Raw genomic sequence first — 72089 nt, forward strand, 5'->3', positions numbered from 1 at the left:
TCCTATATTTTTTAGCTCTCTTTCTCATTTTTATGTTTGTTGTCACTTTGTGGCTTGTTGTATTCTTGCCCATTAGTGGCATGTTACTTGTGTGCTTGTGCATTTTCTAGTCATTTTGTAACATTATCTTTCTCTTTAGTGTTTCGTAACATGGTATCAAAACTTTAGTTGTGAAAGTACCATTGGACTACTCTTTTTGTTGCTCTCCATCAAACTTCTTCAAAATGGCCGACAAAAATTCAGAAATCGATCTTTCATTCAAATTGAATAAAACAAATTATAGGACGTGGGCAACCGCTATAGAAAATAATCTCAAAGGTAAGACTTTGGAGTGTTGTATATGGAACCATTCCGAAACCACAATTAAAGCTTACAAAGGAGAGAAATGAAGAAAAAACTTTCAATAAAGAAGAGAAGGCCAAAGCTATTCACACTACAACAAAGCAGTAGATTAGCGACGACCACATTCCGTCGCTGATCCGTCGCTAACATGGTTAGCGACGGATTAGCTACAACGAGGCGAAAGTATGCTTACGTCGTGAATATTTCGACGCTAACTGGCGACGAAATTATTCCGTCGCCAGGTCCGTCGCTAATTGCGACGGAATAACGAGCGCTATATTCCGTCGTCAATCCGCCGGTACTCAACGTCGACCACTGCTTGGCGACGGATTTACTTCCGTCGCTATGCCGTCGCTATATTAATATGAATAGCGACGGATGGTTCCGTCGCTAATCCGTCGCAAACACGAAAAAAAATTTAAAAAAATTTATTTGAAAATTAATTACCGAGAACTGTACAATTTCTATTTCCTGTACAATTTATATTTCCTGTAAATAAAAAACAAACCACACAAAAAAATTCATATAACAAGAATCTACAACAATTAATCGTTCCACCTTAAAATTAAGAAGTTTAATTATTTACAATTCAACAATTACAATTAGGAAAAATAAAAAAAATGGAACTTCTTCAACACAGTCCTCTAATCATCGCCAAGATTTTGTGCGTCTTCTTATTCATTGTCTTTATCTGTCCCTTCAGCTCCACTACCCTGATTATCGCTAGCAGCCTACACAAGAAAAGAACAGTCAGTATTGATAAACAAAATATAATGAAATAAATTACACACTATATGTGATTCTATCATGTGCTCATGTGTGATCTAAGGCAATAAAAAAACTCTATATGTGATTCTATCATGCTCATATGTGCTCTAAGGCAGTCAAAAAATTGAATATGTGATTATAGCATGTTCATATGTGTTCTAAGGCATCTAAAAAAACTCTATATGTGATTCTACCATGCTCAGATGTGCTTTAAGGCAGGCAAAAAACTATATATGTGATTCGATCATGCTCGTATGTGTGCTAAGGCAGTAAAAAAATTGAATATGTGAATATAGCATGCTCATATGTGCTCTACTACGTCAGATGCTTTTTTTGCTGCAGTCTTCATAGTGTGCAGCATGTCTGCAAATCGATTGGCAACCACCTTCTGCCACACCTTCCTTGCATCATTTTCTTCCACCGTAGTTGCGAAGCGATTCGAAGCCTACAAATAATTTCAGAAAGTTAGTAAACATTGCTTAAATAAATTAAATATGAAACACATTAACTATGAGGAACAACTGTATACCATGAATGAGGACCACAATCTGTCTAACACCTCCTTTGGGTACTCTTTCCATTGAGCAACTGGTCCTGGTAGATGTTGAAGAAGTGAATTCCTAATCTCCCGTATTACTTCTTGTGGCTCAAACCTCGTGCTGCACATGAATTGTTACACAGTAAATATCAATATAAAATATTTAAAAGATATGCAATAATTGAAAACAAAATACTTACGGTCGATTATCGATATACACTATTTGAATAAGTCTTCTTGTGCCAGCCTGAGAAGACCATGTTTCCTGTGTTGGCTGTTGACTTGTGTGATCAACTGGTGTAGGTGGGTCGTGTACAGGCGCAACATCATCTGTAAAAAAATACATTAGAAATTCTCAGAATGTGCATTTGAACTAATCAAGCATCTAATTAGTTATATGATATACCTATCACAGGAGCCCGTGAAGATGAAGGCTGAGCCTGGCTACAACTGGATGAGCGACCACTATAACCTCCACAAACCATATTCTAACAAATAACATATGTCATACAATACATTCAAATAATTCACATCAAGTATTACAATGCAATCAAGTCATTCACATCAAGCATTGCAATGCATTCAAATAATTCAAATCATTGGCATCAAGTATTGCACTAATTCAAATCATTCGTTAATTGCATAAATTATAATACATTCGGATAATTGAAATCATTCATATCAAGTATTACAATGCAATCAAGTCATTCACATCAAGCATTGCAATGCATTCAAATAATTCAAATCATTGGCATCAAGTATTGCACTAATTCAAATCATTCGTTAATTGCATAAATTATAATACATTCAGATAATTGAAATCATTCACATCAAGTATTACAATGCAATCAAGTCATTCACATCAAGCATTGCAATGCATTCAAATAATTCAAATCATTGGCATCAAGTATTGCACTAATTCAAATCATTCGTTAATTGCATAAATTATAATACATTCAGATAATTGAAATCATTCACATCAAGTATTACAATGCATTCGAATCATTCGTATCAAGTATTACAATACATTCAAATAAAATTTATGATCATTCACACCAAGTATTGCAATACAACTCACATCAAGTATTACAATGCATTTAAATAGAGGTTTGTAGTATAAGATTTTGCTCACTAGCTTGAGAATTCTTCCTCGTCACTAGTTTGACTTTCTTCATCTTCTTCTTCTTCTTCTTCATTGTTTGCCCATCCACTTGGTACATCATTTGGATCACATTCCTCTATGAATGTTTCATCGGCCAATGGAGATATGACATGCATATCATGCACAACATCGTGACCATAAGCGAAGTCATAGACATCATCTGATTGATAGTAATCACTGTCTTCAGCTAACTCATCTTCCTGTAACTGATCATACTCGGGGTATAGTTTGGATTTCACCTTGCAAACTGCCCACCATTCATTTTTATCTGACTTTTTTATACTCGGATATGAAGTATAATAAACTTGTTGCATGATAAATTTGATATTTTCTTCATCATAACATTTTGATGATTCTCTTTTAACTGGTTAAGATACTATTCGTAACATCATACGACAAAATGATTGCAAACCGTGATTGGATGTACCGTTGGATAGTTGACAATGAGTTATCGCATGAATATATGGATATTGTTGAAAGTTTTATTGAATTTGCAATGACAAGTGTCATTACAGTGGATCCCATAGGTTGGATTAGGTGTCCCTGCAAGATTTGTAAGAACAATCGATTTGTAGAACCTCATGTTGTTAGACATCACCTATACAAGAAGGGGTTTTGTGAGTGATTATCATAATTGAATGTTTCATGGTGAAGAATTTAGAAACAATTTTGATGCACAGGTGAATGTGGTGCACGATAATCCATATATGGATTTGATATTTGATGTTGCAGGAACAAAAATGGGTTCTGCTATGGGTCCTGGTGATGTAACAACTATAGTAGATGAAGAATCACCAAACGATGCAGCAAGTAGATTTTATGATTTACTTAGAGATGCTGATGAGCCACTTTGGAACGGTTGCGAGAGTCACACTATCTTGTCTGCAGTTCTTCAATTAATGAAGTTGAAGTCAGAGTATAATTTGAGTTAATCATGTTTTGACCGTTTGTGCATGATTGTGAAGAGTATGTCACCCATAGATGAGAAATTGCCACAAAATTTCTATCGTGCGAAGGTTATGATCAACGCTCTAGGTATGAGGTATAAAAAGATAGATGCTTGTCCAAATCACTGCATGTATTTCAAGGATCAGGAAAACAACATATCATGCCCGTCATGTGGGCATCCTTGGTTCAAGCCAAAGACAAGAGGCAATGGTAGCACGAGATCAAAAAAAGTTTCATACAAGTCACTCTGTTACTTTCCTATCACTCCTAGATTTCAATGATTGTATATGGCTTCAAAGACAGCTAAACACATGAGATGACATGCAAATAAAGTTTGATATGATGAAGACAAGATCACGCATCCTGTTGACGCGGAAGCTTGGAAGCACTTTGATCGTACTCATCAGAACTTCGCAATGGAAGTAAGAAATGTTAGACTCGGTCTATGTACAAATGGATTTAATCCATTTGGGGGTAGATCAACTCTATACTCATGTTGGCCAGTATTTGTAACTCCATATAACCTTCCATCAAGCTTATGTATGAAGCGTCCAAATCTTTTATTGTCTCTATTGATCCCTGGTCCGACCTCACCTGGCCAAAATCTTGATGTATATTTAAGGTCATTGATTGATGAACTAAAAGTACTCTGGGATGACGGTGTTACCACGTATGATGCCCACAAAAAACAAAATTTTAATACGAAGGTCGTTGTTCTATGGACAATCAGTGACTTCCCTGCATATGGTATGTTATCTGGTTGGAGCACACATGGGAGGTTGGCATATCCGTACTGCATGGAGGATACAAAAACTTTTAGATTGACGCATGGAAGGAAGCCTTGCTGGTTTGAGTGTCATCGCCGATTTCTACCCAATGTTGCTGACACCAATGTTGTTCAGTTCGATCTAAATTTTTAGCCTGTTAAGCAATGCTCAAGTTGTTGCTAAATGCACGGTCGTGTATATCTAGACCCAACCCGAACCAAACACTATAGGGTCCAGGTATGGTGATAAATAAGCGAACTCAAGTCCAGACCCAAAGATCTGATTAATACATGAACCCGGGTATAGTTTATAAAATTTTATACCAGACCCGGACCCTACCCGAGTTTCGATTAAGACTCACAAATTTTTAATATAAAATTTATAAAAAATATGGTTTGTCCGGGTCTGGTTCATGTAGTTTTTATTGGGGTCGAGGTATGTTTTTTCTTATAGTGGACCTGATTAAACCTGAGTCCAGACCCGATATCATACATAAAAATTGAGTCCAAGTCTGGTTTCACCTGAGTCCAAACCAAACCTGATCCGTTGACACCCCTAGTTATAATCGAGAACCACGTCACTTAATGAGCCTGCCGTGTGGCATTTTATTATGCTCTTATAGATGCAAGCAGGATGGAGCTCCAACCCAATCATTTGTTTGATTGAACCGATATTGTTGTTGGATTCAAAGTAAATGTGGTTGGTTGTGCCTAGATTTGGGTCGAAATTGGGTCGACAAATATGTGGTGGAGTCGAGGTCGAAATTTGGTCTAACGTGACCCTTATTGTTTTACATGCTATATATACATTGATTTTACATGAATTAAAACTTTATGAAAGCAAATCATTGTGTCAGCAGCTTGCATTCATTTGCAAGAAAATAAAAGATGTGGTTTACACACCTGATCTAAATATCAATACACCCACCCACAACTTCGTTTATGTTAAATGACAATACTACTGAAATAAATACTTCTCGAAAATTCACAACATCAACAATGGCTATTTTATAAAGTGTATCATAGGAAATAAAAGTTGTAAATGATAGAACGTATGTTTTTTTTTCTTAAGCATCTTTCCCAACTACCTGTGATGCATACACACATGGAACCAATTGGACTGCACGTATTATCTACCAATCAATGATATTGCATATAAAAAAATTCCTTGTTAAGCAATTGAATCCCAATATGCTCATAATGTTAACAGAAGGAACTAATAAAGAAAACAATCGATAGATACTAACGCATTCAGTCGCATGTTCAACAAAATAACTTAATATGGTCAATAGTTATCTAACTTTATTAACAGAGTAAAGAAAGGTGAGCGATAGAACAAATTTTAAATGCTACATCTAACAGTGATTTTTCATTCAGAAATATAAGTTTAGACAAAGAGAAATAGACATGCTTCGGTCCACAAACCTCACACCCAAATACACGACAGGCTAAGCCCCCCTTTTTTTTAACAACAATTTCAGCAATGGCACTGTGAGGTAGGTTTAGTAATATCATACTGACGTCGTCTGCAGCATAGTTGCGCTACAGGCCATCGACCACTACATACAACATAATACTCCTTACCTCTATGGAGCTTCTTGTCGATGACAATGGTGGCCCTCTTTCTTTCACGTTGGAGTAGCACACCACTTCGGCGATGGAGGTCCACACGTCCAGCAAGGAGGGTCGACCACCACGATGGGAGAGAAGGAGGGATGGGCCAAAAATGTTAAGAGAGAGAGAGAGAGAGTAGGGAAGTCCAGTCGTTTCCCCCTTTCCTCTTAATTTAATTTCCTTCCCCACTTAGGGGAGTTTTCATTTTCAAAACCCTAACCTCTAGCCCACATTTTAAGTGGGTGTTTAGAATTTTCCAAAATCGCCCTCATCTTCTCTTTAGCAAAATTATCTCAAACTTCCAATTTCTCTCTTTTAGTGGTACCCTCCTCCATTTGGTGGGATTTTCCTTGTTTCTTGGAAAATAGGGAACTAAAAACCAACTCCCACGCGTTTTTGGTGGGAAGTGGGTTATGAGGTAGAGAGTTTTTTTTTTCTTTCTAGCCCACATTTTTACCCCTTTCACTATGGTAAAAATCACCTTTATGTGTAAAAAAGAAAAATCTGTGCACTGGGGGTTTCAAACCATGGTCCTCCACCGAAGGGACAACGGACCCCCACCACTTGTGTTATATTGCTTTTCGTTGCAAAGGATGTGGACTAAATTGTATTTAACCCTTTTTGTTCAGTTCCGAGTTTTATGCAAAAAGGCAACACTTTACCTTTCTACATGAGCGCACCGTAGGTTTTGAACTTGGGTTGTGGCTCCACATAACCATGTGTCCTACCACTACACCATATCATTGCTTGTTGTTTAACTTTACAAAGAAATTCCCTTTATGTCCTATTAAGACGTTTTCCCCCCGTTGGTGGATCTCTCATGTTACTACGTGGATTTTTCTCCTGTTTATTCTAAACTTACACCCTCTCAACTTAAATGTGCTTCGAATCTCACGCTATCATTCCGAAACCATTGGATTTTCCCATTTGGCCCCATGAACCGGGTTGGATTATCGGATCTCGCTAAAGTTCGGATCTAAATCCCATTTCTAGTATTCGTCATTGGGTTCGTTTTATTAACCCATAAGCATTGAAATCACATTGCATATTACAAAAGTTATATTATTTCATACAAATGCATATTTTTTTATTTCATTGATAATTTCTTAAAATTTATGGGTTTTACAGTTGTGATATAAATGATTGAATGTATTGCAATGTTTGACATGACTATCCATGCTTGCATGAAGTTATTTTGGATTTGATTATGCATTTCATGTGAAATTGTATCATGAAAATATGCTTAAATTGAATGTATCATATTTGTGAATGTGATTTCATCTTTCTAAATATCTTTGTGATGTGTGTAAATATGATGTGATGGTGTTACACACAAAAATATTGAATTATCAATGCATTCATAAAAGTTCATGGAATTGCATTTTAAGTTAAACATGTATGTGGTAGAGGAAAAGAAAATTTGTGCATTAAAAAAAATAAAAAAAATTGCTCACCAATAATCACCAAACAAGAATTCCTAACAGATTTATAAACCACGTAGCATTCTTATGATTCTCTTTTAACTTGTTAGGATAATATCCGTAATATCATAGGACAAAATTACTATAAACCGTGAATGAATGTACAGTAGGATAATTGATAATGAGGTATTGCTTGAATATATGGATGGTGTTGACAGTTTTATTGAATTTACAAAGGCAAGTGTCAGTACAGTGGATTTCACAGGTCAGATCAGGTGCCCCTGCACGATGTATAAGAACAATAGATTTGTAGAACCTCATGACATTAGACATCACCTATACAAGAATGGTTTTGTGAGTGGTTATCAAAATTGGATTCTTCATGATGAAAAATTTAGGAATAATTTTGATGCATGGGTGAATATGGTGCATGATAATCCATATATGGATTTGATATTTGATGCTGCAGGACCAAAACTGGATTCTGCTATGGGTCCTAGTGATGTACCAACTGGATAGAGGAAGCAACAACAAACGATGCAGGTAGTAGATTTTATGACTTACTTAGAGATGATGAGGAACCACTTTAGAATGGTTGTGAGAGTCACACTATCTTATCTGTAGTTCTTCAACTACTAAATTTGAAGTCAGAGTATAATTTGAGTCAATCATGTTTTGACCGTCTGTGCTCTATTGTGAAGAGTATGTTGCCCGAAGATGAGAAATTACCATAAAATTTCTACCGTGCGAAGGTTATGATCAACACTTTAGGTATGGAGTATCAAAAGATAGATGCTTATCCAAATCACTGCATGTTATATTTTAAAGACCAAGAAAGTAGCAGATATGTCTGTCATGTGGGCATCCTCAATGCAAGCTAAAGACAAGAGGCAATGCTAGCACGAGGTCAAAAGAAGTGTCATACAAGTTACTCTGCTGTTTTCCTCTTACCCTTAGATTCTAACGATTGTATATGTCTTCGAGAACAGCTAAACACATGAGATGGCATGCAAATAAAGTTCGACACGATGAAGACAAGATCACACATCATGTTAACGTGGAAGCTTGAAAGCACTTTGATCGTACTCATCAGACCTTCGCAACGAAAGTGAGAAATGTTAGGTTCAGTTTATGTATAGATGTATTTAATCTATTTGAGGATAGATCAACCCCATACTCGTGTTGACCGATATTTGTCACCTCATACAACCTTCCTCCAAGCTTATGTATGAAGCATCAAAATCTTTTTTTGTCACTATTGATCCCTAGTCTGACGTATTCGGGCTAAAATCTTGATGTATATTTAAGGTCATTGATTGATAAACTGAAAATACTATGGGATGATGATGTTCTCACGTATGATGCTCACAAAAAATAAAACTTCATTATGAAGGCTACTATTTTATTGATAATTAGTGACTTTCTTGCGTATGGTATGTTATCTGGTTGAAGCACACATAAGAGGTTGGCATATCCATACTGCATAGAGAAAGCAAAATCTTTTAGATTGACGCATGGAAGGAAGCCGTGTTGGTTTGATTGCCACTGTCGATTTCTATCAAGCAACCATCCGTTCTAACGACAAAGGAACACATTTTAAGCAAGCAAAACTGAAATAGAATATACACCTACATGGTTGTCTGGGTTAAAGATCTTAAGATGATTGTGATTCTTTCTCTATGGACTGACAGATGTCCGTAGTGCGATGCCCTTCCTTAGATTTGGGAAGGATCAGAATTGGATAAAGAAATCTATATTTTAGAAACTACCATATTAATTGTCCTTATTAATACGACATAATTTGGATGCGAAACATATGAAGAAAAATATGTTCGATAATGTGGTCAATACAGTAATGAATATCAAAGGAAAAATAAAGGATAATCCAAAGGGTTGCAAATAGGTCTGGTTTAGGAAGACATTTTTTTCAAATTTTGACTGTTCTGGACCCGAACCAACCTGACTCCCCAATGTATTTTGAGATCCAAAACCCGACCCATTTAGATCCCAATGTAAGATATAGCACATAATTAAAAAAAGAAAAACTTAAACCTGAATGTTCAACTTTTTTTATTTCCTTTTGCTAGGCCAATGGAAAACTCGTCAGGCTTCAGTTGATAAAACCCTTGAGGTGCCCCCCTGCTCAATGGGAAATACACCCAACTTTGAGTTTATTTAAAGGGACGCTCCTTTATGGGCTTCGAACTCATGCCTTTCCATCAACTTTTTAACAAGTTGCCCTTACCAGATGAGCGGCACCCTTGTCAGCTAAAAATATTGGTGAGGCAGGCCTGATGCATCATGGAAATGTTTGGCTGATTTTGAAGGCAACTTTCGGCCCTCTTTGCCAACACTTTTTCCCTTTCAAGCTTAAAAGCCCTTTAGATTAAATATCGCTAGCATGTTGAACCCACATTTATATACCATCTTTAATTAAGAAGGACATTATAATGATTGACTTTTCAAAGCATTTGATGCAATACATAAATCAATAGAAGGAAGTATATGAGGTGGATGATTAACGGTTTTAATAACACCTGGGTAGTCATTGACCTTTCAGTCGTGCAATCCATGCGAGGGTGTCATATACGATCTAGTCTCTAAAGTTTATAAAAAAAAAAGTTTATGGATTTTAGACCCAAATATGGATCTCAAACTGAATTCAAGTATAAAAAAATGTTTAAAATTTGTGTAATTTGAGAAAAATAAGAATTAATATTTTTTATATACAAATACAAAAAAACATATATAAACTAGAAATAAGTCTTAAAATCCTAAAATACAAGAAAATAAATCATAAATAAACTAAAAAATCCTAAACTACAAGAAAAATAAACCATAAAATTAAATATAAAAGACCCTAATTCATACACTAATCAAATAAAAAAACCATCATTAAATAAAAGAAAAGCCCTAATCAAATTAATTATAAAAACTCCAAATTTAAGAAATTTAATTCAAAACCCTAATCAATGAAAACCCAAAAAAGAAAATTCAAATCAAATTAACAATAAAAAATTTTCATTAAATTTTTTTGATTTAAAGACCAAACCAAAGAAAAAAAAACTCTAATCAAATAAAAAAATTCCTAATCAAATTATATATAAAAACCTCTAATTTAAAATTTTGATTCCAAGCCTTAATAAAAGAAAATCAAATAAAAAAACCATAATCAAATCAAAGTAAATCCCTAATCAAATTTACTATAAAAAACTCTAATTAAGAAATTTGATTCAAAGCCCTAACCAAAGAAAAAACTCAAATCAAATCAAAGTAAAATTTTAATTAAATTAACTAGAAAATCAAAGAGAAAGCTCTAATCAAATAAAAACCCCTATTCAAAGAAATTTCTTATTGAGAGACCTAATCAAAACCCTAATCAAAGAGAATACGAGAGAGAGAGAGAGAGAGGGTCAAGGAAAGATTCCTTCTCCCTTGACTTTTTCGTTAGAGTGATCCCTCATCCTATTCTAAGCGTTTGATCATCACAACGTCCAGCACGACATGTGATCAAACACGCCCTAATGTCCTGTGGGTCCCTATATGAGGAAGGATTTATTATGATGGGGTACATTGCTGAATTGCCTCTGCTTACATGATCTGCTAGTTTTACCAACGATAATGGCTCAACTATGCTTGTCTGAGAAAAGGTGAATAATAAGAGGTCTCATATTTACCTTTTTAATGTGAATCTCGTATTAAGCGATTTATCTTTCACTCATACGGAGAATAGAACAACCATTTTGAAGGCTATCTATGATAAGTGGGAGCGCTTAAAATGATGTCTATGAGAAGTGGGAGTGTTCGAATATCTTAGCATGTTGCTTTTGCAATCGCGAGCGACTAAGAATATTTGAGGTGTCATATCTCACTGCAGGACAGTGAAAGAATTTTTGAAATCCATTGGGATAAAAAATATTGATTTATACGAGATTTTATCTCAAGCCATATAGATTTGTAGCTTCGTTATAGATCTTGATATTATGGACTCTATTGAGAGACTACTAAAGATCTTTTGTGTTAATGAAGTAGTCGTGTCCTTTTCAAATAATAACAAGAGTTCAACCTCGTGTCAACACAAGAAGTTAAAATACTTTGTTGTTAAAGAAATGACTGAGAATCATCTGTTATGTATTGATACAATTGGTACGAAAGAAATGACTATGGATCTTCTTTACTAAAGGGCTAGCACCAAGATTGTATTCTCAACATGTAAAGGGGATGAGTTTTTTTTAGTCCTTCTGATGTATAACAATACATTATATGTGCTCACATTTGTGAAAATAAATGAATTTTCTATGGCATTGTGTATTATTGATTTTACATAAGAAAAACCTGTCATATGGTTAGAGAGAATAGCAGAATAACAATATGAAATGACCATTTGAATGAGTTAGAGATCAACCTATTCATGAATGTAATCTCAACATGCTAAAGCATTGATAATGAATTGTATTGTAGTATATAAAAATAGGGTATTTCATAAAGAGGTATTCATCTCCATAACTCATATGATTCATTTTTGTGATACAGGATAGCATGTGAACCCATTAAAATCGAGATTACTGTATAAACCTTTATTTATAACACTTTTAGTATCAGTGGGTCAAGTGAAAGAATGTTGGATATTTTGGGCTTGGATCCAACCCATATGTGACTCGGTTTGACACTACAAGTTGTGGGCTAGTGGTTAATAGTGAGGAGTTGATAGCTTTAAGTAGGTGGAGGTTACGTGAATGTGGAAGCCCACTGGTCCCCTTATAAAAGGAAGAGGGGGACTGTACGTGTGATGGGTGCAATCAGCCTCCTAACTCTCTCGTATAGTGTCCACATTCTGATATTTTTGAGTTCAGGGTCCTGCTCACCGTTGGGGATCATTTCAATGGCATCTACAAGTACTCATATACATTTCAGCTATGTTTTTTGGGAATACGCCAACACTTTTCTACTAGGGAGATGTTGCCGTATCAAGTACCCGTAATTTTTAGCCACCTCATAAGGGGTAAGCACACTATCAGGTGTGCCAGACGCATGACTCTTGGTGGCAGTTACAATATGAATTGACTCTATCTACCTTCCACCAAATGAGCCATCTTTTCCGGATGTTGTTATCATTGCAATGTTGGACGACTATGTAGGTTCTTTTGCGGTAACTGTCAATATACGAAAAACAATTAATACGCCATTTGCTCGCCATATACAAAACTGGTGATGGTATCAAAGCAGGTGAAGGCACAAAATTTAGACTTGAGAGAGAGAGAGAGAGAACCTACCCGTTTATATTGAACAGATAGGGGTAATGCTAAAAGCATTGGAAAGGCTTGTGGATCCATCTAGCTCGGTGGAGACCTACCGTTTGGTGGGTTTCTGGGTGTCATTCCATCTTGGCAATGAATGACATCCAATTCCTTTGAACGCTTTTCTATCCAAGGTCCATCGAAACTTGCCCCAAAGGGAGTTTATGTAATATAATGGGGTTGGACCTTGGTTATCAGACGGGTGGTCAAGGTTCGATTTCTGTGGTGGGCATCACTCTTTTGTCTGCCTGCTACCAGGCTCTCAGTTTATCCGTTTAACTACAAAAAAAAAAAAAAACTTGAACCTGATCATCCTCTCTCAGTTAATGGTGTGACTTGTATGGATTTGTCTCTTTCAAAAAAATTGTCCATTGGTATCCCATGGCATATATAGCAAGTCGGTGCTTGCTTGGTGGTTGTTTCCGATCTTGCTTGTGAAGTTGTAATTAGGCTTTTTTTGGCAATGTACCATAACTTGGGATGCATAAGTTTTTTATCAGCATTTTCAGTTGAGACAAAACTCAATTTTGAACTTGAGAACATTAAGCTTAAAAATTGGTTTTTTTTAATTGAGTAATTTCCAAACCAGCACCAGCACCAGCACCAGTTTTTATATATATCCACAGATTCTTTCTTATCAAATACCGGCAATTTTTTACTTTATGCTTGCCGAGCCGAAGAGGTGAGCCCTTAGGTAACCCATGCCACATTGATTGGTTGGTGCATGTGGAGTCTTTTTTTTTGAGGAAAAGTAAACTTAGTTTTATTAATCAGGAAAAACATGGCTCAGGGTAATGAGATATCGACCCCCAGCCTAACAAGGGAAGAGTTGGACAAGCGGTGAAGATAGGACGGATCCGGTTGACGTCCTACTTTGGCCGCTTCAGCATGACCATATTTAATACATCCGAAAGAATGTGCATCAAGACCGAAGGTGCCGGGGATGCATGTGGAATCAATAGTAGTTCAACGAACTAAGCAAATAAACCTCCTATTAAAGTCATATATTGAAATAACCAATTTGCCGATACTAAAGCTCTCTTTTTTCTTTTCTTTTCTTTTATGATGAGTAACCCTTAACGAGGACCGGACCACTTAATGGGCCTGTGCGCTGCGAGGTAAACCCCAGGTGGGTTCATTAACATCCAAGCACTTACAGAGTCCACCAGTTAAAATCATCTGTAAAAGTCGAACTTGAGATGAAAGGGTCAGCAGCACCTTCACCCCAAGACTAGTGTCACTTCTAACCTTTTTAATTAGCATTTTTGTCTTGAATGATTATCTGTTAAGCAGCAAATGCTATCAACCAACCGGAACATTCCTCGTCTGGGATCAGTTAGTGCTTCTCACCATGGGATGGGACGTGGCAAGTTCCAAACCCACTGGTATATAGGTGGTTGAATAGCTGATGTAAAATGAGGGAGCCTTAATTCCCCCAGCTCTGTTGCAGAAGAAAAACAACAAAAGGTACCACCACAAGTGAAAACGTTGTTTTCTCAACAATTCTCATGTAATTTCAGTGTTTGAAGATAATGAATATTTGGTATGTTTTAAAGTTAGATAAAAAGAATTATATTGAGCATTAAAAAAAAATTACAAATATATTATCACCAATGGTGTGTGATATATATACGTTAACTAAATATTAAACGAAAAGTGGAAGAGAAATTAAATGCTGGCAAGCCTTGAGTCTTCTCTTTCCTTTTGTAAATCCTTCTCTCTCTCTCTCATATGAGTCCTTATCTTCACCTTTATTTGGATCTACATACCCTAGATCAACTTTATCTCTAACAGATGCCTCATGATAATGAATATTTGGTATGTTTTAAAGTTAAATAAAAGAATTATATTGAGCTTAAAAAAAAAATTACAAATATATTATCACCATAGGTGTGTGATATATATATATATATATATATGGAAAAGTGGAAGAGAAATTGAATGCTGGCTGCCGCAAGTTTGAATACCACAAACATGTCCTATCATTTCAGTTGGTAACAGATGGAAGTCCATGGAAAGTATTTCACAGTAAAAATAAAAACATCAATACGAAAAGAAAAAAAAAAAAGTATAATCAAGATCAGAATTAGAGTCATGATCAGACCAAATATTCTCATCAAGCATCCGCCATTATGCATCATCACTTTTCCCTGCTATAGAGTCCAGAGAAAAGAGTCTCCCTTCGAAGGTAATAGCAAGCATCCGCGTGGGCAACCTCGCGCCCGCGCAACCGAGCTTCCTGAACGTACACGACTCAACATCGTAAAGCACCAAGCAATGTTCTTCCCCGATGTCCAACCAGAACAACAACTCACCGTTCCAAACGTCAAGCGGAATCGGCGGAGCGGAATCCAACATATCCAACCCGTGAAAAACGACATGGTAGTCTTTGGTCCAAACATCGGTCTCGTAATCCCTCATCACCCACAAGTTGAAATGATCATCAATCTCGGCGTCCATGACAGCCAAGCAACCCCTCAGCTCATACAGATACATGCGGTGGGGGAAGTCCGGCTGAGTGTGGTCGTTGCAGCAGGGTGGGTGGGGTTTGGCTCCCAAGGTCTCCCGTTCCAAATCGAATGTCACGATGTAAAAGGGGTTGCCTCGACGCTCTTCGAGCAACCAGTGCGCAACGTTATTGACTATTCGGCCGCACGTGTCGAAGACAGCTTGGGGCAGGGTGCCCACCGGTCGCCAAGATGAGTCCTTGCCCAGAGTGATCACCTCGCACTCGTACCTCGTCTGGGGAAAAAGCCCTCTTCCTGCGATTCCTCGTGGGTGGGAGTGATTTTCATTATTACCTGACGATCCCAACCTCAATCGGAGCACCTTGTATTCGAGTGTTTTGGGGTTGAAACCGAAAGCATATTTGAAAACGTTGTGGTACCAGCGTTGGGGTTCTGGGTAGTCCAAAGGAGACGAATTCTGCAGGGTTGTGTGCTCGCCGGTGCAGGGATTGCAGACGAAGCAAACGCGGCCATAGTTATCGGCCAAGAACAGCAAGCCGTTGCGAACGTCGTAGGTGAAGCTGCTGAACTTGGCAGAGTTCACGTTACAAATCTTTGAGAGGTTGCCTTGGGCCATCACCTTTCCCTCGTTATCCTCTTCGAACTGCAACAGGGAGATTTCGGGAACTCCAGGATTGTAGCAGTTGGAGAGGATGAGCACACGAAAGGGAGGCTTGTTCACACACACCATGTCAGCCATAGAAACGTTTCTAGGCTTTGGTTTTTGAAGGAAGATCAGGAAGGGGAAGGGAAGGGTCTCTCTCTCTCTCTCTCTCTCTCTCTCTGGCTGAGATTTGGAAGAAAACGAACGCTGAAATAGTCTTAAAACGCCCGAATTTCCCGAATAGCAATAACAAATTTTATTTGTTATTATCCACCAGGGTGTAGAAGTAGGGGTGCAAACGGATGGGGATCAGGTCATTTGGCAAATGAAGTATAAGTCTCATCTGACAATCCTGACCATTGAGGGATATTCTAAGATGGTGCCATGTGTCGACCATTTTTCCCGCTCAACAAGAGCTAAGACGTTAAATGCTTCATTAAAAAAAAAATACAATAAAAATAGAAAGGAAATGCTTCATTCAAATGTAAGATGGTGTTTAACACTTCCTTTTTTTTTTTTGTCATTCTTTAAAGTATTCTTTAAAGTCCCCAGATACCCATAACATGAATTAAAAAGAAAACAACACTCTTAACAGTTTAACCAACATATGTTAATTCATTATTCACTCTTTAACGGCAAGCGAAAAACTCGCTGCTTTTGATCAAGCAATAACGGTGAGAGTTGTCACATAGGTAATAATGGCAACATACAACCATGAATCTTGTCGTTATTGCTTCATCAATAACGGTGAGTTGGACTGGGCCTTGAATGCCTTGTCCCTGCACACATCTGGCCGTTAAAAATATGTATATAAATGCAGAAGTTCTTGGCCATTAAGCACGTTATACTGTTGGTGAAAGGATTTTCACTAAACAGCTCAATGTATTCCACATCCTTAAAGTTTGAACCACAAAGTATTTGTTTTACATGATATTGATGTTCATGGAGATCCCTGTGCCTCATCTATGAAGACTTCCTATTAAAGGATGAAGCTCCTTTTTTTTTTTCTCCTCAAATCATATTTATAAAACCCAACTATGATAATCTCTTTCATCTTTTTTTTTTTCCCTCACCTGTTTCTAATATCTTAACATATCTTGACACATCTTGAAAACCTATAGCTTTACATCACCTCAAAAAAAAAGACAGAAGACACCACTTGTTTCTCATGTAAAATGGAGCCTAAATAGGAGGATCTATAAAATGGGAAATTGATCAGGTTCCACACCAAAACAAACAGCCATAACAAATCTCCGCATCAAATATGTAGTAATCAATTAAATATATTTTTTTTCAATCAGATATCATGTCTCAAACTGCAATGAAATAAAGGGTATCAAGCTATAATTGCCTATTCAAGGAGGCTTTCAGCTATAATTCCCTATTCCGGTATTTTCAGTTTTTTAACGGAATGTTTTTTCCAGAATCAGATTTTTTGGGGAATCTTTTGACATATGGGTTGGAGCCAACCAGGCCGGTCGTTTCTTTCATGCCTCCAGCGTTTTCCTGGACGGCCTGACAGGTTTCTTTCATGCCTCCGGCGTTTTCCTGAACCGCCTGAAAGGTTTCTTTCATGCCTCCTGCACTTCCATTAGTATATATATGAGCCATAATTCCACAGATACTCTCAAGCTGGGAGCGCATTTTGTGTTACTTCACACTTCACAGCTGAAAACTACCGCAGCCACTACACTGCAAGTAAGTATTTTTGTGGATTGTCAAATTCTCTGTCTTTCTGGGTTTGTTTTTTTTTTCTTTTTTAAGCAGATTTTTAATGAGTAGCCAACTTCAGACCGCGGACAACCTCAACAACCACCCATGGCTGATGCGCGTTTACAACCACAGGAAGAATGGTCATGGTTCGATATGAAAATTCTCACTCCCACAGACTTAGGAATACTTTATCTTCACAAGAAATCATATGACATTTTTAAATACTTTTTGACACAACATGAGTTAGACAATTTCTTAAATCCCGGTATTACAGTGGAGGTACAACACGACAATGGCATAACACCCGCACAATTCTATAGGGTCCAAGGCAATCATGATAGGTTTCGTATTGGTGGCATAGGGTGGAGGCATATTGTAGAGGAAAATGGTTTTGCTGTAGGCGACACCATTGATCTATGGATTTATAGGGACGAGGATGATGACGAACTGGGACTCGCAGTTACAAGGCCATGACAAGATGGAGGCGTTGGTGTTATCATTTTAGAACTGTATGGAAGTTTCTGTGTTAGTTTTTCGCATAGGGTGGAGGCATATTTTCTGTGTTAGTTTAGTTAGTGCTTCTTTTTTTTTTTTTTTTTTTGAGAAGTTTCAGTATTATATCATGTGTGTGTATGCTTGTTTTATGTAAAAGAGAACAAAGGAGAAACAAATGCTTTTGAGGTCTATGCTTGAGGGTTAACTGTGTTGGTAATGACATAATATAAATTTAATTTGATAAGTTAATGGCAATGGTAGAGATATGGAACTTAATCAAGAGTCATTGTCCGAACTTTCCATTGGTTGATTGTGTCCCTTAAGTTGCTTAACTGTGGTTAACCATCTCCTAGACACTGCTGTAGGCACATGATAAATGCACTGAATGCAGACAGGACAACTGCTCCACCATGTGCACTCACCCTAAAATGCATTGGTTATGTGAGTACGTAGCAGTTGTCAACAGTTGCTAGTAAGACTGACAATAATTGGTCACAGGGTAACACTGAATGAAGGCGAATGGGACTGAAACTGTTCATATTCATATCAGTATGGATTAGAACAAAATCAACCAACTAACCAATAAAATGCTTATCTGGAAGCCGCTTAACGATGTCTCCAGTATCATAATTTGTAAGGCCTCTTGCCGGCCAGGATTACTTGCACAATAATTGGCTACAGATTCAAAATACTAATTTAAATTGTTAAGGTATATAGTTTCTGTTTTTCCTATCAGTGCTCCATAACTATTTGCATTTGTTTATATATAGATCATAATCTCTATGTCAAAGCATTTGCAATTTCTCTAGCAGCACAAATTCATTAAATCAGCAGGCATATATCGACAAGAATACCATTTCTAATCCAGTTGCTTAATTTATAGCCCGACTAGTATGAGCTAATTTGAAATATTTAAGTCAACGTATCACTTATCCCGGTTGTTTTCTTGATTCTAATTCATAAGCTAATTTACAGCAGAGTAAGTCGTGCAATCTATGAAAAATCCAGTATACTAAAATACTAATCAACAACAGTGATCCTAGTCCACAAGGATCTAACTATGTGATAAAACAAACCAAAAAATTAAAGCGGGGGCTCCTTTCTCATTTTCCACGTTTTGCGATATGAATTTATGCGTGATTCTTTAACAAGGTGTCCAACAGAATGAAAGAAATCTGTAAAAAACAAACAAAAAAATCCTCCAACAGATGTGGCCAATACCACATTTGATTAATAGGATGTTGGCTAAACGGATTCCAATTTGGATTGGGACGGTGAAATGCTCATATCAGATTCTCTTTTTTTACATGTAAACAGATTTGGATATCCGTCAAATTTAGAATCTTTGTCAGATTCAGTTGCGGTTAACCAATATCATGCTTGTCTTTGATTCCTGGCATATCCTGTTTTGGCTAAAATTCTTGTTTTTGCATTTATTATAATTGCAACCAAAGTCTTGCTAATACAAGAAGAATCTTTATCCTTCCGATTTTCTCTCAGTTTTTAAAATTTATCATTTTAAAAGCGCCCGTAACGTACACAGTAAACCATTTTTTACCTTTTCCTTCCACGACCCTGCATTTCCGTCTTTTTCTGAAGCACATGCTCTCTCTCTCTCTCTCTCTCTCCACGACTGATGGTCTGCAGGTACCCATCACGAAGGACCTGAAATTGGGCTTGAGATTAAACAAATTACTCAAATGGGAAAGAAGTTGTGAGACTCGCACACTAATTGAAAAAGGATCAGGTGCACACTTCTACTGTGTCGTCTGACAGTTGTGGGCCCTAAGAAATGATGGAGGACGATCAGGTGCAGCAATCATATTTGCACCTGTTCCACCCCCCTCATCTGCCTTTGCCCAAGTCAGATCAGGCGATACATTTGAAATCACCACCATCCATAACCTGAGTCTCTGCACAACGATAACATAACTCGTAAGCACATTTGGCGGGGCTGAGGGAACGCCTTTCTGCGCGCTTGCCCGCTTTGATGGGGAAGCGCGTTGCATCTGGGCATGTTGGGAGAAGCAACATTAAAAGGTAAGCTGTGAAAAAGTGAATCTCATTTCTTTGCAAACGACGAGAGTTACATTCTAATTTGCTTGAGATTCAAAATGACATATAATTCTCAAATCATGTTTTGAAAAGAGCAGTAAACGTGCCCTAGTGTTGTAACAAAGAGTTTCTTAGGGTATGTTTGATGGTTTGTTCAGGAGGAACTATAAAAAAAAGAACAAAACAATGATTTTCTTGGTCCAACGTTTGTTTGGATCGTTCAAATATCCATTGTTTGATGATGATGGGCAGACAAGTGGGACAGACACCGGCTGCTGCAACTGCATGATCGTCAGCGTACTATGACTCTCATTTTTGAGCATCTCCTGCATCTGTCCGTTGGGGACGCAGCCTGAGAAGGAGGCGACGAGCATAGTTCGAGCTAGGGACGGCGGTGAAGAAGATGAATTGAAAGTCGTAAGGTTCAATGCATGATCCAAACACGCGAAGATGCTTCGCTCGTGCAGCCAGAAACAGCCATGATCGGGAGTGGGAGAAAGACACTTCACCGCGGAAACCCTCAATCGGGACAGATCATACGCTTCTGCACCAGAAACTGCCTGGTTGGAGTCCGGTGAGGCTTCAGAATCGCCGAATCCAGCCACGATGAAGGAAATTCGTCGTCTGAAACCCCTAGATCACCTTTGGGAGGTATAATGAGGTCGTCGAGATCGAAATCAAAGTCGTCGCCTTCGAGCCCTAGCTCCTCCACCAGAGACTCCGAGAATTCGAAATCCAACGGATGTCCGCAAAGAATCTGTGATCGAGAGGATGGAATTGCAGTGGCTCAGATGACATGAGAGGAAGAAGTTAGGGGTTCGGAAAACCCTAACCCTAATTTTTCGATCATCCACTGACCAGTAGGGGTGATGGAGACTCCCACTGGGCGATTGCGCTGGCATTGGCAGTGGCCACACATGCGTAAGAAGCAGAGAGAGAAAGAGGCACAACAATTCTACCTTAAAATTATGTAAACATCGCATTCCTTTTGATATTCACATTGAGCTTCTTACTAGTCTTAGAGAAAATGATAAAAAAAAGGCACGAGTAAATACAACATTTGTGGAAGAAAATTTGTCAGAGGCGAACCCTAATTCAGAATATGAAGATGGCCCATCACTGTCTTAAGACATTGAACGATACAATAAAGTTTGATACTGAAGATGACTTTTATACATAACTCTATGTTTAGATAAATATATTGTGTTGTTAGATGTTAAATGTTTTGTGTTGTTAAATATTTAATGACATATCTATGTTTGATTAATCTTATTACATCAATATGTTTAATGACATATCTATGTTTGATTAATCTTATTACATCAATATGTTTAATGACATATCTATGTTTGGTTAATCTTATTACATAAATATATTGTTTTATTGTATTCTATGATTTTTTTTTTCAAACTTATTTAGATTTTTAAAGACCTTTTTTTAGCAAAATTTATGATTTTTTTACGACACTATAAATATCTTACTTTGAGCCCGACCGATACAGGTTATGATATGCTACTTACAACCTTGGATTTAACCAAGAAAAAAACCTCATCAAATTTTATGATACAAGAATCAAACCTTCTAGTACTCTAAGATTTTCATCCTTCAACAATTCATGTGCTTGAAACAAGTAACTCCAAATAAGCTCACAAGAAATGAAACATAAACAAAAGCAAAACGAAACCCTACAACTTTGTACCCCCACTCTACCCACTGGGAGCATCTCCCCCTGCTTCAGCCTTGACGCAAGAGACACTGACCCCGGTCCTGAACTGGAAACATCATACAACTTGGTAAGCCTTAAGCAGACCCACACACCTAGCCATGTGCAAAGATCCATAGTGGGCGAGTGCAAGAAAATTTAATAAAACTATCTATTAAAATCACCCAAAGCATGCAACAAACACGGATTTCTATCTGAGTTTTCAACATCTACTGTAAACTAGGAAAATTGCTTCGTACACTTGGGCAACAATATTATTTTTGCATTCATGTTTTCTACAAGCAACCATGAGTCTAAGACATTAATTATCGTCCGATAACAAATACATCAGAAGCAAACAACAATCTTGCTGATCGTTGAAACAAATATTTTGTCCAGAAAGAACACAGATTTGAGAATTTAATGAAATTTACCAAATGAAATGAATTAATTGATGTATCATTGCTTCATAGGATTTCTTGCGACAATCCTCCAAAACGGATGAAAGCTATTTCCATTTTTTTTAGCTTTCCTTATTTTCCTTAAGTGTTGCTTGTCGCATACCTTTAAACAAAGTTTTCTTTGAAAAAGCAATAAACTCGGAGGTTGCAGTTGTATCCTTCATTTTTATCACATTCTACATCTGAAATCCCCTGGAGCACAAAAAGCCAAACAATTAAAATAATGATGGTTTGGAGGTAGAGGGAATTTTGGGCATCAAGCACCACAACATGATCTTTTACTGAACTGCTAAACTGGATTGTTAGAAAACCGCCAAACGAGAAGTCACGGGAAAATTTGGTTCGCTATCAACCAAAAAACTATTAATCAGAAAAGCATACATGTTAGCTTGCACGATTAGAGCTAAAGAACAACCCACTGTCATTTGCCTAGTGATAAACTCTATGGCTGGATGGCATAAAATTGCCCAAACATAGCCAATGTACTGTTAAATTATATTACATATATATCTATATACATGTCTAGAGAGACACCTATACATATATATTTTATATCCATGTCAATGTGTCTATCTAGATGTATATAATATATATACATTTTGTAATACCCACTAGGGGTAAAATAGTCCTTTTATATATTCCATGCATATTCATTTGAAATATGCTCTTTTATTTTCTTTTCTTTTTTACATCATTGAGGTGCCCACCATATGAACGTTGGAGGGGCTCCAAAGTTCCTATGGGAGCCCCTCCTTGGGTCCTCTCTTGTGTATAAATAAGGGCCTTTGCCCAATGTAATTGCCTTCTCTATAAAAGTTCCTATATTTTTTAGCTCTCTTTCTCATTTTTATGTTTGTTGTCACTTTGTGGCTTGTTGTATTCTTGCCCATTAGTGGCATGTTGCTTGTGTGCTTGTGCATTTTCTAGTCAATTTGTAACATTATCTTTCTCTTTAGTGTTTCGTAACATGGTATCAAAACTTTAGTTGTGAAAGTACCATTGGACTACTCTTTTTGTTGCTCTCCATCAAACTTCTTCAAAATGGCCGACAAAAATTCAGAAATCAATCTTTCATTCAAATTGAATAAAACAAATTATAGGACGTGGGCAACCGCTATAGAAAATAATCTCAAAGGTAAGACTTTGGAGTGTTGTATATGGAACCATTCTGAAACCACAATTAAAGCTTACAAAGGAGAGAAATGAAGAAAAAACCTTCAATGAAGAAGAGAAGGCCAAAGCTATTCAGGAATACCAATCTCAAATGAAAGATAGGGAAAGCGAGCATGCCAAGATATTGCCATGATTCATGAACAACGTGGATCTCAAAATATGCGCCAATCTTACAAAATTCAAAAAAGCAAATGAAGTTTGATTTTTTATGAAAGGTATACACTAAAAAAAACTTGCTATGCATTTCGTTTTGCAAGAAAAAATAAGAAAAATTAAGGGGACATGAGCATTAGAGAGTACTATAGTGTTATATCTGTATTATGGGATGAAATTGCACTTCTTAAACCACAATGTGAAGGAAGTACTATTGTTATGAGGCAAGAGCAAATGGAAAGAAAGAGGTTTTTTCAATTTATTCATGGGCTTCGTCTATAATTTTAACAATTAAGAGAGTTCCTTCTTCATAAGGCTTCTACCCCTCTTAGTGAAATTTTAGCCGATTTATGCCAAGAAGAAACTCGTTCGGCTTTAAAAAAAAGTTATTGATGAGGTCCTTGCGATATCAAGACCGGGAAACAATACGAAGACATATAAACCACCTCATTTTTGAAAAAATAATAACGGTGGTGGAAGAAAAATTGTTTGTCACCATTGTAATGAACTGAGTCATCTTCGATCGTATTGTCTAAAACTCAAAAGAAAGGTAGTCTCCGTTGGAGAGTTTTTAAGCAATTCGAGTGAAGAATCAAAGAGAGATGGAGATATAAAAGATTGCACTGCATAACTTACCGAAACTCTCCAACAATTCATGAGAATCAATTCTTCCACATCTTCCACCTCTAGTGTTGTGATCTCATTAATTCCATATATGTCCTTTTGGATTCTTGATTCGAGTGCCTCTTTTCACATGACTCTGAATGCATCTCTTTCGTCAAAATCAAGTCTCAATACTTTTAAATATTGTCTCCATGCCGATGGAACATCATTAGATGTTGAAGGAATGGGAAACCTTGAAAAAGTTTATGGTCAAAACAAAGAATTTTATGTTCAAAAAATCAGAATCATTTCAAAAATCAATTTAAATCTTTTTTCGGTCTCTTCAATCACTGATTTTGGATGTAGTGTCTCTTTTTCACCAACAATTTGTTATGTGCAGGATCGCTACAAGAAAAATGGGCATTAGCGATGGAAGTTTGTGACGGATTAACAAGAGAAACAAATCAGTCATTAAAATTTGTAATATTTACGAAAATAGCAATGAAAAAACTTTTGTTGCCAACTCCGTCGCTAATTAGCGACGTCAAGTTTTCGTCGTAATATCTGCGGCATTTAGCAACGGATTTGACGACGGAAATGTTTCCGTCGCTACTTAGCGACAACGTTAGAGACAGAAATATTTCGTCGCTAACTAGTCATGTAAATTTGCGACGGCATTAGCGACGGCATTACGACGGCAAAAATCATAGCTCAAACACCACTTACATGTTATTAGGGTTGGGTTCAGGTCAACCTGAATACTATTGGGGTCAGCATTTTTTTCCAGGATACCCAGATTCATGTCAGATCCGTTCTTAGATAGTTTAGACATTTACCGAAATCGAAGTTTCAGTAACTCCTATGGCCGTTTTAGCTGTTTGTTTATACCAAGGAAAACATCCATTCTGGTTGTGGACATTCTCGTTGCACAAATCAAGCATTTGATAACCATATCTCACCAAATGAATGTGTTCCACATGGTTGGGCTTGGTTAGGGATGCAAATGGGTCGGATTCAGGATAGGGGTTTTGTGATTTTTGGCTGTTCGGGATCTGATTCTAACCCGAATCCCCATGTATTTAGCTGTTCCAAACCGTTTGCATCCCTGCTCCTGGTGCATTTGATTATGGACATTAAATATCAAGATTCCCTTTAAGAGTGCGCAGAATATTATTAATTACATTTAAACTAAGATAACCAGTCATCATTGAACAACTACAACGCCATGTTTGGCCTAACCTTGTTAAATTTAGCAAACAGAAGTTTGGGCAACAATGGAAAATGTTGCGGGGATCATTATTTGGTTTGGGGTGATTGATTCTGCAATGATAATGCCACCATTATTAGGATCCTAAAAAGCCAAATCGAGAATACAATCACAAAAAATGCAGTGTATGAAACAAGTGACAGAATCATGTTATTTTAAAAATAAAGATGAATTGAATTCATTGGTAGCAAAGTTCAAATTTTGAGGTGGTTTTATAATGTCATTATTATGAAGATTGCAGCTATTTCGTGACATATATGAAACTCACATGTTAACGATGATAAAGCATCTTAAAAATGTATGTGTGTTGTGTGATTCAAAGAGGCTCTAACTATTTAGCTTAGTGAATTATGATTTGGGTCAGAGACAAGGAATCATGATCGTGTTTTCTTTTTGGGGCCAAGGGAACCCCCCACATCTTAGAAATATTATTAGCCTCATCCAACAGAAGATCTCTTTCTACAATAAGCTCTTGTTGTAAGCTTGAGTAGTGTCAAGGATACGAAGGATCCATGTATTCTTTAACCCTTAGTTATGGCAGTCCAACTGTTCATATATTTAGTTACATCTGATGCTCTTCTGCACGCCATGTTTGTGAAGTTAGTGACTGATCCCAATGATGCCAGCATTTTACTCGGATACTAAATATGATAATTTTCTAAGGGTGTGTTTGAATCACTCAAATCTGAAGATCTGAAGGCCATCTGAGCCTGCGCTGCCAAATCCTTGGATCTCTCCTCCACTGCATTTATATCATGGATCTATGATCCTAATACAAGATCAGGTGTTTGATACTGCTTGGATCTTGGCATGGGCCTGCGTCACATTGGCAAGCCCCATGCTAGCTCAGATCCTTGGGCCTGAGCTGGAAGGGTTTCAAACGCCCTCTAAATTACTAGTCAAAGGATTCATCCTTTGGGCGAACTGTTGTACTGTAAATTGGCATCACTTTGAGCATGCCATCTCTTGCTATCGCGATACTCGCACATTGTCTGTGCTTTGCTGGTGTAACCTGTCTCAAGATACTTCTTTCACCTTTCATGGCTTACTTCGCGCTAATTAACAAACTGTCCTGCTGGTCCCCTGCATATGTATCCTCAGTAGGCACACAACTTCATGAATCAACTCCATTTGTCGGTGCACCCTGTCTCCGGAAACAAACTCCCACACCATATTGTTGACCTCAATCCTGCTACACCCAGGCTCTTTCTTCCCTCCATGTTCCCTTATTAGCTCCATCACATCCTGCTCATCAACTCGCCTCCCTTCTCTGGCATATATGCTTCTCATCACCACGTAGTTACCCGCATTTCATGGCTCTGCTAGCATTGCCTTCTTCATTATCCTCTCAGCTCTTCCTTCCTGCATCTCCATGGTTTCTACAGGCAAACAACAAAGAACTCCAAATGATTGCACTGCCTTCGTAAGGTATTGTTCTAATGAACACCTCAGCTTCCTCAAGGCAGCCTGCTCTCCCCAGCATATCGACCATGCATCCATAGTGCTCAATCTTTGGCTTAGTTCCATAATTTACCATCTCTCTGAAAATCCCTACCTTCTTGAACCAGACCTCCATGACTACAAGCACACAGAATCCCTATAAATGTGACATCGTATGGTTTTATTCTCCATCTTTTCATCTCAAACACCTGAAGAGCTTCTTGAGCGAGCCCATTCATAGCTAATCCCATGATCATAGCGTTCCAAGTAGGAACTTCTCTATCAGTCATCTGATCAAGAACTTGCCTTGCTTTATGAATGTTTCCGCACTAAGAATACATGTCTACTAGAGCAGTGCAGATAGCGGTTCCCCATCTCAAATTTGTTGCTCATGTTATTGCTGACTTTTCCCATCTCGTGAGCAATGATGGTTCGCAAGCAACTCAAACATGGCTCGATTATGAGTCCATTTGTTAACAAACTTAACTCAAAAACTGAGTTTGAAGAGGCTTGTTAAGAGCTCATTAAAATAATATATAAATAAATATATTACAAACATTTATTTTGTTTATCAATAACAACACTCCATTTTAGTCATGGTGTCATGCCTCTTATAGGGTAGGTCTTGACGATAAATCTCATCATTTTTTTTTGAAAGGCAAGCTTAGGCAGACCCCTACCAGCTAAACAACTATACCATTGGGTTTTGAACATGTAACGTCCCAACACAAGGTGACGTGCACTAGCTGCTCCTGCCAGACAAGCGGAGCCCCCGTTGGTACGATAAATCCCATTTTCACTCTGTTGTATGTCATTAAAAATAAAGCAACGAGGTTCATTGAGCTCCGCATGAACTTGGCTATTTGTGCTCGAACCAAAGTCAAGCTGTGCTTAAGGAACATAAGTTGAACCCTCAAGCTCAAGGTTGAATCTTAACGAGCTGAACTCACACAAACAGACAGTTCAGCTTGAGTTTTGTATGTTCAAGCTGCTTGCAAGCAATTTGGCTTATTCAGTGTTGGCTTTCTTTCCTAATGCAAATAGATACAGACCAACTTAAACAGTAAGCCAATTTAGGTGTTGCTTGAAAGACACAACCTAAGCACAGTTTCATATGCATTACTTATGCGCTATAGATTCTAAGCAAATAGATGAGTTTTCCACAGGCAAAAATCAAATTTATAGCATGCAATGTTGGTTTTTAGCAATAGGGTTGTGAGTCAGATCATGGTTGACACCACTATCAGTTTTTGAAGAGCGGCTCAGTTTTCCTTTTTTTAAGACAGAGAAAGCTGGGTTAGCCAGACCCCTACCAGTTATACAACTATACCATTGGGGTTTCAACTTGCAACACAAGGTGACGTGCACTAACTACTACTGCCAGACAAACGGAGCCCCCATTGGTGATTAGGCCCGATATGATCTGAGCCCCCGTAATACCGGATCTACTGAAAATGGATAAAACCTATTGTTTTTTAATGTTAGAAAGGTAGTCTGGATGCGTTAGATCTGATTCCAACACAGTTGTTTGCCCGATTCCAACCTGCACCTGATTAGGCCGGACCATTTTCCTTCTGAATTGGCTCTGGATTCAGATATATATTACCCATATCTGATATGGTTGAGACCAAGGTCTGAATTCTCTCTGATTTGCATCCCTAACAGATGCCCAAACCCTTGAGATAACCTTTAGGTGAGCAGCCTTCTTAGCCTCGCAGAGCATATCTTAGTGCACCAACCAAACAGCAATGAGAGGAGATGGGATCCAGTTATATGCACTCTCATAACAACAAATCAAATGGCAACATTGCATGTGCCCCACAATCCCCGAATGCAGGTCTCACTCAGACCATCTGTGTATTGAGCTTATTTATGAGATTGATCATGTTTAGTCACTGAAATTTGAAACTTCTCAAGGTATCCAGATTTGCCAGGGAGTTGAATAAGATGCAATTTGCGGCACCACTTCTTGTTAAGTGTCGCTGAATGCAGCACCGTTCGCCAGTTTGGGTATTGTGTGATCCATGGCGTCCACATTCGATGGCAATGTCAAAGTGAAGACCCTTTCCCTGAACCGTCAATCTCTTCATTATTAAGAATTAAGATCCAGAAATAGCAACCATTAGTGTTTCCTTTACGGTTTACTACTGAAAATTTAATAGTCTTCAATAAGCCACAATTCTAGTCTACAGATCAAACTCATGAAAAACGCTGTTATCTTAGTAAAACCTAACGGTAATATGGACTCTAATCAAAAGCCAAAGGATCATCTAAAAAAAATGTAAAAAAAATATCTTGAACCTTTACATGGCAGCACATGATTATGATGCAACCATTTTCATTCCCTAGTAGTACTTTTACCTAATGAACTGAGGCTTGGATGGTCTTTAAGGTTGTTATGAAAACCACAATTGAAACGAAACAAACCACAAAATAAAGAGAAGAAAATAACAAGACATGACATTTAAGTGGTTCTACACTTGGGCCTGCATCCACAGGTGAATGAGCAAAAATCTACTAGCAAGACGCGATGAAATACATTAGCAAGATACAGAGCTCTTGAAACCCTAATCCCCAGTACACTCGAAAACCATCACAAATAACTCTCAAACGATGACACACACACACACACACACACATATATATATATATATATATATATATAGTAATGATAGGGTGCTCCCGGTGCACTTACTCCCTTAGCTAAACCGTATCCTAGATGAGGTTGAAATTTTGATGGCCTTCCCTATTTAACAACACCAACACCAACAACTACACCTTCATCCCAAAAGGTCTTCCATATTTAACGGTTTACAAAAATTTAGATGGAGGGAAAAAAGCATTAAATTTAATGGTTTTTCATTATTAATGGTTCCCAAAAATTAAATGAGGGAGAAATGGCTGGTGGAGTAAAGGATTTCTACGTTGAAAATTCTCATTCTCATTTTTTTTGCCACATCCCACCATGACTTCAAAACATGCATCACGCCGATCATCCACCCATATGTCCATGTCTATCATCTGTCCATGTATATGCATTATGCATCAATGTACAAATATGAACTAGAGAAAGAGAAAGGGCAACTTTTTTTACAAAAAGCAAAAAAATGTAAGATGATAGACATAAATGAATGCCATGTGTCAGGCATCCTTATTCTTCATCCATTCATTTTATGCAATGATGCTATTCATCTGCATGCATTTCATGGCCAAATATGGATGAGAGAGAACATTTATTTAATCTTGGGAATTTGGAAACCACCTCCCCTCACCCATTTACATTACTCAAAGCCATTAATTATGAAAAGTCATCTCAATTTCAACCTCATCTAAACCATTGGATTAAAACAAATCAATAGTTTAGATAAGGAAGCACTATATATATGTGTGTGTGTGTGGTAATGATAAGGTGCTGGAGGAGTACCTACTCCCACCTAATAGAAACTTTAGATTTTCAAATTTCTTAACTTTTTTTTAGTTATCAGACCCTATAGATATGATCTATAAGCATTATTTAGTAGAAAACAAGCTTTTAATCATGTGATTTTTTAAGACCTTTAAAAATCAATGGCTCACAATGTATCAAAATTTTATGACTTGAAAAATCTTATTTTTTATGTCCAAAAAACATGATCCAAACCATGATTCCTATCAAATAAACTATGTTGAGAACAAATAAGGTTTAATTGAAAAGATACAATATAAAACCATGATTTCTAGTATGTGGGAGTAAGTACTCCGCAAACACTCATATAAATATATATACCAAAAGGCACAAAACCCTAACCGGTACAAAAAGAAAAATTACAAAACAAGATAAGTCCACACCATAGGGGCCCCACCCCCTCACCCCTAGAGAGATTTATGATAGGCTCCAGTGTCAGCCTTACGGCCCAATCCCTCTGCTACCACCACAAACCTAATTTAAAATTCCCACTGTACAATCACCAAAGTATTTTCAGGTCAGGATGTGGATTGAAACGGGGCCTGAATTCAAGACACCCACACAGCAAAGGTATTATAGGAAACCTTTCCCATGATGATCTTAATGATGTTATGAGGCCTTTGCATCTGCCTCGCCTCTTGAATAGCACCATCTCACCATCAGAGAACATAGTAAGATTCTGTTTGGGAGATTTGCAATAAGATGAAAACACCATTTCCATGTGTTGCCAAAATATGGTTTTGGCAAAAGGTGTCTTGAGGATAGAGTTGCCAAAAAGTCTTATGTATGGTGTTAAAGCTGCTAATTCCATTCTCAATATTGTGTTTTGGCAACACCATGACTCCCAAAAAAGCAAAGAGCATGAGAGCACTGGGGGAAACCGCAACACACCTCTGGTTGAAGGCTTACAAACATAGCCCAAATACAGTTCACAACAATTGTAGCAACAGCAATCCCACAAAAGAGAAGATAAAGCCATTTAATTTAGCGAAGATCATAAAGTTTCTTTCTTAAGTTTCAGTTTTCTGCAAAAAGCCAGGTATATTTTGACTGGCAAAAACCAAGAATCAAAGATGGCTACAGGAACAACGTTGAGTAGGATTCCTGTAACAAAAATTTGATTTGAACATCTCCCTCAAAAAGATTACGGGTTTGCTTCTATCCAAGCCACCAAGCAACTCAACCATGCACATAACTGTAGAGCTAAAAGAAAAGCTAGCAAACAGCCAACTCTCAGTACAAAAATCGTGGGATGACACCCCACACCAGGGGTGCATAGAAAGGCATATCCAGATTTTTAGGATACATTTTCAAGAGAAGGGAAGCATGAAAAAATCAGTACGATACCACCTTGTTAAGTGAGATTGAAAGAAGTCCTACTGGCTGCTGTCAGGCTTTTCAGCCCCACATCCCTTCCGGTTGCAGACAGTCCGAAATGGGTAGTTCAAATTGTTGCATTTACCACAGGTCCAGCTACCTTCAGGGGCATCTGAGTCCTGGTTTGCAGACTGGTTAGAACCCTGCAAATCCACCACCAAATGTCATACATAGGCACGTGCACACACAGTCATTCCATCCATTCATCCATTGACAGATGGAACACAGATCGTCCATGGACAGATGGAACACAAAATTCATCCAGATGGCAAAAGCAGCTGAGCATATGGGGGTATGAAGCAGACATAGTCACATACACCACATGAAAGATGAGTCATAGTGTCATACCCTATAGCACTCGAGGCAGGCATCCATCAAACCAGCCAGATATTAGGCCGCACGAATCACTGATTATGCGACACATGCTTAAAGTTTCATATAAAGCAAGCAAGAGTTAACCTGTGAATCAGCTGGGTCACGTAAATTATATATATATATATATATATATATATATTGGTTGGTGCCTCCTAACACCTTAGGGTATGGACATGAAAGGGACAGGTTTAGTCTTCAATATATTATAGCATGTTTTGCAAATCAGACAATATAAATGTGATCTCTATAGTGTATTTAGTGGAAACCATGAATTAGAATTAGGGGTGTCAACGGGTCGGGTTTGGTTTACACCCAGGTGGAACCAGACTTGGACCAGATTTTCGGTTATGGTATCGGGTCTGGACCCAAGTCTAATATGGTCTACTATAAGAGAAACCATACCCGTATCCGATAAGAATAAAATGAACCAGACCCGGACCATACCCGGTAAAATAAAAAAAATTTATTTTTACATTAGAAATTTGAGAATCTTAATCGGAACTCGGTGTTAAAATGTAAAACTGTACATATATGTATATATAATAATATTATATTATTATATATATATATATAAATACATTTTTAATTTCTTTCTTTTCTGTATTTTTTTCCTTTATTTTTATTTTTTGTTTTTATGTCATCTAGTTCAGTTTGAACTAGAATGACTGTTGCTAGTCAAGTCCTGTCCAGACTTGACTAGCAATAGAGCTGTTGGACTGACACAGTCCAACAGCTCTTAATAGATAGAGCTGTTGGACTGACACATTCCAACAGCTCTAAATAGAGCTGTTGGACTGTGCCCAACAGCTCTATTGAGTCATCTTTCAGCTGTGTATATAAAGGGGTGCAGCCCCTCTTGTATTTTACTCCAATGCTTCTTAAGCAATTGGTTTTTCATATCAATAAAGAATACATTTTTATTTTTATTTTGTTTCCAGTTATACCCTTTTTAAGGGTTATGCTTTAGTGTCATTCTTGACACTTGCTCTTGTTAATCAAAGCTCGTGTTTCGAAGATCCCCATTTCATTTCATGGTATCAGAGCCGCGGAAGTACTAAATCTTGAGGAAAAGCTGCCTCGGTTTCCGTGCCCGTTTGCAAAAGTGTTCGCCACTTGAAGAGAAGTGTTTTATCACTTCATTGGAGAAGATTTCACATCTTGTTGTATTTTTTTTTTCTTTCTTTCTCATTTTTCTTCTTGTTTCTCTTCTATCCCTATTCTTTCTCTCCTTGTAATCGATGGATGACAATGATAAAGTCACCATCATGCCTATGAAACTAAGCGATACGAACTATGTAACATGGGCTTCAATCATGAAGCACCATATATGGGGAAAAGGCTTATGGGGGATTGTGGATGGTTCCGATTCGGAACCTAAGCTATCTCTTACTAAAAAGGAGGGAGATAAAGAGGTCCCTCTATCGGAAGAAGAGAAAATCAAGGCTATTGCCTCATATGAGAAGAAATGGAAAGAATGGAGAATATCTCATGCGAAGATAATGTCATGGCTTATCAATAGCGTTGACATTAAAAAATGTTCAAGTCTTGCCAAATTTGATCATGCCGATAAGGCATGGGAATACCTTAAGAATATGTATTCCCTTAAAGATATTGCACACGTGTGCAACATCCAAGAAAAAGTTCGAATGATGACACAAGGAGACAAAACTATTCGTGAATATTACAATGGGTTGTCCGAACTTTGGGAAGAACTTTCCCTTTTAGAACCAAAGTAGCATTGTGCCGAAGACATCGAGCTTCGTCAGAAACAACTCGATGCTGAACATTTTTACCAGTTTATCACTGGATTAAGGCCGGAATTTGAAACCACTAAATCGGCCCTACTTCACCGGGGAAAAATTCCTTCTATTGTTGAAACTATTGAAGAGTTAACAATGGAAGAAAATCGTCTCCAGAAAGGTTCTTTAAAAATTGAAGATGATTCCGTTTTAGCCGTGTCTAGACCAGGGAATCATGTTCGATCATATAGGCCTCCTCACTTTAACCGACAAAATGGTGACTATGATAAGAAGAAAGTTATTTGTCATCACTGTCATGAACCGGGACACTACAGGCCACAATGTCCCAAACTTAAGGAGCTGAGAGAAAAAAGAGCTGCAATTGCTGGATCGGAGCCTAAAGATCAGGATGCACCAGTTTCCCTGGCCCAACTAATGGAGATTCTTCAGCCTCTCATCAAAGGTGCCTTTTCCTCATCTGAAGCTTCAACCGGCGCAGCAGCCTCATATTTTTCTGATTTAGATAAAATTTATTGGCTTCTTGACTCTGGTGCATCTTTTCATATGACCCCAAATAATCAAAGTCTATCCAAATGTGTTAAAAATAAAACAAGTGTGTCAAAGGTCTTTACTGCTGATGGGACTTCTCTTGAAATAGAAGGAATAGGAAATTTTGAAAAAATTTATAAAACAAAAAAAATTTTTATTCCAGAAATTAGACATGTTCCCAAATTAAATTTAAATCTTTTATCTGTATCTCAAATTTCTGATTATGGGTGTAATATTTCTTTTTCTTCTCATGGTTGTTGGGTACAGGATCGCCAGTCAGGCAAGCTGATTGGGGAAGGCCATAGAGAAGGAGGGCTCTATTACATGGATTTTTTGGAAATGCCGAAGAAAGCTTTTTGTTATAATATTCAAAAAATAGAGTTGGAACTGTGGCATAAGAGACTTGGTCACCCACATATAGCCAAAATCCAACATTTTCCAAATCTAGGGAAATTTTGTAACTCTGAATCATTTGATTGTAAAGATTGTATTCTCGGCAAAATGAAAAGATTACCATTTCAGAACAGAACCTTTTTCTCTTCAAGACCACTTGAATTAATACACTCGGATGTTTGGGGTCCTGCACCAGTAATTTCTAAAGGAGGATTTGTTTACTATGTTATTTTTGTCGATGATTTCTCCCGACATACGTGGATGTACTTTCTCAAACATAAGTCTGAAGTATTTTCATACTTTCAAACTTTTCATAATATGGTTAAAAACAAGTTTCAAAATGATATTACTACTTTTCGCACAGATTCAGGGGGAGAGTTTTTATCCACAGATTTTCAAAATTATCTTAAATTGCATGGCATCACACATCAAAGATCTTGTCCTTATACACCTCAACAAAATGGACTGGCAGAACGAAAACATCGCCATATTATAGAAACCACTAGAACTTTATTAATAGCAAATCAAGTCCCTAAAGACTTTTGGGCAGAAGCTGCCTTAACTGCCACCTATCTCATTAATAGGATGCCATCTTCTTCGTTACAAAATATCACTCCCATTGAAAAACTTATGAACATTTCTCCAGACTACTCTAGATTAAGAATATTTGGGTGCAAATGTTTCATATTTACTGACAAAAATGATAAACTTTCCCCTCGTGCGATTCTCTGTGCCTTTTTAGGATATGCTGAAAACCAGAAAGGTTATAGATGTTTTGACTTCAAAAATAATAAACTATATGTGTCTAGAAATGTTTCCTTTCTTGAAAAGGAGAGCTTCTTTGATTTTAGAAAATTAAAAGACGTCACTGAGTACTCCTTTTTGCTAGATCTAACATCAACATCTGATGAATATGACCTTGATTGTAACTTTGATGATGATCACAGAATTATTGATCTTAATGTTGAAAATGAAGAAGTTCATAGAGATACTAGTATTCAATATTCCAGGCGACAAGAGTCTAATACTCCATGTGCACTTGAGAAATATTCTAACATTCCAACTAGACAATCATCCCGAATCTCGAGGCCTCCAGAAAAGTTTGTATCATACGAGTCTTTCTCACCCACATATAGGGCAGTTATTGCATTAATTCACTCATATGAAGAACCATCCACATATTTTCAAGCAAAAAATGATATCAAATGGATAGAAGCCATGAAAGTTGAATTAGATGCACTTGAAAAGGCTTCTACATGGAATATTCAAGATCTTCCTCCAGGGAAGAAAACTATAGGATGTCGATGGGTTTATAAAATTAAAACCAAGAGTGATGGTACTCTTGAAAGATATAAAGCCCGTTTAGTAGCCAAAGGTTATGCCCAAGAATATGGGATTGATTATGAAGAAACCTTTGCTCCGGTGGCTCGTATGACTACTGTCCGAACCTTAATTGCCTTAGCTTCTATCAAAAAATGGTCTATTTTTCAAATGGATGTCAAAAATGCTTTTTTAAATGGAAACCTAGTTGAAGAAGTATATATGGAACCCCCTCCTGGTCTAAGTATTCCTAAGGGTAAAGTCCTTCGCTTAGAAAAAGCTCTTTATGGACTTAAACAAGCACCAAAAGCTTGGTATGATAGGTTTAGTCGTGTTATGATTGATATTGGTTTTCAATTCTGTTTAACTGACACTGCTTTGTTTATTAAGAATTCTGATGCAGGGATCATTGTGCTTCTTCTCTATGTGGATGATATGATCATCACCGGAAGCGATAAACAGGGAGTTGCAACAATCAAAACACTTCTTAAATCTCATTTTGAAATGACTGATTTGGGCTTGTTGAGATATTTTTTAGGCATTGAAGTTGCTTATTCTCCTAGAGGATATTTATTATCTCAGACTAAATTTGCTTTTGATATTGTTTTCAGGTCTGGTATTACTGATGATAAGAAAGTTGACACTCCAGAAGTTGTTAATGTTAAAATGAAGAGTGATGATGGAGAACTTCTTGCAGACCCTACTCCTTACAGACAGCTTGTCGGGGTACTTTCCTATCTATCCATTACCAGACCAGATATAGCACATGCTGTTCATACAGCAAGTCAATTTCAACATGCTCCTACTTCTGTTCATATGGGAGCAGTCATGCGTATTATCAGATACATCAAGTCCTCTCTTTCACGAGGACTTTTCTTATATTCCTCCTCTTCTCTTGATTTAATTGCATATACTGATGCTGATTGGGGAGGTGATCCCAATAACAGACACTCAACCACTGGCTTTTGTGTCTTTTTAGGGGAATCATTAATCTCGTGGAGGTGTAAAAAGCAGCATAAGGTATCTCTCTTATCCACCGAAGCTGAATACAGAGCCATGGCAACCACGACCATGGAAGTAGTTTGGCTCCGACGACTGCTTGCTGACATGGGAGTTGAAGCAACAAAGGCTTCACAAATGTGTTGTGACAACAAAAGTGCGATCTACATTGCCAGTAACAGAACATTCCACGAACGCACCAAACACATCGAAATGGATTGTCACTACGTCAGAGAGGAATATCTACACGGGATAATTGATCTGCCATATGTCACTTCAGAATATCAGTTAGCAGACTTCTTTACAAAGCCTCTCGCTGCTCCCCGATTTCACTTTCTCTTAGACAAACTTTCGCTCATTGTACCGTAAGTTTGAGGGGGAGTGTTAAAATGTAAAACTGTACATATATGTATATATAATAATATTATATTATTATATATATATAAATACATTTTTAATTTCTTTCTTTTCTGTATTTTTTTCCTTTATTTTTATTTTTTGTTTTTATGTCATCTAGTTCAGTTTGAACTAGAATGACTGTTGCTAGTCAAGTCCTGTCCAGACTTGACTAGCAATAGAGCTGTTGGACTGACACATTCCAACAGCTCTAAATAGAGCTGTTGGACTGACACATTCCAACAGCTCTAAATAGAGCTGTTGGACTGTGCCCAACAGCTCTATTGAGTCATCTTTCAGCTGTGTATATAAAGGGGTGCAGCCCCTCTTGTATTTTACTCCAATGCTTCTTAAGCAATTGGTTTTTCATATCAATAAAGAATACATTTTTATTTTTATTTTGTTTCCAGTTATACCCTTTTTAAGGGTTATGCTTTAGTGTCATTCTTGACACTTGCTCTTGTTAATCAAAGCTCGTGTTTCGAAGATCCCCATTTCATTTCACTCGGGTCGGGTATAAAATTTCACAAACAATACCCGGATCCATCTTAATTGGGTCTTCTTATTTGTCACCATACCCGGACACTATAGGGTTTGGTCCGGGTCGGGTGCGGGTAAACCAGGCCCGTTGACACCCCTAGTTAGAATAGAGAATTTTTATGTTTGTGTATTTCTAAACCAATCTAAAATTAAAGGGTTCATGCATCTAAATTTTAGAATAAAAATTGCAGGCTTCTCAATGAAATAGTTTGGTCCAAAGCATGTTTTCTAGTAAACAAGCAAACACATCTGCATATTCATATTCAGCAGAAACCACTGGAAAAATTGCAAATTAAAACTGTCTAGTCCTTGTCCACGCTGGAAGGTGTTTAGAGGGACCATCTACAACACACACACAAGGTGCATTTGAATATCTTGGATCTAAAAATGCGTGTATTGAACATGGTGTGAGCCCATGATGAGATCCAACTTAAATAAATGTTGAATCTACAAAAGAGATTCATGATTCTCTGGCTTGACTGGGGTTAGGCAGAGATATGTGTATCTCAAATCCCAGTTTGAGATATGTGCATTCAAACACACCCTTAACCTAAGTCACACAGACTCGGCTAGGGAGGTGCCGCACCCGCGTTGACACGCCCCGTCACGGGTGCGGCTTCGGAGACGGCCTCGACGCGGTCAACGCCGAGTCGGACTCGGTCAACGCATCGAGTCTGAGTCCGTCCACATTTTGGACTCAGTCAACTTTGACCGAGTCCAAAAATGTCCATTTTGATTTTTAAAATACGTTTTGGATCCGGGTCGGGTCTGGACCCGACCCGACCCAGATCCAAATTTCATCTGCAGCCGAACCCTAAAAGGGGTTTATCGACAGGGGGAGGAGCTTACCCTCTCGATTTTGCCTCTCCCGCTCAGCCCCTACAGCTTTCTCCTACACCCACGCCGGCGATCCAGACTCCGGCGACGGTATGCACAGGTGCCAGCCATTGTCTCTCCCTCCGTCAACACTCAACAGGTATGTCGACCCTCCTACACCTTCTGCTCGCAGCCTCCCTCCTTGCACCCTCTGCTCGGAGAAGAGGGGCGCGACCCCTCTCTGTGCCTCCTGTTCACAAAGGAGGGGCTTGGCCCCACCTCGTTTCGCTTATGTCAGGCAAGCCCCTTCCCCCCCTACACCCTAAAGGAGGGGCTCAACCCCTCCTTGTTTCCCTTTTATCGCAGGGGTAAGAAGTAGGTGTGGGGGAAGGAGGGGGCTCGACTGACAGGCCGAGCCTTACCCCGCTGGACAGAGGGGAAACAAGGAGGGGCTCAACATCTCCTCTATGAATCGAAGGCAAAGGGAGGGGCCGAGCCCCTCTTCTGCGAGCAGAGGGTGCGGGGGGGGAGGGGGGGCTGCTGGAAAATAAGAACGAGGCCCCTCCTCATTTCCCTTCTGTCCGGCGGGGCGAGGCTCGGCCTATCAGGCGAGCCCCCTCCTCCTTCTTACCCCTGTCGAACAAAAGGGAAATGAGGAGGGGCTCGGACCCTCCTCGTTTCCCCTGCTGCCTTTGGCTTTTTGGCAAGGGTGAAGCCCCTGCCATTGATAAGCTTCAGCAGGGGCTTGCCCTGCCCCTTCTTTTGCGTCAGATAGAGGGTAGTCTCCTTATCTCGAACCTGGTTTACAGAGAGGGAACGAACCCCCTCTCTGCATCATTCCCTCGCAGAGGAGGGCCTGGTTTGAACCTGATTTGCACAGGGGGAACGAACCTGGAGCTCCTATTACTATTATTTTGAAGTGTTTATTAACTTTAGCTTATTTACTTATTTTTTTTATCAGTTTGCTTTTCACTTTTCAGATATAATGGCGAGTTCTAGCGGTAGTGTCAATACATTTGGTTCAAGTTCTAACCCTGAATTAGAAGATTCTCAACTACTTTGGAGGCTTGTGACAAAAGGGATAAAAGCTAGTAGTGGTGGTGGTGGGAATGTGCAGTTTCATTATAATCTATGTAAGACTGTTTTCACAGATTCTTATAAGCGTGTGAAAGCACATCGTTTGCATATTCGTGGTCAAGGAATTAGGGCATGTTCTGGGGTTGACAAAGACATGTTAAAGCAATTAGAAAAAGAATAAGAGGAAGTTGAAAAGAAAAAAATTGCATAGATGAGAAGCGATTTGATTAATCTGTCTTTTCCTATTGCTAGTGATATATAAGAAGAGCTTTTAAAGAAAAGAAAGATGGAAAGCAATAAAACAATACAAGCGTCATTCAAAAATATGGCAAGAGCAGAAATTGATAAAAAGATTGGTTGATTCTTTTACTCAAGCTCAATTCCTTTTAATGTAGCTAGAAGTCCATAGTGGAAAGATATGATTACATCTTTAGCTAATTGTAATTTGAGTGGTTATGTGTCTCCTAGTTCAAAAAAACTAAGAACAGACATTCTTGCAGAGGAAAAAATAGAATTGAATATTTGTTAGAGACCCCAAAATTTGCATGAAAACGACATGGAGTGTCGATTATTTCTGATGGGTGGACTGATATACAAAGGCGACCACTGATAAACTTCATTGCTTACTCACTTAATGAGTCAATCTTTTTGAAGACTGTTGATGCATCTGGAGAGCATAAAGATGTTGAATATTTAAAGAGATCATTTGTCGAAGTGATAAAAGAAGTGGGTGAAGAAAGTGTGGTGCAAATCATTACTGACAATGCTCCAGTTTGCAGTCGTGCAGGAATGAATTTGGCAAGTGAAGATACATATTCACATATTTTTTGGACTCCTTGTGTAGCACACAGTTTAAATTTGGCACTTAAGAGTATATGCAATCCATCAAAAGATGATGCACATGCACGTGAAATGTGTCTATGGATTGAGGAAATAGAGAATGATGTTCGAAATATTAGAAATTTTGTTGTAAACCATTATCATACCCTTTTTATATTTAATAGGCATTCTGATCTCAAGTTATTGAAAGTTGTTGAAACTCGTTTTGTTTCTCTCATTGTTATGATGAAAAGAATTAAGCAACTCAAGAATGCATTGATGATGATGGTGGCTGATCAAGATTGGGATTTTTATCGTACTGAAGATGATGTCAAGGCTTAAGCTAACAATGCATCTGTGATGATTTTTGGTGGGATAAAATTACATATTTTGTTGAATTTACAAAGCCTATTTAGGAAATATTGAGAGAAGTTGACAGAGATGTACCCATGCTTCATAGAATTTATAAAATGTGGGACAATATGATTGAAAAAGTTCAAAGTATCATTTTTAAACATGAGAAGAAAGATATTGCACTTGATGATTCAGAATTTTACAATCATGTACATTCAAATTTAGTGAGAAGATGAGATAAAAGTAATACACCTTTGCATTACATGGCACACTCTCTCAATCCAAAATACTATGCAAAAAAATGGTTGACAGCAGGTGTTGGTCGTGTTTCTCCAAATGAAGATCCTGAGATATCAAAAAATAAAATGATATGTTTGGGAAGACTTTTTAATGATCCTCATATGTTTAAGGTTGTAAATAGTGAGTTTGGCAAGTTTTCTACAAGGAGATTTGATTCTTTAGCAGCACTCGTGGCAAGGGACGAGGAAGATCCCCTTAATTGGTGGGTAACATATGGATCAGAGACGCCAAATCTGCAACGTCTTGCAATGAAGTTATCCCAACCTGCTACATCATCTTGTTGTGAAAGAAATTGGAGTACATATGCTCAAATTCACAACATTAAGAAACAAACTCACTAGTAAAAGAGCAGAGGATTTGGTTTATGTTCACTCAAATCTACGATTAATTTCTCGCCGCACCAAAAAAGAGTATAGGTACTTTTTTTCTTTGTATTCAAAGTTTGTATTTAAATATTTGTATTCAAAGTTTTAAGTTAGATACTAATATAGTCATTTTTTTATGCAGTTGTGGACCATCCAAGAATCGGGATGTAAATCCAAAAGATTTTGACTTGGAGGGAGAACATAATTTGCATACTCTCAACATGGACTACCTCGATTCTGTTCTTCCCTCTAATTCAGACGATGAGACAGATTTATGATAAGTTTTGTTGTTTATCACACTCATAAGCTTCTTTATGTGTTATATTTTGGTAAGTTTGTGTTGTTAAGAATTGCTTTTTTATTTTTGCTTTAAAATTTATAATCTTTATGTGTTAATTTATTGTTATATATATATAGTCGAGTCCCCGTGTCCAAATTTTTTGGAATTGCGCCGCACCTGTGTCGCACCCGCACCCATGTGACATAGCCCTTAACTAATTTAAGACATATCTAGATGGACTTTATAATATTGTGTGTGCAGGGATGGGGGGGAGGAATGGGGGTGTTAGTCTAACTTTATGCCCTTTTATATTAATGTTAGCAGCATTCAACTAATTGAAATGACTAAAACATTCTAAAAAGCAATGATAATTTTGAAATTATGAAGTAACTTTCAAGATAAAAAAAAGCCAAATTTTCAAAAAAAAAATATTACTTTTTAAAAAATGCATGTGGATTTTTCTCTTTCCTTCAAAATAAAAGACACTCTCCACTCCTAAAAGTAACCAAATTTTCAAAAAATGTCATTGCTTTTGAGGATTTTTAGTCATTCCAATCAGTTAAATGTTGCCAACATTAATACAGAAAAGCTTAGAGATACCCATCTAGTAAAGACCATAATTTCACCGACTTTAATGTTTCCGGCAATAATACACAAAAAAATTTCCTTATTGGTGAGCATCAAAATTCACTTCTAAATGGATTGTGAAAGGACATTCAATATTAAACTTTAGTGTTAAAATGTATCATTCGACAATTGTAATATTATATATATTTTATATATATAAAGGATAATACATATTCATATATGGTATATATGCATATGTATTATCCTAATTATATATATAAAATATATATTTATCTATTTATAGGCATAGGGGTAGTTTAGACATTTCACAGTTTTTACGCATATTCCATTTGGAATATGTTTGTAATTTTATTTTTAATTTTCTTTTCTATTTTTCCCTTTTTTTGAGGTTTGCGCCACCTAGGGAGGCTCCCCAAAGAGTCGTTGGGGAGCCCCCAACGGTCACAAATGTGACCGTTGGGGGCTCCCAACGACTCCTTTGGGAGCCCCCTTGGTGGCCCCTCTCTTGTGTTATAAATAGGGGTCTCCCCCTTTGTATTCTTTACTCCTTGGAGGAGCTTATGCTCCATTGTATGGGGTTTATATCCCCTTCTTCCTTCTTCTTCAATAATATTCAACTTATGACTTTATGTCATATTTTTGCCCCTTGTGTGGGTTTATGTGTTAGCACATTATGTGCTTGTGTTGTTCCCTTTAATGGGTTTATTCGCACTTCATGTGCATGTGTATGGGTTCTTTATTGAACCTAATGTATTCAAAGCCACTTTCTAACATTTAGCACACTGCAACATAAAATGAACAGTCTCAGGCCACATAGTGGCATGGAAAGAACATCATTTAACCAAAAACATGCCCGGGCATGTCACAAGTTCTTAACTCCTCCGTCCTACAAAGAATTGAATCAATTGATATGATACAAAGAGCATTTACCTTAACATATAGTGAACCTAGAGTGAAGCCGTGTCTCTCTAGAATTTAGGTGTTTTCTCACTTTTTCCAATAAACACACGCATGCACACTCACACAGATGCACAAAGATTGATGGCATTTTCATTTTGAAATGTTAAGAGCCAAAAGTAAGAGAAATACAGGCATAGGTCTTGGAGCTCCACATTTCTTCATGTTGCAACTGGTTCTGAATGAAAAGTTCACATTTTCACACTTTGGGCAGATCCAATCCCCTTCATATGCACCATCAGGTCCTGTAAAAGAGCCAAAGTGATTTTCCTACTGACTTCATCACTAAAACATCAATGTAAATAACCTATCATACATGCTATGTCACAGGGATTCGGCTAGGAGGGTGCCGCACCCGCGTCGACGCGACTCGACGCGGGTGCGGGTGCGGGTGCCGCACCGGGTGCGGTCAACCCGATCCTGGGTGCGTTGACCGCACCCAGGATCATTAAGGTCCATTTTTAAAAAAAAAATTGCCCAAATGGGCTTCTCGAATTTTTTTTTTCAAAAAATTATGCTGAATCAGCTGCTGACAGTCTGTCAGCAGCTGTGCTGACAGCTGCTGTCAGCAGCTGCTGCATCTGTCAGCTGCTGCATCTGACAGCAGCTGTCTGTAGCAGCTGACAGCTGCAAAATAAAAAAAAAACCCTTATTCCCCGACCCCCTTTATATATATATATATATATATATATATATATATATATATATATATATATATATATATATATACATTTTTGCCCCTGCCGCACCCCCGCACCCGGGTGTTTTGGAAGTACCGAATCCCCGCACCCGCACCCGCACCCGCACCCGCACCCGCGCCCGCACCCGCACCCGCACCCATGTGACATAGCATACATGGAATGAAAATTCACAGTGAGCACACGTAAACTACAATTGGAAAATATTAGAATAGTTACCACCACGACGTTTTCGTGAACCATTGTTATCTGCAGCAACCCCTGACCACCGTCCTGGCACCTTAATTTTCAAAAAAGAAAGAAATTTATTCATAAAAAGGTATAAAATACTGGTCATTTTGTAAATGACTTCAAACAAATTAAAGTAAATGGCAAGTGCAGCAATTTAATACTGGCAGTGGAGATCCCCGGAACCCAAATCCATATCCTCCATTCATTGCAGCACCTGGTCCAAATCCTGCTCTTGGTTCACCATAGAATTAAGAAAAATTAGAAACATATAGAATCGCTGATACAAGTAATAGACATCAGGGATGATACAAACCTCCAAATGAACCAGGTGAAGCATATGCAGGGAGAAGGCCATAGGGGCTTGACACACTTCCAGGGTTCCCATAGTCATAATGCATTCCAGGTAGTGGTAGTGGAGGTCCATAATGGTTTGGCATTCCAAAAGGCAAGGGTGGAGTAGCCCCAACACCACCGTGATAGAAAGGAACCTGCCCATAGGCACCAAGAATTGGTGGAGCCCCCATTCTCTGCCACACAATTCAAACAAAACTCGCCATAAAAAAGGACAAGGGCAACCATCATAGTACCATTAATAAGATTATGCTTCCAAAGTGACCAATAGATGACAAAATACCAGAAAACCACATTTTTACCCAAGTAAACTGAAATAGAAATCTACTAACAAACAATATAACATGCACAATTCCCATAAATAATAACCACAAATGCCAATATCCAACAGTGAAACCCTTTACAAGTTGCAGCTATCTAACAAGCCAATCGGATGGACACTTTAGACAAATAAACATTCTAACAACTTTCAAGATAAATTTCTGAGAAGGAATCATTTTCTAAGATGTATTGACTGGATTAGTTGAACAACTTTTTTATGTCATAATGGTTTCCTTAATATTTGCATGCGAAATATAAGCAAATTATCGTTGACTCTTTTCTTTGATAAATAATGCATAGTGCATTGGTGATCTCATATGACATTCTTGGCTTGCAGTACGACAATAAAATCCTCTTTTATCCACACCAGAAACCTCTCTATGACTAGTGTCATTGTGCAAATGCTAAGTGCTACATTATTTTGCAAGAAAAATAATGAACATGTACTCCACAACTAATACAAAAAATACTCTGCCTGCATAATGATACCCCACAACTGAACTATGAGACACATTCTAAGAGTACAAAAGTAACTGCTCTATATGAATGCAGTGATTTGTGGTACATGCATAAGCAAGCATATACCCAGAAACAAATGCACATATAAACACAAGCTAAATGAGTAAAATAGCTACAGAATAAGATTGTATCTGACCATTTCATTAATTATTTCTTTCCTATTAGAACACCTATATCTTTGATTGAGTACAGCCATTGACAAGAGAATAATTAACAAAATATCAGCTCAACATAAAAAAAAAACATACCAACTCTTTCAACATATGCAAGCAGGAATCACAATATTAGATGAAAAGGAAATCCACAAGTACAGCAGGATGTCTAATTGCAAATACCAACTATTGCATTAAAAGAAAATCAATAATGCACAAACAGATAATCAGAAAATAAGAACATTCTGACAGAAATTTAGATAGTGAATATGACTACGTTTACAATTTAACTCAAGTCCCAAAAAAAGCTGAAAATATATCCAGATGACCACTAACGTCTATGCAAAGGTAGGTATTTATTAAATTATGATTGATATTAAACATCAAAATCACATACTGGAGTTGTTTGAGGCCTAGGAGTGGCACATTTGGTTCTATTGCAAACTGTCCTGAACCCAAAATTCACATTTCCACACTGAGGGCAAGTCCAATCTCCATCATTCTGAAAAGCTGGAAAATACAAAATGTAGATTAACTTCAGAAAGAATTGCAAAAGTGATGGCTGCCATCCTAGTGAGCCATAACATTGCAATTTTGTACAGAATGCAGGCACTTTTGCTCAATAAACAAGTTTTTATTGCTTAAATGGAAAAACTATCAAGAACAATCAGAGATCCAGTCAAAGCATTAGTGAAAAAAGGTCAAGATTTCCACTGACATATATGTTGAACAGGCTCATTCTGCATCATCCCAAAAGGAGTTAAACAAATCAGGCACCACCACCGTGGGGGTCGCCCCTGTAGCCAGCGGGGTGGTTGTAAAGGTGTTGAGTTGAAGACCCCACATCAAACCCCGCTGGCACACGGGTGTGTCTGTAGCTTTCAGAGGTGGGCCATGTAAGGCAGGGTGGTAGTGGGGCTCCACAGGGGTTTTCCCTCGCTTCGGCACGGGTTCCTCATCATCAAAAAAATAAATCAGGCGCCAACTGCAGAATGAGAAACATGCATTTTGCAACAGCCTTGAAGAAATCATTGCAATAAAATTTCATGGCATAAGATGCACACTCGTGTTTGTTGGTCTGTTGTATGCAGAGAGAGAGAGAGCATGTGGATTTCTGGATTTAGCAAAAGATTATCTCTTTCCAAGAAAAAAGATAAATTATCACCTTGCTATTGTCATCATATTGAACCCCTTTTATTCATGATTTTACGAATTAAAGTAATAATTTTCCACACTCCAGACTATTACAACCCATCATTTTGGATGGGTTAATTTGTTAGTAGAACAAGTAATGATTTTGCTTAATGAAGGAACGGTTTGCACTTCCAACCATCTTCCAGATTATGATCTTCAGCTCTATCTTGTTTTCCAGTCTCCTCATTTTCAAATTAATGGGCATGGTTTTCACATCAAAAATATAATTTTCTGTCTCAATTTTGCAATGTGTAACTTTTAGTGTATATTAGACCTCACAATTGACAATACAAACTTCACAGCACTGTTTCAAACAAACAGCATTCTTCCATCTTAAGAAGCTCCACGCAGTAGAGGTTTCCAAATTTCTTTTTGTCCACCTTTTTTCCCCTTTTTTCCTTTTCTTTTTGTAGATACACTGGCAACAAGCCTAAAGTTCAAAATCATATCGGCGTTCATTGTGATGAGCATCATCTTTGAAAGGTTATTGTTCCAACAAATAGTAAGATAAGACTCCCCAAAAGTTTGATACAAAACATATAAAAATAATGCAGATACAGATTGTTGTCTTTGTACAATTCCAAGAATTTCACGCTACAAAAATTTGAAGTCAGTCATATCTTTCTCCATCAACCAGGATCAGAAGTCACTAACTATATCAATGTCTGAATATACAATCATAGGCAATCGATCCCTCAAACAGTCCGCAACCACATTTCCATAAACCATAGCTCCATCGACGTTCGATTGTTCAGAAGAAAAACAAATTTCATGCAACCATAAGGTGACTATTGGGGGCTTTCCAATAGTCACAGTATTGAAATGCAAGAGACATGTCTCTTGAGGGATGAAGGGATTTCTCCCGGGGGTTGTCCCAAAACTTGAACTCTTCACAGTCTATAAAATGCAAGTAAAACAGTGTATGGAAATACAAGAAATCATACAAGCATTCACGGTTCAGTGAGAAAGCATTTTGGTTTGTGTATCAGTTAAGAATTCGGACTCCCTGGTGATTTCAAGCGTAACTGTGAAGCCTTCATCCCACTGCAAAATCAATCATCTCATAAAAAAAAACTCATCTTTTTTTTTCTTTTGATCGGAAGCCTGATTATCTACAATCAAACCCTCGCCCACGGAGGTCTTCAGACAGGCGGCCGCCGATCACCCAGTCTGGTGCAGCATCTTGCTGCTGACTGAAAGCCGGGTGCCGTCAAGTGCGGTATGCAATCGTCGGACCGACGTCGAGTTTTTCGCCTGCAGCGACAGGCAAACAACAAAACAAAAAAAAGGAGGAAGAAGAAAGGGTTTGCATACCTAGGCATCGTCGAACAGGCCGGAGGCTGGCGTCATGAGCTGCCGCTAGGGGTGGCAATCATGTCGGGTTGGCGGGTTGGCGGGTCAGCATACCTCAACCCGAACCTGAACCGTTTATTAAACGGGTCGGTTGTGGCAAACACGAACCCGGCCCGTTTAATAAACGGGTAACCCGACACGACCCGCCAACCCATTTAATAAATGGGTTGGGTCGGGTAAACGGGTTCTCAGGTTTGCGGGTCGGGTTGGCGGGTTGGCATACCCCTAACACGAACCCGACCCGTTTAATAAACGGGTTAGGTGGGTCGACCCGTTTATTAAACGGGTTCGTTTTTTCCAAACCCGAACCCGCTTAAGAGGCGGGTTGGCGGGTCGTGTCAGGTTTTGCCACCCCTAGCTGCCGCTTGACCGACGCCTTGGTATGTATACAACGGCAGACAAAAACGAAAAAAAGAGGAAGAGGAGGAAAAGGTAGTGCTTACCTACGCGTCGCCAGACGGGCCGGAGGCCGGAAAAACCAGCACCGCTTCGACGAGCTCCCCTCTTTTCTCAGAACAGAATTTTTTTTAACGAAAAGGAACCTTAATCGGGTTCCCCTTCGTTTAACGTATAAAGCTTTAAAAAAATATTTCAGATTAAACCTAAAAATTATTGTAAATTCGAAAAAGGGTTAATTTTTCTTGAAAAATAGAAAACAGTATCCGAATTTTTTGAAATTACAGAAAAATGGTTTCTTTCTTTTCTGTTAACAACAACAACAACAACTACGCCTTCATCCCAAAACAATTGGGGTCGGTGATATGAACCAACAAAGAAAATCATTATGGGTCTTCCACATGAATCCTTCTCCTCCATTCGTTTCTATCCAATGTCATGTCCTCGGTGAGGTTCAAAGCATTCATATCCTTTCTTATCACCTCCATCCATGTCTTCCTAGGCCTACCACGACCTCTTTTAATTAATATATTTTCCCATTTCTCCATCCTTCTAACTGGAGCATCATTAGGCCTTCGCCGAATATGTCCAAACCACCGTAAACGATTCTCTCTCATCTTATTTTCAATGGGTGCAATGCCTACCTTCTTACGTATCTCCTCGTTCTGAATCTTATCTTTTATTGTATTTCCACACATCCATCTCAGCATACGCATCTCAGCTACACTCATTTTTTGAATATGATGTCTCTTGGCAGCCCAACATTCTGTACTATATAGTAAAGTGGGCCTAATAGTCGTCCTATAAAACTTTTCCTTCAACCACAATGGCATTCTACCATCGCACAACACTCCAGTTGCACTCTTCCATTTCATCCACCCAACCTTTATCCTATACATCTCCATCAATTTCTCCATACTTTTGAATGATAGATCACAAATATTTGAAAGAATCATCCACTGGTATTTCGTGCTCACCAAGCTTCACTACACTCCCATCACTACTTCGTTGCTTACTAAATCGACATTCCATGTATTCTGTCTTACTCTTACTCAACTTAAAACCTCTTGCTTCCAATGTCTGTCTCCATAATTCTAACTTAGCATTAACCCCAGCTCTAGACTCATCAATCAAAACAATATCATCAGCAAACAACATACACCACGGCACATTTCCTTTCTTTTCTGTTAAACTCAAAAAATTTCACAATTACGAAAAGGCATTGATCTTTTTTGAAATTACAGAAAGATGGTTGAGTCTTTCTGTTTAACTCGAAAATTTTCTTTTTGAGGTTTCTGTTTCCGTTTTTTTGCTTAGAAAGGCTTCTGCCATTCTAAAAATTACAAAAAAAAAAGGTTTATCTTTTTTTATAAACTCAGAAAGTTGCAGAAACAGGTTTCTGTGATTTTTGTTTACATAGAACCTCTCACATTACTTTCTGAAATTGCAGAAAAGTGGTTCTAAGTTTTTGAAAATCACCTACTACTTATTTTTGTCAAATAGTGCTTAAATTTAGCAATTTTGTAAATTTTATGCATACTTAAAGACCATATTATATGCTAAACTAGTTTAGAATGATCAAAACTAATTACATTTATAAATATTAGTTAAAAACAACTTTATTAACCTTAATATTTGTTTATAATTAGGAATATGGCAAATCGAATTGTTATGTTGAGTTATCCAAAATCGAAAAACTCAATGGCATGAATTTTAGAATGTGGAGAAGAAAAATGGAGTATCTATTTACATATGACAAGATCCTATACGTATTAAACAAAGTAGAATCTTCACTAACTAATAAATCGACTGAAGAAGAGAAGAAAGCTCATAACAAGTTTATTGAAGACGATCAACTTGCTCGAGCAACTCTTCTAACGTTTATGCAAGATGATCCCATCCAAGTATTTAAAGATTTTGACACTGCGAAGAAAATGATGAAAGAAGTCAGAAAGAAATATGATATGACTTCAGAAACCCGCATTCAATTTCTTCTGGAGCAATACAACTCTTGCAGGATAAAAGCGTCAGATAACGTGGTTGATCATGTGAATTGAATGCTGGTAATGACTAAAGACTTAGCCATAACAGAAAATGATATTCTCGAGCGCATGCAAATCTCCACCATATTAAACAACCTTCCTCCAACATGAAAAATGGTGTCGATTGCCATGAGATTAAACCAGAAAAGCCTTATTCTAACTGAGCTCCCTCTGCAATTAGCATTTTAACAAGAGCACATGTCAAAAGACAAAAAAAAAAGAAGTTATGAATACTCAAGAATCCTTCCTGGCAACCTCTCACAAGTTCAAGCCTAAATGCACATTCTTCAAAAAATTTAAGAATAATAAATTCAACAAGAAGCATCCAGTGCAAACCAAGAACTTCAAGACTGCAATTAGGGGAGCATGTTTCTCTTGTGAAAAAGTTGAGCATTTCAAGAATAATTGTTCAAATAGAACAAAGAAAGAAAATCCAGGAAAATAAGTAAATAGAGAACGAGAATTAGTATGCATTGTATCTGAATCATTGATCGTAGATAGTGATCTCCCAAGGTGGTGGATTGATTAAGAGGCGACACTACATATGTCTAAGACAAAGGAAGGACTTGTGGAAATGAAGGAGTTAAAGCCTAGAGATCATAAGGTGTATATGAGAAATAACACATATATTGATGTGGTCGAGATAGAGACCTATAGGCTTCAGGTAGAAAGGACCAGTCTCCTACTAACAAATGTACTTTATGTATGATGCTGACCATGGTCTTTTTCGTCTTAATGTAACTCCTTTTACAAGTAATACAATGAATATTTTTAGTTATATTGATTGTGCATTTAATGTTAATGCATATTTATGGTATTTAACGTTAGGTCATGTAAATGTCAATAAAATGAAAAGAATAATTCGCATGAAATTATTACATTCCCTTAAAAATGTAGAGTTTAAAAAATGTGAATCATACATATCAGGAAAAATGATAAGAAAACATTTTTCTAAGGAAAGTAGGTTATGTGACTTGTTAGTTATGATACACACAGATATTTGTAGACCTTTAACCGTAGAAACACGTGAAAGAAAATCATATTTCATCACATTTATAGATGATTAATCTAGGTATTGATACATGTACCTAATTTCTAAGAAATCTGAAGCTTTAAAAAAGTTTAAAGCATACAAACATGAAGTTAAAGGATTACTAGGAAGAAAAAATCAAGTTAGGGGAGGTGAATATAACTCTGATGAGTTTAAAAACTTTTGCATTGATAATAACATAACTCCTCGTACAACTATGCCTTATACACCACAGCAGAATGGTGTAGCAGAACGAAGGAATAAAACCTTAATAGATATGACAAGATCCATGTTGGCACATGCAAATCTTCCCAAGAAGTTCTGGGGAGAAGCAATTTGCACTGCCATGTATATCCTGAATAAGGTTCCTTTTAAGTCTGTAGAGATTACTTTCCATGAATTATGGACTGACAGGAAGCCAAACTTGAGTCATTTGCGAAAGTGGGGGTCACATGTTCATGTGTTGATTCCTAGTCAAATGAGAGATAAGTTAGATAGCAAAATTATCAAATGCATCTTCATAGGATACCCAAAGGGGTCAAAGGGATATCGACTATATAATCCTAAAAAAGGATTTATAGAAAGTAGAGATGCAAAATTCTTGAAAACTCAAGAAAGCATTTTTTATCCTGAAGATGATGATGTCTTTTAGGATATCATAAATGATCCTAAAACACCAAGTCAAGAGTTAAAGCATAACGGTCCAGTTGTAAATAATGAGCAAAATTCACAACCATTAATTGGACAAAAAAGAACAAGAACTCCTCTATTCTATTTGAATGATTATTACACATTCTTGAGTGAAGAATTATGTAATATGGATTTAGATGAAACTCTTGACAACTTGAGTTTTGAAGATGCAAGTGCTTTTAATGCGTCTGAACTCTAGAAGAAAGTAATGAAAGATAGAGTTAAACTTCATAAAAAAGAATGGAGTTTGGGAACTGGCTACTTTGCCTAATGGATATAGGGCAATTGGTAGCAAGTGGGTTATCAAGAAAAAACTCAAGACAGATGAATCTATTGATAGATTCAAGGCAAGGTTAGTAGCAAAAAGCTATACTCAACGAGAAGGGATTGATTATGAAGAAACTTACTCTCATGTAGCCAAACTGACATTTATTCGTATTATTTTGACATTGGTAGCTTATTTTGATCTTGACTTGTATCAAATGGATGAAAAAACGACCTTCTTAAATGGTGAACTAAATGAAATAATTTTCATGCAACAACTACAAGGATTTGAAATTGAAGGTCAAGAGGATAAAGTATACAAGTTAAATAAATCCTTATATGGATTTAAGCAGACACCAAGATAGTGGTATTTGACTTTCATAATAATATAACCAAATTGAGTTATGAAAAAAATAGTCTAGGATCATTGCGTATATGCCAAGAATAGTGAAAGTAAGTTTATTATATTATTCCTATATATTGATGATATACTAATTACAGAAAATGACATAGACATAATAAATATAACTAAATCATGATTAAGTTCTAGATTTGAAATGAAGGATATGGGTGAAGCTTCATATATCCTTGAAATTAAGATTAAGAAAGATAGAAAATCGAGATTGCTATGTTTGAGTTAAGAAAAATATCTTAACCACATTCTAAAGAAATTTAAAATGGAAAGTGCCAAGGCAAAAGGTTCTGTAGTAAAAGGCCAAAAGCTAAGTAAGAATGATTGTCCAAAAGATGGGCAAGAAAGGTTGAATGTTCCCTATGCTCAGGCAATTGGAAGCCTGATATATGCAATGCTTTGCACTAGACCTGATTTGAGTTTTGTTGTAAGTCTAGTGAATAGATATCAAAGTAATCATGGGCTCTCTCACTAGGAAGCAGTGAAGAGAATTTTTCGATATTTAAAGGGAACTAAGAAACTTAAGTTATGCTATCGATCAGATAGTTTAAAACTTATAGGTTATTCAAATGCGGACTTTGCTGGTGATAGAGATGAAGCAAAGTTCACCTCTAGTTATGTATTTATGTTAAGAGGTGGGGCAATTGAATGGTCATGCAAGAAGCAAGGGTGTGTGGCACAATATACCTAGGAAGCTGAGTATATTGATTGTAATATGGCAGCTATATTTGGAGTATGGATAAATCGTTTTTTAAATGAGTTGAAATTGGACATTCCAAAAGATTCAGTTCAATTATATTGTGACAATAAAACTGCTATAAGACTAATACAAACAGGAGCTGATAGCTCTAAAAGTAAGCATATTGAAGTTAAATATCAATATATTCATGATATGCTTATAAAAAATGAAATAGCAATGAACTATATTCCTTCAAGTGACATGGTAGCAAATCCGCTAACCAAGGTAATCACTGAAGATGTTTTCACTAGACATGTGAGTCAGATAGGACTCAGATACGTCTAAGTGGTGAGTGAGTAAAGATAATTCAGAAAGTGTGTATGCAATGTTCCGGTTGAGAACAAGCATATAAACACAGGGTGAGTGAAGATTACTCGAAAAGTGTGTATGCAAGGTTCTGATTGAGAACAAGCATATAAACACAGAAAATCCGTTATGGCCAAGTGAGAAATGTAAGGTCGTATGGCCATAAGGTGACTCTTGGGATTCCAGCAGTCACAGTATTGAAATGCAAGAGACGTGTCTCTTGAAGGATAAAGGGATTTCAAAGAGATTTCTGTCAAGGGTTATGTCCCAAGACTTAAACCCTTCACAGTCTATAAAATGCAAGTAAAACAGTGTATGAAAATACAAGAAATCATACAAGCATTCATGGTTCAGTGAGAAAACATTTCAGTTTGTGTATGAGTTGAGAGTTCGGACTCCATGGTGATTTCGAGCGTAACTGTGAAGCCTTCATCCCGCTACAAAATCAGTCCTGTGCAAGGCCGCTTTCTAACAAGCTCTCTCACAGATAAAGCTACAGGGAAATAGCGAGAGGTTCCAATTTTAGCCTTTGTAAAAACAGAAAAAACAAAACAAAAGAGTCCAACCCCGTGATGTAACCCAAAAAAGGAATATCATTATTTCCACACAACTGTTGATCCTACACCAGTGAAGAACCAGGAGCCAGAGCAACCAGCTTCTATTCTAACCCAAAACACAAGGAGCGTGATGACAAGTGGGGAGTTTCAGGTGATTCTTGGGCGGTATTCAGATGCACCCACTTAAGCGAAAAGGTAGGATAAGTTGGAAAATTGAAAATTTTCCCTCTCTTGCAAACTCACGAGAAAATCATAAAGGCATAGTTCACAACCAACGAAACAAAAATGCTCATGATACTTAATCTTAACCAAATGCAGAAGTTACGGAAAGAAGGGAAAACGAAAAGGGGCATACGTGCGAACACTAACAAGATTAACAGAAACGAAAATAAGAGCAAGAAGGAGCATGAGAAAGGGGAAATAGCTCCGAGTTCAGTAGTTATCTTAAACCTTTAAGAAAAGTAACATAACCATTAGAAATCTAAAGATGCCACCAAGAAGAATAACACAAATTGTTAACATCATTTTACGAAATTGTACGACACTTACTATCATTGCGAGAGCGTTTCGATCCGAACGAATTCCGATTGTCGACCTAAACAAACAAGTGAATAAGCAAACGAACATGAAGTAGATTGTTCTAGTGAAAATCAAACGCATAAAACCAAACGAACGATGCCAAAAGAGAAAGAGAAAGTGATTATGGAAACAAAACGCATATTCGAAAACTATAAAAGAAGGGCATAGAAGAACGCGTTGTGAGGTGATGATTATAAAAAAAAACTAGGGTTTTAGCGATCGATGAAAAACCAAAACCCTAGTTTACCGAAAGGCTTGGAATCAACGATTCTCTTGAGCCAAACACGACGAGCTCTCCGTTTCGAGGAGAACTCTCGAGACAGAAGACGAAGAGAGAGAAGATCGGCAATTGCAGAAGGAAAACAACGTACCTTAGCGGACGCCATTGGAGGAGAGAGAGAGAGAGAGAGAGATGCCAAGGAGTTCACTGAGACACTGGCCCACATCGCTTTGAGAAAATACAACAGATATCAATACCGGGATTTTCTCGGGGGAAAATATCGCGATAAATTAAAAACCAAGCTTTTTAAAAAAGTATCCGCAATGTCTAAAAATCTAAAAATTATAAAAAGCGTTCTTAAAGAAAAAAAACGTGATATTGAAATGTAAGCGATATTTGGGAAGTTGTATGCCGTCACAAATTTGTATCTTTTTGTTTTATATTACGCATCGATCAGAAATATCATGGTTAATTCTTCAGATTTTTAGGGGTGCAAACGGGTTGGACTCGGGCAAAATCTTACCATATCTGAATCTAAATCTGAAATGTAAGCAGTAGATCTGAATCGGATCCCAATGTACATTAGGGTCTCTCTTAAAAGATCCATATCTGAAAAAACATATTGAACCCGAATCAGATATCCAACCATATCTGATCTGTTTGCAGCCTCCAAGTCTGTAGACAGCAGTACGGAACTCCTGTTGTTGTCGACGGTTCGCAGGTTCAACCCAGTCAGTAATTTTGGTTGTTTGGCTTAATTAGGTTTATCAACAAATCTGATTTGGGTCTGATATCCAATAAATTCTGAAATCTGTTTATTGGATTAAGCAGGTGAAGTGGCATGATTCAGTGTGAAGGTTTACATTTGAATCTGAAAATGTCTAAATCCATCAGAGATCCGCGCATAGGGTTACATATAAAAGCATATCCAATTATCTAGTCAAAACCGGGTTTTTATTTTGCCATGTCCTGCACATATTGGATTCAATAATGCCTACATCTGAATCAAATCCTACCTGAAGGAAATTTTGCAACCTGGATCCATATTATAACTCTAAGCAGTCCTGATCCATTTTCATCCTCAAGTATAACTGCATAATAGCCCACTAGCCCCAGTATGTTCATACTTCATAGGCCTGAAAATGGACAGGATATGGGTACATTACCCATCCAAACCATAAGAACATGAGTTGATGTTACATTGAAAATCTGAAAAGAAAGATATATTTATGTGAAGGGAGAACATTAGCTACATTGTAGAGTAACGTACTCTCGAGTTAAAACTCATAGGTGTGAGTTTTATTTCATAAATTTTGACCTATGAACGCATTCAACATGGCAGTGGACTTTGGGAAAACTGGCCCCAGCCCCGCCTCGCCCGGTTTGGACCAGGATGGAGGACATGAAACGGGGATGGAGGTTAAAATTAAAACATGTGTGTGTGTGTGTGGGGGGGGAGGGGGGCATGGACTTACGTCCCCGTCCCGCCCTGTCCCGATCCCGATCCCCGCCCCATCCCCAATTCTTCTTTGGGGATGGCAATGGACCGAGGAAAAATGAGGGCCCACCCCGCCTCACCCCATTTGGACCAGGGATGGAGGACATGAAATGGGGATGGGGGTTAAAATCAAAACCCATGCCGGGATGGAGGGCAAGATTTTGAGATGGGGGAGGGGGTGGAGACCTTGGTCCACTGCCATCCCTAAACATGACCCGTTTTACTAGGAATTACACTTTTTGAACAAGTGGTTTGAATGTAAAATCATGATTTTCTCAGTCTGAAATGTTTATACATTGTGATCCACTAAAATTTTCAAAGCATTTAGTAATTAATAACTATGATTTAGATCAAATGCGAGACCCAAATTTGTTTTTAATTAATGTCTGCATGTTTCTACCAAAAGAACAAGTTTTTCTTGTTGATCTCTTTAAAAGGCAGTTCTATTTTTTATTAAGAATGTGTTTTTTAAACAAAAATTTAGTAATTAATAACTTTTAACCTTTCAATTTGGTATTTCAATCATTCCCATGTTCGTCTTCAGAACATCAAAGCAATTCAATTTTTTTTCAATCGAATTCATTCTTCCAAAATGGAGTTTTGCTAACTATGATCTGACCTATAAGGCCACAAGACTTAACCATATGTAAACATGCGTATCTTGGATGGATGTCAATGTGGATTGACCTCAAACTGATCCATATCCAACACCCGCATCAAACAGACACCACAATCACATTTAGGTAGGTATGCCATCATTTGGCTGAAGTCACTGGTGCCCATGTCTCCTTACTTGAGGAAAGAACTAGAAATAATTGACCAAAAACAAAAGAAAATGGAAAAAAGGATGAAAGCACACCTACCTGTTTGATAAGTCTATATTACCTGGCTCTTTTGCAATAAAACTATGCCTGCATTTTCATTGGTAAACTCGACCACATGAGATGGTTATGTAACTTAAGAGTTAAGATAGTGTGCACCAATATGTAAATGGACCGGATTCGACCCGGGCATAGTTTTTACTAATCCAACCTCATCGGATACTGGCCAACTGGATTTGGATTCTGATAGAAATGGGTAGTATTGAATCACTGTGCAGCCCACAACCCGTTAAAATTCGGGCTTAACAGGGGCCAATTAGCGAATATGCTGGGTTCCGAGTAAAGATGAAAATGGGTTTCAGTAGAGTCCAACCCACTGACCTTGTTTACTGGTCGGGTTTAAAGGGCCTGAACAACCTGATTTGTAACCGACCTGATAAGTCCTAGATCCACCCTGAACTTGACAAAGCTGAGTAGGTAAAAAAAACTAGTGAAAAAACTGTAATGTTTATATTTTTTTCAAATGTTTTTTTTTTTGCACATCTGAACCTTTAGATGTGATCTATATGTTCGGCTTAGTAGAAAATGACCTTTGAATCATGTTTTTGCAACATATATGTGAGAGTTTTTAAGGTGAAAAAAATCAACCACCTATAATGTACCAAATTTTAACCTTTAAAAAATTCATATTATTACTTTAAAAAAAAGACCCAAAGGTTCATTGCTATTATTTTGGTCATGCTGAACACATCTATAAGCTTAAATTTGCTGAAAGCAAGGTTTCCTATTAATTCCGGCAAGGGCATTCCTTACCCATGAGGGTACCAAATGCTTTTATGCGGGAGGGTTATGCTTGGAAAGTCATGAGGTTACCATAGGATGCTTTTAAAACCCGGGGTGACTCATTTGGCTCGTCCTTGAGTGACTTGTGACTCGGCCTGGTCAACTTGGTGACTCTGCCTGGTCATGTTAAGTTTTTAGTTTATATAAAATATATAAATATATATACTATGTATACTTTATAGTATTTTATCAAATATATTATATATAATATACATTATATGATATTTTTATAATATTTTAATGGATAATATTATTAATGCATGCATAATCATATATATATATATATATATATATATATATATATATATATATATATATATATATATATATATATATATATATATATATATATAGACTTGGCCCAATCATGCTAAAACGAGGCCATAGGCATATTTAATTGGCGACCCATATTTCTCCATTTTTTTTTCATTGGAGGCCCTCATGATGTGAAATATAAGCGTTATATTGGCCCTAAGCAGTGGCCTCAAATCTCAAAGAGGCCAACCGGCCCTGAAAATGATTTGTACTGGATTTTCACAATCCGAATTGAGTCAACAGCGTTGACTCTGCAAGTTTTCAAACGTGTAGAATCCCCACTTCCAAAACTATTTGGAAGCAATGAAAAAGGGAAAAAGTAAGAACTGGCATGTCCTTTGACAATTCCAATTCCAATTCCAATTCCAATTCCTCATGGTAATTACCCAATGCTACAAGAGTGACACCTCCGATGGTCACACCAATCACCTTCTGGTGACTTTCTTAGTTCATTTACGAGGATAAAAACTGCATTCCAAACATCAATGGAATTAGAGAATCCTTAATGGATTCTAAAGAGTGATCCCAAATAACCCAAAGGATTTGCTAAATCCATTACCATTATAGAACCCACTTTTATATCCTTAAGAGGCAGTTTCCTAACATAGCCAAAATCTTTTTATTGTTTCACTTTTAGGTTAGCCCATTGCGTGAGAGAGAGAGTTAATTTGAAATATAAGACGAGCAGGTTATTACAAGATGGAGCACAAAGTTCCAGCGTTATCCCAATTTTGGAAAAGTCATTTTTGGAATTTCAATTGGCATCAACTTATAGTCATATGAAAACAAAAAAGACCCAGCGTGGCATATTTGGAATTTAGTAGGAAACATTTTAAGTTAAGTTAGCTAGTTAGGTCACTTGAACTTGGCTCAATCATGCAGTTTTTTCAGTCTAAAATTGATCAAGTGAGCCCATCCCTTGGCCAAGTTCAAAAACTTTATTTCATAGAGATCACCAAGTATAGAATTTTCAAACACAAAAAAAAAAAGTGATGATTGGGTAGACCTTGGCGGTATTTTTAATTAATACAAATCTAGATTTCTTGACTAAGTAGGAGCAGACAAACGTGTTTGCTTCACAAGAATGGAGTTACTTTTCCACTGGAAAAGTAAGAAAGGCGAACGGAAAAGAAATGTCAATCGCAGTGGTTGTGTGGGAAAGCGCGAGGAAGGTTGTAAAGACAAGTTGCTAATGGGTCCTACAAGCCTTTCATTATCAATCATTTATTGGTTATAGACTCTGATGTTGTGGTTGATCAATAATTCTTCTACGATGGTCATATAGTTGGATAGAATTATATATATAGAGAGAGAATATGCGTAGATTTCAAACTTGTCTCACATGGTTTTAGGCCCCTTTAAAAATCCCACTTTCATGTGTATTTTGCTTAATCCAAGTATATAGAAGTGTTTATCATTACTTATTCACTAAGAACTATGCTTTAGATCAAATCATTTAAACAAGATTTTTTTAATCAAATTTTTTGTGAAACATGAATCTTTGATCTTTTTGTTGAACTAAAAACACATTTAAATAAGAAAAATATTTGAACTAATACATATTTTCTGCTAAATAAAGCATAAAGTTCACATCTACAAGTTTAGATTAGGTAAAGAACACATGCAGATATAATATCTACAGGCGTCTAGAAGATAAATTGTATGAAACTTACACATCTCTCTCTCTCTCTCTATATATATATATATATATACATATATACTGCACTACACACACTCTTTTGCATGAATCTAGCCATTAAATATTAAATCTAACCATACAGATAAGTTTAACATGATTTATTTATTAAGGTAGTAGGCTGTATCATGTCTAATATATCATAAGATTCAACTTATTGAACGGTAAAAAACAAGCACCTCAATTGATGAAGATAAATGAGATTAAAAAATAGCATAAAACATTATGTTGGAATCATTCTGAATACATGTTATAGAACATATCTGTATAGAATACATGTCATATTAAAAAAAGAAAAGAAAAAGAAATCGAAGACCAACCACGTTAGAACTTTGAACTGGCCAATGTACAACAGCACAAGTTGATCAACCTCCTCTTATTGCACACCACAAGAAAATGACACAAGGGGAACCAAGCACTGACTGGCCAAGTCAATCGGCACTGATACTTGGGGCCTGTTTGGAATCTGTAGCTGGGATGGGCGTCTACGGAGTTTATGCATTTGAAGAAGTGGCAGCTGCTAAATCCTGGCAGCCACCTCTATGATGTGACCGCTGCCAAATCCATGATTTAGTGTAAATACAAAGGAGAAAGGGCTTCGCTTTCCATCCCAAATGCATAAACGCCCATCCTAGCGCCGAGATTCCAAACAAGACCACCAAGGTAGTTTGACCAAGATTTTACCTCAGAACCACCAAATGCATAATCGCCCATCCCAGCACTGAGATTTCAAACAGGCCCTTGATTGGCTGGGAATTTGGGATTGGGACTTTGGGAGACCAGGTAAAGTTTAATTTAACGAGCCACAAAACGTGGGACAGCATTATAACGATCTAGAAGTTCAAAATATTTGATTAACCAAGTGAGCCCAGTCTAAAAAACCATAGCCTGCTTGACTCGATGAGCCAAACTCGATCGGGGGTAGCTCAACTTAGTGTGACTTCACTTAGCCATGATTGTTACGTTTCTGCCAAGACCAAGGTGAGTCAAACAAGTCGGCTAAGGCATATGTCATCTACCTAATGACCAAGGACCTCCCGGAACCTGACCTTCTTGGAAAGAAGCCATTTAAAGCGATCAACAAAATATTAGTTTAATCTTTGTTCCAATTTATGTGATTTAAATTTTATGAAATAAGTATTTGGATCAGAAAATACACTGAGGAGTCCATTGGGTTTGGATCCGGAACAGCCAAATTTTACAAAATTACCAACCCATATCCGAACAGTTTGCAACTTTATGAGGTCACCAATTCAATCGCATTTTTACAAACATACCTCCAATTTTTCATTCGGATTAAGAAAATAAACTTTTTGAGACAATTGATACTGTAATAATTATATATCATTTTCGCATCAACTGTAATTGCACATGGGATCTCTCAATTAAATAACAGACAGAGGGATGTATTGTAGGTCCATCTGCTTCGAAAACAAAACAAATAATAAATAAATAAATAATCAAAGAACGTAAATGGAAATAAGAAATAAAGACCGGAACCACTCAGATATTTACAACCTCACGTACCCCCAGTAGCAACTAGCAAAAAGCCAAAGGCCAAGCTTATCCTGTAATCCATAGGAGAATTGACTAAACCAACCCTAAGAAGACAAACAAAGACAAATTTAATCCTACCCTACAGCCCCATGAAAGAACAACCCTAGTTACGTAGAACACCTCCGTAGTCGTTTCCAAGAAACAGCCGGGGTACTTTAGTCCCTACGCGAATTCAAACGCTCGAGGGAGGGAACGCCTTCGCCGGAAATCCCCCGAGGATTCCGTCCATCCACAGGCCGGAAAACCTAGCTGACCAGAAGCTGCGGGTAGCCGAAGGGAGGGTGAGGCGAGACAGGAGAGAGCGGAGGGACGTTGAAGATGCCCTTGAGATCTGAGACGCTCGACCATATCGTCGGCGTCAGCGGCGCCGCCGCTGCTCCGCTCTCCTCCTCCTTTTCGGCCACCGGCATCGGCTCCGGCTCCGGCTCCCGCTCGGGCTGGCCTGCGTTCTTCCTCTTCCGGCTGATTCGGGCCTCGCTCAGCTGCCAATCGCTCCCGGCCTCTAGAGGGAAGTTGAGGATGGCCTTGCTCCCCCTCATCTCGAAGGCCGCCCGATCGTACGGCCGTGCAGCCTCGATCGCCGTGTCGTACGTCCCCAGCCAAACCCTGGCGCCCTGCTTCGCCGGGTCCCGGATTTCGGCCGCGAACTTCCCCCACGGCCGGCGCCTCACGCCCCGGTAGTGCCGCACATCGGCCTCGTTCTCGCCGGCGGGATCTAGAGGCACCGGAGACGGTGAAGGGATGCTTAGGCTCAACGGCGCAGGCCGGCGTCGTTTTCCGCCTCCTCTGGCTCCCGTGGGAGGAAGAGAAGAAGATCCCGGCGGGGCGGTGGCCATGTTCCGGTCGACGAACGGCAGTTTCTCTTCCATCGATTGAGGAGGCACGAGGAATCCGCCGTGGTCGGAGCTCAAGACTCCGACTTTTTGCTCGCGAAACGCCGAGTCGGCCGTTGAGTATGAGAAGCGACAAGGATCTTGCAAGAAACCGTCGATAATCTCGGTCTTCGGCTCGGAACGCCAGCCGGGAAAACCGCCGGATTCTCGCACGAGATCGCCAGAATCTTTCAATCTCCAATCTGAACCCCGAAAAACACGAGATTCTTGAGGGGGAACGTTGAAATTCCCCGGAAAACTCTGCTGTCCCTGAAGGAACACACCTCCTTTCGTCTCGGGAGCGCCGGCGACGAAGATCTTCGTCTGCACCGAATCGATCCCAGGGAAATCGATCCCTCTTGTTCCTTTAACATCGGGCTCGCCGGCGCAGGGAAGCAGGAGGCCCTCTAGGAAGGCCTCGAGAGACGAAGACGACGACGACGAAGGGTCTCCGAGCAAGTGGTCGTTGATCTTCTGGAGCACCACAACATCCGAACCCAACGCTTCCATTCGAGACTCTCCTCAGCAATCAAAGTAAAAAACAAAAAACCAGGAGAAGGAGAGTGAGATAGAGGGAGTGAGAGGGCGGGCGGTATAAGAGGGGAGGAGGGAAGGACGATGAAGACGAAAGAGAGAGGTTCGAAGAGGGAGGCGGGCGGAACCATCGCGGCAAGTGTGGAGGCCTGTCTCTGAGAGACTCTGGAAGGGAAAAGGCAAAGAGATGGGCTTGCTTCCACGAGTCTTCTCCCTCAGCCGCTCCTTTTTCGTATTAAAAAAACGTCTTTTTCCACACAAAAAGTCCGTTAAATTAGTTTTCAAAAGAAAAAACACAAAAAACAGGCGTAATAAAAAGTGATTTAAGCGAAAATCACAATTCGGTTTTAATTTTATCAAACAGGGCCAAGAAAACGGAAATATAAGTTAGATTTCTCTCCAAAATCAAGTTATGTCACAGGAACTAGCGGATCGAAATTCAAGAATCAGTTTTTGAGCCAAACGCCACATCCAATTATTTTTTGATACAAAGTTTGACCTCTATAATTGATAAGGATCCAAACTGAGCTCCAAATAAAACATACATCATACAAAACCTTCAACTAAACAATGTTCTATACCAACCGGGGCTCAGCTTGTTTGGCATGAGCAGTTAGTTCACGTCACCTTGTGTTGGGACGTTGCAAGTTCGAACACCAAATGGTATGGTTGTATATCTGGTAGGGTCTGTCTGTTTGACCCCAGCGTTCTGTGTCAAAAAAAAAAAAAAAGAAGTTTGAGTTCTATGTAAATGGGATTCTTTGTGCATCAAACACCATTGGTGCGCACGGGTGTGTTCATAACTTTTAGAGGTGGGTCACATAAGGCAGGGTGGCCGTGTGGTGCTCCACCCCAGCTTTTCTCTCACCTTGGAAAGGGTTCCTTGTCATAAAAGTAAGTAAATAGATTTTTTTGTGTTATAAACAATGTTGTCATCAGTATAGCATCCGCCCTGAATCGTTGGGTCACCGATTCAGCTGTATAGGTCGATACGGATAGGCAGCTGAATAGTTCTGTACCGGCAAGAAAACAATAATAAAAATATTGTGTCAAGTGTAACCGTTAAAACTATTAGAATAATATTAAAATAATAATAAAAAATACATTTTTAGTATTTTTGGCATTTATTTAAAAAATAGCCAATTCAGGGTGAAGCGTATTGAAATTCTGTCATGTGTACAGGCCGATGCTGACAATAGGGGTGGCAATCGTGTCGGGTTGGCGGGTCAGCATACCTCAACCCGAACCCAGCCCGTTTATTAAACGGGTCGGCTGTGGCAAACACGAACCCGGCCCGTTTAATAAACGGGTAACCCGACACGACCCACCAACCCATTTAATAAATGGGTTGGGTTGGGTAAACGGGTTCTCAGGTTCGCGGGTAAGGTTGGTGGGTCGGGTTGACGGGTCAGGTTGACCCACCCGCCTAACCCGTTTATTAAAAGGGTCAGCCGGGTTGGCATACCCCCAACCCGAACTCGACCTGTTTAATAAAAAGGTCAGGCGGGTCGACCCGTTTATTAAATGGGTTGGCTTAAGCCCAACCCGAACCCGCCTAAGAGGCGGGTTGGTGGGTCGTGTCAGGTTTTGCCACCCCTAACTGATAACATTGGTTATAAACATGTTTTCACAATAATGAGTTTTTTTTTGCCGATTTTTTGGAAAAGAAAAAGGACACAGTTTCTTTTTTCTTCTCCCATTTCCAAAGTTTAACAGAAAACCGCGTTTTAAACAGAGCTTTGCTAAATATGTGTTTGACCCAAGTTTAAAAACGACAGTTATTGGACTGTGAATTTCTTATTACATTTTTAAAAATTCCCATTTTCTCGAGATTTTTTATATCAAAATACCTCAGAAAAATAAAGAAACACAAGGTTTTACACATAAAAATAAATTTTTTAAAACAGATATATATATACACACATACATAGACACTTCTATAATTTTATAAAGTTATATTATTATTATTATATAAAAATTTTGAGAGGATTGTTAAACACACTTATATGTTAATTTCAGTAATAATACACGTATTTTTTTATTATAAATTGAATTTTTATAATTTATTTTTAATAAAATATATAAAAATCATTGCTCATCCAAGTTACCAGGCTGGATGTGGCCGATCCGAAACAGAGTTTCGAGAATGCCAACCATGCCAGGGGTAGTTTCTCCATGAAAATACTAAAAAAAAACATTTTCATCTTCATGAATTGTGAGAAATTGATTTTTCACAATCTTGAAACTTGAATTTTATGATATATTAGAAATTACCAAACCTACTAGCATCATAATAAATCATGGTAAACCATCTGTACGGTAAGATCCAACGTTCGCACAAGAAAGAGCATGTACAACGAACAATATCATGTTTCCTAGCAAATCGATCAGGTCGAAGACACCTGCATAGTCAGATTTAAGAAAAACAACTCAAAAACCCCCCTTTGCTCATGGTAGGTTGCCGTAGGCAGCTACTCCCTCCTCATATATAGTTGAGAGTAGGTGCACACACCTATCAGTACCTACTGCTGCCCCTGGGGCTTTTGAATGGTTCTTTCTGTGTTTTATCTTGGGGTGGCAATCCGGGTTGGTGGGTCGTGTCGGCGGGTCAGCATACCTCAACACGAACCCGACCCATTTATTACACGGGTCAGCTGTGGCAAACACGAACCCGGCCCATTTAATAAACGGGTCGGGTCGGGTAAATGGGTGAGTTGGCGGGTCGGGTTCAGGTAAATGGGTTGGCGGGTGGGTCAGGGTCGGGTAAACGGGTTGGAAGGCGGGTTGGCAGATCGGGTTCAGGTAAACAGGTTGACCCATCCGCCTAACCCATTTATTAGACGGGTCAGCTGGGTTGGCGGGTTGGCATGCACCTAACACAAACCTGACCCGTTTAATAAACAGGTTAGGCGGGTTGACCCATTTACGACACGAACCCATTTAAGCCAAACCCAAACCCGGCTAAGAAGCGGGTTGGCGGGTCGTGTTAGATTTTGCCACCCCTAGTTTTATCGAATCTGGTAGTTAAGTGGTATTTTACATGTTTGCATTTATAGGAATGGGACTCTTGCATCATTTGATTCCGATGGGCAGGTAGTTTTTTGTAATGTTTGAAAATCAATGGTATAAATTTTTTATAAATATCATAAATATTCAATGTTTGAAAATCAATGGTATAAATTTTTTATAAATATCATAAATATATGCTTTTTAATAAAAAAAACATGAACCAAGTGTCGTTTCCTAACAAATTGATCATCTAGAACTTATCTGCCTAGTCAGATTTGGGAAAAGCAACACAACGCCCCCCCCCCCCGTTTTTGGGTTGGCTGCCGTAAATGGTTCTCTCTCTCTATATATTAGTGTCTAAAGAAGAGTTTAGCTATGGGGATAAACTGATCTAAACTCAAGTTTACCGGACCCACCTGATGGTCCTCCCCTATAATGGTGTCAGGGCAGAAAACAGGGGGCTGTTACTACAATGGCTGTGTTTCAAGAGCTTTTGACATGATTTTGGAAGCTTCTTTACAATAGACCCAAGCTTGAAATTTGAAACACTAGATTTGACAGTGTTGGCCCTCTGTCAACACTAAAGAAATCTGAATTGGGTCGGACCCATATTCTCTGGGCACTGGGTCCAACTATTTTGCACTTAACCAATGAGTATACCTGCACCTGGAACCACTAACAATGGATCCAAGTGAGTATTTTGTATGTATTTATTTAAAATTGCATAGTTTTGTACGCTCTTTATATTATACAAGGCTGTTTAATTTGGGCTCACATATTGTTGTGGCTCAACACAATGCAAATCCGAACCGAACCCAGGCAAAATCTGCGGCTGATCAGGTAGGCTGAACCCTATTAGGAGGTCAGACATCAACAGCACTGCCAGGATCCAAATTTATGCGTGTAAAAATGGACGCTAGACGAATGTTCCAACTAGAATCTGGCTATTTTACCTAATTGGGTCTCCAAGGGGCATAGCAATTTTAGCTAAATGGGTCTATTTTGGGTCAAAATATGATCCAAATCCGTACCTAGAGATGCAAATGGGTCGGATCCAGGATGGAGGTTTTGTAAGATTTTGCAGTTCCGGATCCGACTCTTCCATGTGTTTAGCTGTTCTGGATCTGAACCGTTTGCATCCCTATACCTCTATCAATCCTACTTTTAGGTTGCTTTTCTACTTTTTCCATAGCGTACTTTTCCAAATCAGCTATTGTCGTGAATCATTATCCAAAAGAAAGCAAGTGGGAATTATTAAGTTGGGAGTTGGAAGTTGGAACTTTCCATTGCATGTGCGTTAGCACAAGGCAGATGTACGTGGAAAGTTTGTCAAAGAGATGGGGTCCACCTGATTTCGTTGTACGGGTCCCACAAGGGTCGCACCCCCACCTATACACCAGCTGGTGCACAATAATTACATTATTGAGAAACTCTCTACTAGGAAACAGGGCCCCGTTTGCGTAATGGCGCGAAACCAGACACCTTTTCCATGAAGCCACCTAAAAGATTTGACCTGTTTGGGTGACAAATTGTCTCAGGAAAAAAAGTGAAAATATTTGGAAAAAAGGTGAAAAGGTGTGGGTTCTGCACTTTTTGGGGAGACGAGTTTCTAATGAAAAAGCGTAATTGCAAATTAAACCTGCACACCTCTCTCTCTCTCTCTCTCTCTAAACCTTTAGTAACACTATGATTTTTTTTTTAAATAATGAACAACTCTTGCCGAGAACCGGGTCGCTTAATGGACCTGCCTTCATCTCGAGGCAAACTCTAGGTGGGGCCCATGACCACCCAGTCTTACGTGGCCGACTTTCGAAAGCTAGGGACATACACGTGCACCACTAGGGTTCAATCTCGCACCTTCATCTCAACGCTTTCACAACCACCTGACCTGGGTGGTCATGGGGTGACCCCGGCGATGGTTAGCAATACTATGATATTGTTTCACTGAGCCTCCCTTGAGTCGCACAGTGGTTAGGGCGGTGCTTGGTAAGATGGTTGAACCTCATTTACCTAAGATCAATTCTTCTTGGGATCATACCGGTGGCTTGTCTGGTAAGTGTCTTTTGGGAGCTAGGTCACTCATTATTCGAGGTTTACTATCTTATCTAAGAGGAGGCTTAATTGAATTAAGTTTCGGTTCCAAAGCAGGTTGCTCGTCATAAAAAAAAAAAGATGACTACACAATTACAATCACAATCTCTTGAGAAATTGTGAGGATCAATCAAGTAATACCAATGATAATAATTGAACAGCGAAGATGGTATCCTGTGAGAGAGAAAGGCAGCAGTATGTGCAAAAAATTTTAGGAGTTTAATTTCCAATTATCGCCTAGTCAAAGAAAATGGTTAAACTTCTCGATTATTACACTCAACCTCTCCGGCATTTCTTTTTCGTCAGAACGTCAAGCCTGGTCATAAGATCAAACAGTCGATCATGGCTTGAAATTTTTTTAGCATTTCTTTATTTGGCTTAGTTTCGAAGAATTATGATATTGATGAGACGTATTTCAATTTCACTTTAAATATATATTATGTTCTTCTCTCTTTGTCCGAAACAGTTTCCGAGATTAAAGAAGCCTGAAGAAATTCTACAGCTCATGATCCGGGGCTAAGTGTAAGCATAACAGAATTAATTCCAAGCTGATTTTTTTTGTCGAGCTCACAAATGAACACATTCCATTTCTGCATAGAACTATTGGGTTAGTTAGTTTGGTCATTCGTTCTGGAATATCTCAGATATTCCATCACCGGAAAAGTTTCCCGGTGGATGACGGAGGGACCGGATTGCTAAACCTCAACTCGCCAGAAGCTCCGGATATCCCAAGAAGGGGTGCGGCGACAACGGAGACAACGGAGGAACGGTGAAGATCCCATTGAGCTCCGTAACGCTCGACCAGATGGACGGTGTGAGAGGCGCGGTCTCCGTGACGTCAGCCTTCGAGTTGCCGCCCTCCGTCGGCTGGCGCTCCTTCTTCCACGCTACCGGTTGGGCCTCCGCCGCGTCGTTCCCGTCCTTCTTCCTCTTCCGTCCGGCCCCACCCTCGCTGGGCGCCTGGCAGCGGCCGGCCTCGAGCGGGAAGTTGAGGATGGCCTTGGCCCCCCTCATCTCGAAGGCCGCCCGGTCGTACGCCCGGGCCGCCTCCGCTGCGGTGTCGAACGTTCCCAGCCACACCCTGGTGCTCTGCCGCGTCGAGTCACGGATCTCCGCCGCGAACTTCCCCCACGGCCGTCGCCTCACCCCCCGATAATGCCTCTGCGGCTCCTCCTCCCCGCCGAACTCCGGCAGAGGACGGACGGGGAGTAAGCTCAGCGCCGGAGGTCGGAGGCGCTTGGCCGCATCGCCTGGCGGAGGAGGAGGAGCAGTAGCTACGATCGCATTGAGGATCGACGATCTTTCGCCGTTGAATCGGAGAGAATCGGCGCCAAAGGAGGTCGGAAAGACGTTCTTTTGCTCGCAGATTGGCGAGTCGAAGCTAGATCGAGCGAGGAATCGATCTATTTCGAAAATCTCGGTTTTTGGCTCCATCATTTCCGCACACGATATCGAATACTGCAGACCGCAAGATTCCCGGGAGGAATCGTCCGATCTCTGCATTTTCGCGTCGAGAACTTGCGATCCTGAGGCCGAGCCCTCAGAATAAGAAGACTTTCCCAGAAGATCGTCGAGATCAAACCGGAGATCGTCCAATACCGTCGCTTCCGATTCGAATACCGGGAAATCTATGAGGCCTTCGACTTCTACCCTCTCCTCCTGATGGGAATCAGAGCGAGCAAGAAGATCATCGGGAAGGAAGGATATGCATGGCGAGGAGTCCTTGAGTAAATGGTCAAGCACCGACCTGAGAGAGTCCGAAACTTCCATGGGACAGGCGCGTTCTGCTAGCAGAGAAAAAAAGTATCCTTTTTCACGTTTCGAGACTCCGAAAAGGAGAAGAGAAGAGGAAAGAAAGCAGGAGAAGTGAAGCTGGAGAGGGACGAAGAAAGAGAGCAGGAAGAAGGGAGGATGAGAAAAGAGTGAGTGGGAGGGAATGAGGGAGGAGGAGCATAAATAGAAGAAGAAGAAGAAGAAGAAGAAGAAGAATGTGGAGAATGAAAAGATAGGGTACGTGAGGTTGGACGTTGGGTGGAAGGAAGGACTAGGACAAATGGCTTCTCATTCCACGACCCTTCTCCTGCGGGCGGTTAGGGTGGGAACGGATCGGATATCCGATTTTGAATCATACATGTTCTTTTTCCCTATTCAGACTCTTATACCAAGATCCAATTGTGCATTTAAATCGGATTTAGATTTACTAAATTGGATCGTTTTCTGATTTAGATTGGATTTAGGCAAGCATTTTATGCTGGATCTAATTTGGCGTTGGATCCAAATCTAATCCGAATCCATTCTTTACATGTAGTGAGTTTTTTTTTTTTTTAATGAATCCAATGTTGCCACATACATTTCAGACCCAGTTTCAAATCTATTTCATTACAGCTGATTTCGATCTTGAATTCGGACATGTTGTTTGTGTTTTTTTATGTTGATTTGGATATGTTGTGTTTTTTTATGTTTGAAATCCAAATCCAAATCAATACATGTTTGTGTTTTTTTATGTTGAATTCGGATATGTTGATTTGGATCTTGAATTCGGTAAATAGCGACAACAAAAGCGTGAAACGAAGAAACAAAGCTGTTTCTTTCAAAGGAGGTCCAGGTCTCTCTCTCAAAGTGAGAGAGATGTTTGTTCAAAGGTCAAGGATAGGAGGCTTTGGGAAGAAAAGGCACCATGGTCACAGGCTTTGACTATGAAATCCCAAACACCATCAACAATAACAAAAGTATTGATATCACGGAGTCAATGAATGATTCAGCATTTGAAAACGTCTTTAATCACGACTTTTTTGTTTTTTCAATAAATTAAGACCTGGTCTCGCTGGCTCAGCCTGCCATACCTAGTCATCATGCCCCGCCAGCATAAAAAAAACTCCAAGGTAGATTATTATATGTATAGTATGCATCTTGTATATGTTTTATACATGTCATACATATATTATATACAATTTATATATTATCAAGCATTAAGAAAATACTTAAATTTTAAGTTTTTTTAGAAAACAAGCCAGTTCACGGTTGGCTTGTAATGAGCTCATTCTCTAGTTCACCTGTGACGAGCTCACGATCTGAAGGTGT

General features: G+C 38.6%; 4 protein-coding genes across 6 annotated transcripts; all 4 read right to left on the reverse strand.

The window, feature by feature from the left end:
• Positions 1-14986: 14986 nt before the first annotated feature.
• Positions 14987-16063, reverse strand: LOC149813912 (F-box/kelch-repeat protein At3g06240-like). The gene has a single exon (XM_089991226.1). It carries the CDS (start codon positions 16061-16063, stop codon positions 14987-14989), a length of 1077 nt encoding a protein of 358 aa, XP_089847352.1.
• A 15627-nt stretch (positions 16064-31690) lies between these two features.
• LOC149813913 (ranBP2-type zinc finger protein At1g67325-like) lies at positions 31691-55980 on the reverse strand. Of its 2 annotated transcripts, XM_089990864.1 has the most exons (8): positions 55924-55980; positions 55523-55568; positions 46388-46500; positions 44961-45174; positions 44809-44873; positions 44636-44696; positions 43851-43963; positions 31691-31994 (listed from the first exon to the last, which is right to left on the reverse strand). In XM_089990864.1, exons 1-8 carry the CDS (start codon positions 55936-55938, stop codon positions 31851-31853), a joined length of 771 nt encoding a protein of 256 aa, XP_089846990.1. In that variant the 5' UTR covers positions 55939-55980; the 3' UTR covers positions 31691-31850. The 2 variants fall into 2 exon arrangements, with proteins under 2 accessions (XP_089846990.1, XP_089846991.1); XM_089990865.1 differs by lacking the exons at positions 55523-55568; positions 55924-55980 and adding an exon at positions 46709-46944.
• Positions 55981-62375: 6395 nt separating this feature from the next.
• LOC149813914 (uncharacterized) lies at positions 62376-64128 on the reverse strand. The gene has a single exon (XM_089991531.1). The coding sequence runs from the start codon at positions 63882-63884 to the stop codon at positions 62748-62750; it is 1137 nt and encodes a 378-aa protein (XP_089847657.1). The 5' UTR covers positions 63885-64128; the 3' UTR covers positions 62376-62747.
• A 5294-nt stretch (positions 64129-69422) lies between these two features.
• Positions 69423-70912, reverse strand: LOC149813915 (ethylene-responsive transcription factor ERF104-like). 2 transcript variants are annotated; one of them, XM_089992034.1, is made up of 2 exons: positions 70756-70867; positions 69443-70667 (listed from the first exon to the last, which is right to left on the reverse strand). In XM_089992034.1, exon 2 carries the CDS (start codon positions 70509-70511, stop codon positions 69711-69713), a length of 801 nt encoding a protein of 266 aa, XP_089848160.1. In that variant the 5' UTR covers positions 70512-70667; positions 70756-70867; the 3' UTR covers positions 69443-69710. The 2 variants fall into 2 exon arrangements, with proteins under 2 accessions (XP_089848159.1, XP_089848160.1); XM_089992033.1 differs by having other exon boundaries at positions 69423-70912.
• Between the last annotated feature and the right edge of the window lie 1177 nt (positions 70913-72089).

This window comes from Nuphar pumila, chromosome 16 (genome assembly GCF_984573655.1).
Source record: "Nuphar pumila chromosome 16, dmNupPumi1.hap1.1, whole genome shotgun sequence".
Lineage (NCBI taxonomy): Eukaryota > Viridiplantae > Streptophyta > Magnoliopsida > Nymphaeales > Nymphaeaceae > Nuphar > Nuphar pumila.

Coding starts and splice junctions, on each gene's coding strand:
- LOC149813914 (XM_089991531.1), bottom strand. CDS start 63,884: ATGGAAGCGTTGGGTTCGGATGTTGTGGTGCTCCAGAAGATCAACGAC.
- LOC149813913 (XM_089990864.1), bottom strand. Junction 45,175..46,387: donor CTAGGCCTCAAACAACTCCA/GTATGTGATTTT, acceptor ATTGTGTGGCAG/AGAATGGGGGCTCCACCAAT. Junction 43,964..44,635: donor TTCACGAAAACGTCGTGGTG/GTAACTATTCTA, acceptor GCTCTTTTACAG/GACCTGATGGTGCATATGAA.
- LOC149813915 (XM_089992033.1), bottom strand. CDS start 70,778: ATGGAAGTTTCGGACTCTCTCAGGTCGGTGCTTGACCATTTACTCAAG.
- LOC149813912 (XM_089991226.1), bottom strand. CDS start 16,063: ATGGCTGACATGGTGTGTGTGAACAAGCCTCCCTTTCGTGTGCTCATC.